This window comes from Felis catus, chromosome D3 (genome assembly GCF_018350175.1).
Source record: "Felis catus isolate Fca126 chromosome D3, F.catus_Fca126_mat1.0, whole genome shotgun sequence".
Taxonomy (NCBI): Eukaryota; Metazoa; Chordata; class Mammalia; order Carnivora; family Felidae; genus Felis; species Felis catus.
The window spans coordinates 19808113-19880201 of NC_058379.1; the positions used below are offsets into that span (position 1 = coordinate 19808113).

Genomic DNA, 72089 nt, shown 5'->3' on the forward strand with positions numbered 1-72089 from the left:
CTTCAGCTCCACCAGTGGTCCAGACAGGAGCCAAAGTCCCACCTGTGGGCAGCCTCGGCTTCAGCTGGTCTGTGAGGTCATTGGCAGTGGACACAGCACCTGTAGGTGGGAACCCCACGTGGGGGTGAGGCTTACATTACATGGCATCTTTGCCAGCAGGGCATACCTTTAAAAGGAGGAGAGAACAAAGCAAATGGAGGTTGGGCATAGGAAGGAAATGGTTACAGTGAAGTAAACACAAGCAAAAATCTCAAATATATCTAGAAATAAAAAGCCAAAATTAAATTTAAAGTGAAAGTCAGTGTTTATGCAGTAGAGCCATTTGGAGAAAATGACTCATTTTGTAAAGGAACAGATGTTCTCATTTGCATAGTCTCTGGAGTCGCAAATGGACTTCACCCTGTCCCCTCAGCGTGCATGCCCTGCAGCTGGTGGCACTTGATTTGTGACACTGAGGGAGTGTTTACATTAGTGTAATCCTTGGTCCCATATCCATGAGTCTCCTGGTAGGAAACACTTTCTCCACTGGATGATGAGGGACTCTGGAAGAGGCTGTGGTTTGCTTGCTCTTCCTAGACACCCCTGGGCCCCAGCTGCCTTAGTAGTAGTAGATGTGCAACAGGACTATGGTCAATAACAAGAGGAACCCACTGGCATTGGTAATTTCTCTCCTGAAGGGGATCTCTGACATGTCACCATACTTTGTCCCTTCCCACATGTCACTGCGGTTTGTCCCTTCTAATATGTCACCACTCTCTGTCCCTGTATGTACATCATGGCACTCTGTCTCTTCCAAAGTGGCACTGTGCTCCGTCCCTTCAGACGTTCCACAGCACTTTGTCCCTTCAGACATGTCATGGCACTTTGTCCCTTCCAATATATGCTCTGTCCCTTCCGATATGGTACCACACTCCATCCTCTCCTTGGCTACTTCTTCTGGGGCCAGTTTGGGGCCAGGCTGTGGCTCCAGTCCACAGAATGCATTCCACGCTTTCCAGAAGCAGCCCTGGGTCTCCTCAAATGCATCTGGAATAGAGGGAACAGGCAAAGGTCAGGATCACAGGCCAGGACACAAGAAGGACTTTCTATGGTGTCATATCTCAGCAGTCCCAGAGAAAGACCAAAAGACTCTCTCCAATATGATCAGTCCTCAGCCCCTGCTATGGAACATCTACCACCATCCTCAGAGACATGGGAGAGTGGGATAAGGGGCTTTGGGAGTTTGGCAGGAGTGGGGTGGGAACTGCCTGGGGCCATGCTTGCCTTCTACTGGCAGAGCCTTCAACAGGGCCCAGATCCTGGAGTGCCTACCCTTCTCTGTCTTAGGCATATGGCCGAACACAGTTCGGTAGGTTTAGGGCACAGGACTGCTCCTCTGAATCTGCCTCCCCAGTCGCTACTCTCTAGAGGATGGAAGAAATCCCCTGATTTCTGGACACTGCTCTCCTTGGCAAGCTCTCAGAGAATGTTTTCCTCAGGCAGGTATCAGTCTCACGGCCTGGCCCAAAATAAGGTACTCTGGGCACTTGAAGGGGAAATCACTGATGCTTTTCAGGAGGCAAAGGAGGGAAGTCTAGGATTTATAGGGAAGTTTCCATTCAAATTAGTGAGAATGCCTTTCTGGGACTTAAAACTGCCCCCTGTCTGTCTGTACAGCTCCTGCTGGCTGCTCCTTTGGCCTGTTCAGGCTCGGGTCAGCACCACGGCTAGCTCCGGCACACCCATGTGGGTCCAGCGGCTGCCTGCAAAGAGTTCCCTCCTTGATTACCAGATGGGCATATCTCAGTTCGAGTGTGCACCCAACAGTGTTCGTTGTGACCTGTTCTCTGTCTCATTCTGTTGGGCAGCATCCATGCCAGCTGTGTCCCGAGGCTGAGGTAGCACCATGGATGACAGAACCCATCAGCCAGGGACAGAGGAGCCTCTGTTACACAGGGAGGGCTGCTGCAGCAGGAGGACCTCAAAGCCAGGGACACAGATCTCTGCTGCCAGTGCTGAGAAGTCCCGAGTGGCACATTCTCAACACCCATGTTATCATATTGTCATGCAGCTGCCAGGCCCAAGAGGCTACTGTATGTAAAAGGCAACTGATCATTTTGATGATGGCCCAAGCTATATGATGGGCAGTGGGATGGCCAGTGGCCGAGAGCACACATTTTAGAGTCAAACTTGCCCATGTTTACATTGGTGCGCTATTTCTGCCTGATTATCTGTGGACCTGGGGCAAGTTACTTAACTGTTCAGTGCCTCAGTTTCCCCATCTCTAAGTGGGGATAATAATTGTACCTATCACACACACCTTTCACACCACCTGGCACATCCCAAGTGAGCAGTAAATATTAGCCACTGTCATTATCATCATCATCATCATCATCATCCACCCATGACTATGGAGAGAGGAAGAAGAGGAACGGGAGGTGCACCAAGAACAAGCACCTGGCACCTAACAAGCCCGTTTCCCCCCACCAAGAGAAGAGACATTCCCAGAGAGTCCTGCATCCTCCAGGTGTGTGGGACAACATTGCTTAGGATAGGCCACTCTTCTGCTCTGCACCTGCCCCCAGGGCCTCCTCTGCAGATGACAAGAGGGAGCCTGGGGCCTCTTTGGGCTCTGAACTTCCCTAGCAGTGGTGGAGGGGGGCCCCAGAAGGCTGCCTCCTCCCCTAAACTCACAGCCTCCCTGGGTACTCTCTGCCTGAGACTCAGGACTAATCTCATTAGGCCTTTATCCCTGTTTGCGTCAGGGCCACAAGAAGCTCAGGTCACCCCCCCCCCCCCCACCCATGGCCCCAACACTTTTTTTCTGACCCCATCTGCCGAAAACCTTCCTCTGGGCCTTCTGGAGTCCCCCCTCTCCCCGGAACATTCTGCTTCTGCTTGCTGGGACTGAAATCTAACTGTCCTCAGACCTCTTTTCCTGGAGCCCTCTCTCCCTCCCCTCCCCCAGGTTTCTCTTGTTAAGGCAGGGCATCATCTCTATGCGGCTAAATCCAATGGCCAGTCCTAAGGCTTCATCTTTCTTCACTCATCAGTGTTTGCCTCTCCTCCAATGGCTTCTCCTGGGATGTCTCTTGCTTCTGCCTGGGCCAGATCCCTTGTCTCCTCCCCCTGCCCTGCCCTTCCAAAGGTGGCTCACTGTGTCTGCTGCCTCTCCCCAGCCCAGAAGCCTCTGCATAGATGTCCAGAGGCATCTCAACCTCAACAGACACCCCAGAGGGGGCCTCTGCCTGGAAAAGCATTTCTGAGAGGAGGGACCATGGGGCAGCACAGGCCACATCCACCCAAAACACTATCAACCAGGACCTCCTGCAGGGTTTGGATCCTTCTCACCTGGGTGTGCTTGGGGTGCTGGTCTCCTCCTTTGTATTTCTGCATCCAGATCTACCCTTTCCTCTTGACTATTTCGTAAACTCCAACAGAGCCGGTGGAGCTGGGGAGAAAGCGGGGGGCATGTCACCATCTAGGGCCCTGTCACACAGACTGTACCCGGTCACAGCCAGAAGCTGGGCACCAGGGTCTCCATGGACTGAGATGAGACCTGGTTGTTCAACTCCAACAAGAGACAGAAGGAACATGGGGTAGGGAAAGCATGGCACTTGGGGACCTTGGATTTCAATTCTGGCTCTGGTACTGTGTGCTTGCATGGCTTTGGCACAGGGGACACAAACTGTCTGGGGCTCAGTGTCCTTCAACTATACAGTAGGGGTAGGAGAAAAAGTGCTCAGAGCTCCTTCCAGTTCTAAGAGTCCAGGAACCTGTGCCCTTCAGGATGAGAGCAGCCACCTGTCACCTTGGTCTGCTTCTTCCGGTGGAGGAGGAGGCCCTCTGACTGGATGAGTGGACAGGGCAGACCCGGGAGCTGCTTTCCTTCAAAGAGCTCCTCCTGCCTGTCAGAGTTGAGCACTAACCCAGCCCAGAAGAGGCTTTACCTGGTTTACCTGGCCCCCCACTGAGCTTAGTTACTCAGACTCAATAAGGCATTTGCAGATGCAGAAGGAAGTGTTCCTTCCCTTCTGCTCTGTGACTTTGCTCTTGTCCTGAAAACATACATGGAAACTTTGGGAAGTAACAAAATCCAGCCAATTGTTGTTGTTGCTGTTTTTAAGGGCCAACTAAATGAGCATTTCCACCAAGCCTATCCTGGAATAGATTTTGATCTATTGTACCAGACTCATTATATTTGAATCCCAGCATCCCCACCCCAACATATGGCAGGGATATGAACAGGCTGGGTTGGCCCCTCTCTGGCCAGCCCACTCCAAGACCTGCCTGAGCCCCACCTCTCAGACTAAAATGTTGGAACTAAAGTTCTGTTGTATTAATAACAGAGACTGGGTTTAGCCTCTAATTGCTTCCTGATGATGCCATATGTGTATATTTGCCTTCCCAACGACACTATCAGCCCCTTTGGAAGAGGTTGCTGGGTGCACTAGAAGAGCCTGGGTTCATGTGCTGTCCCTGTTGTCCCACCTCCTCTGGTAGGCGGTGAGAAGAGGGCCTGGCCCACTGACACTGATCCATAAGTTCCAGCTCTCCTGTTCACTTCTCCCTCCCTTGTTGGCAGCTGCTTTGTGTTCTCCAGAGCACCTGGCACACTGGGAGGCAGGTGGTAAACAATCAACAAATACTTGGATGCTTGAGAAGTGGGCACAACCAAACAGTTGAGAGGAAGAGAACAGCAAAGAACACAATCTAGACAATTAAGACCCTGAGCAACAGGAAATCAAGTTCCCTACCCACCGCCAGATTCTCAAGGCGCTGGGAGCTGGGCAGTCTCCCAGCTGTCACTGATGCAGCGGGTGTGCACATCCCACACCCCTGGTTGTCCTCCCCATATGCTCTAGCCCTCTTCCAACTGGGCTCTGTGCACAAGAGAGGAGTGAATCAATTGGAAACCACCGACCAGGAAGCATAGCCAGAGGGGAAACCCAAGATTGAGGGGGAGACCCTGAGGCAGTCTTCTGAGTTCAAGGCTTTTACCCAGAACCTAGGAAAAGCTGCAAAACAGGCATGTAGATCTCATAGACTCATCTTCCTTCTGATCTCCTCCCTAAACTTCAGACACAGTAGGGCTTTCTGGCTTGGCCAAGTCCCTGTCCTGCGAAGCCTACTGGCCATGCTGATGGAGGTGATGTAGGGGAGCCAGGTTGGGGCCCAACCCTACCACTTACCTATTTGTGGTACCTTGGGCAAGTGACTTAATTTCTCTGGGCCCAGACTTCCTATATTCCAATTGGGGTGACTGATATCTACTTCCTGGGAGATGGGAACAGCAGCTCAGGAGAAGGCTGAGAGGCACCCAGCCCTGAGATGAGCCACCAGAAGCTTCCAGTATTCCAGTCCCCTCCCCCTTCCTGATGGCTTAATTCCCTGAGGATGGGTGGAAGCTGGGACTGCTCTGATTACATTAATTCACACTGAGGTTAGTGAACTTAACACTTCTAAGGAAAATTTGCATCTTAAAAGCCAAACTTCTCATTCTAAGTGAATATCTAATTGGTGAATTGTTGGAAAGTCTTTTGGTTTAGTTTTTATAGCAGGGCCCTTTCTCTGTTTTTGCCTATTACTGACCCATCCCCCAAGCCCAGTCCCTAGCCCTCCCTCTTTTCAAAAAGAATGCAGGAATTCAGTCACTCTCTCCCAAACCAGCAGAGCCTAGTTACTGCTCACGGGGACTCTGGGACTGAGGGTTGATCCCAGAAAACCTCACAATAGCACTTACATGTTTATCGGGAATTGGGTCCGTGAATAAGGAGATCCCCAGGATGGTGAAAAGGCTGACTATGAAGAGGATTACAGCAAAGTAGAGGTAGTGCATGCCACAGATGATCAGGGGGCACTTGCTGTTTGCCCCACAGCTCCAGGGTCCGTAGGCAAACTCAGACAACATTCGAGAGAAGCCAATCAGAAGTCCTCCGGTCAGTCCCCAGAAGGCACCCTGCCAAAGGAGGAGCCCCAAGAGAGTCATCTGGAGGGGATGGGTGGTGAGACAGACCATCAGCCTCACCTCCCCACCAGTTGAGTTCTGAAATTAAAATCATCATCATAACAAAGGCTTTAAATATCTTGTGGAAGGAAGCAGAATGTAAGCACCAGTGAGGAGACCATGCCTTCTTGGGCTGAACCAAGACCTGAGACACCTGCACTTTCTCTTAGGTCAATCAGAGAACCTGAGAAACACTGGAAACGCTTTTAAGTAAGATCATAAAAAGGCATCTCAAACATCATGTGTCCAAAAGGCTGTGGTGACACCTCCATCTCCCTGGTTGCTCAGGTTGAAACCCCAGGAGTCATCCCTGGTCCCCTTATTTCCATCCTGCCCTACCACCAACCTATCAGCAAATGCTGTTGGCTCTGCCTCCAAAGTATATCTGGAATCCCATCACCCTATGGCTACCGCCCTAATCCTGAAACTGCCATCTTCTCTCACATAGGTGGCTTCCCTTCCTGGCCCCTGCCTGCCCACTGTCCTCACAGAAGAGTGAGCTCTTCAAAGCATGCATTAGAGAATGCGTTGTCTCTGCTTAAACTCTCCAGTGGCTTCTCATGGCCTGCCATCAGAATAATTCTCCACCCTACCCATCAGTTGACTTCACCTGGCTCTGCCACTCTCCCCTTGGTCATTCCACTTTAGCCACTGCATGCAAACTTCCTCCTGCATGTTTAACCTGCCTGTTTTGCTCTTGGCTCAGGCCTTTGCACTTGCCCTTCCCTCTGCTTGGGTCTCTCCCTAGATCTTGGTATTTCTGGCTCATCCTTCAAGGTTCAGATTCAAGGTCACTTTCTTAGAAGTCTTCTCCTACTACCTTGGCTAAGGTCCTTGTATCCCCCCTACCTCTAGTGCCTGCCTTGCCACCCTCTACTATCCTTTTTTATCTTTTAAACAATACTGCATCACTATCAGAAATCTTTATCTGCTTATTGGGTATAATCTGTCTCCTCCAGCCAGACTGTCCACACTTTAAGAGTAAGGACTTCATCTTGGCTCTAGAGCTGTATCTGGAGCTTGACTTAGATGGAGATGGATGTCAGAGGAGACAGAAGATATGGTACATGGGCAAACATCTTGGAAAAAGGCCTAAAACCAAAAGCCAGGTGGACGATCCACAGGAACAATTTATTGAAGGAGATGTGCAGAACGGGAAGATCTAGAAACAGATGGGCAGCAGAAGCCAGATGAGCATGCCATCTGAAGCAGAGTGGAGGAGAAGGCCTAGAGAAACTCTCTAGGTCAAAGGGGTACCTGCAATTGCTTGTAACCTTGGACAAGGGGTGTCAGGGGAACCCCTGAGCAGATTCCCAATTTTCTTTGGCAGTAGGCTCCAATACCTCAATGCTGGTGTCATCATTGGGAGGCAGATTCTCCTGACAGCCTGACCCTCTTGCCCATGCCCTTGCCAGCAGAGGGCAGCAGCTCTGGCATCTGCAGTCCAGCCACCCTGCCCCCCCACATTCTTGGTGCTAAGTTGAGTCTTGGTGAGCTGAGCAGAGCAAGGAGCTCTGGCAGGTTGGTCTAGAGGACTGGACACCTGAGATGGGCCTATAGGAAGCACCAGTCATGTGGAAGAGTAAAAAGATATTCCTGGCAAAGCAAACAGTGTATGCAAGTGAAGGGAGAACAGAGAAGGCATAGGACAGTTAGGTAATCAGCACTGCAAATCAATTGGAGTAGCTGGGGCCCAGGGGCTGTGCATGGAGAGGGCAAGGGCCAAGAGGTAGGCAAAAGCCAGATCACATGACACCTTAGACACTGTGCTCAGGAACTTGTGCAAGGCCCAGCTACTCGGTGCTGCTAGGGGAAACAAGTTATGATTCAAATAACAAACAAAATATTCTAGCAAACCATGCTTTCAAAGTCTTATTGATAAAATGATTGAATCATTAGTAGGAATCTTTATTTAGTTTAAAGTGTGAATGGAAGATATGGTCTTCACTATAGGAAGGGTGAAAGGAGCTCATGACTGTACATCCCCCTGTGACCCTGAAATCACTGAGTATGACGCATCCATGTACAGAGGCAACAGAATTATATTTTCCTACAACCAGATATGTGTGAAGAAGGAGCATGCACACTGCATCATCTATGTCATGGTTAAAAGTGGATTACATTGTAAAGGGAAGAAAAACAAATTAGAGCTCACCTTTTCCCTGAATGCATGAGGGGGCTCAGACTAAGTCTACCCAGGAGGAAATAATCTCTTGGAAAGCAATGATGCAATGGTGTGAACTCTTGAAGCACAAGAAACCCTTCTAGGGCAGCTCTTGCAAAGACAACTATGATGTGAAGGCAAGTCCTCACACTCTGTCTTGCGGTGGCCATGCCAACACCTACCTACCTTTTCAGTGACTCTCTTGCAAAATACAGCAAGCAGGAAGATGGCAGCAATGGGCGGGGTCAAGTAGCTCATAACTGCATGTGTGTATTCAAATAGTCGTTCACTGTATTCTGTTTCCATAATAGGGACCCAGAGGATAGTGACAGCAAGTAATATTATAACAAAAAACCTGTAAATTAAACCAATAGTCAATGGCAATTTGATGAGCTTTATTCCCCCCGCCAGTAAAATATCTATAAACCATAAACTATTAGCTCAATTATTCCTTAGATTAAATTCAGAGGCCCATTCATAAATGTGGAACAGAGGAGACAGCTACATACCTAAATACTGATAGAACCATAAAGCTGAAGATAAAAATCATTTAACTTCTGAACAAATAAAACTGTCCATTTGCCTGTTACTAGACCATGGATAGATTTTCACCACATTTGGAGGGTGTGTTTGGTCAGTCATGCTTAACATTATAGTACATGGAAAATATCAAATTCTTGAGGATAGCACGCTATAAGAAATTTCAGACAGATTAGTACAGCACATAATTTTGAAGATTTTGACAGGTTCAGAAACTTATTTAAATTTTGCTAAAAATTTTATGAAACTGAGTGGAGGCTCCAAATATTCATTATTTTTTCTTAAAAATTTTTAAATGTTTGTTTATTTTTGAGAGAGACAGAGAGACAGAGTGTGAGCAGGGGAGGAACAGAGAGAGAGGGAGACATGAATCTGAAGCAGGCTCCAGGCTCTGAGCTGTGAGCACAGAGCCTGACGTGGGGCTGGAACTCATGAACCGCGAGTTCCTGACCTGAGCCAAAGTTGGATGCTTAACTGACTAAGCCACACAGGTACCCCCATTATTTTTTCTAAGTAAAATATTGTAAAATATGTATTGATATATAAAATTACACTAGATTACATGTCATCCCAATGATGAATAAATCTTAGTTCTGTATCAACAAGGGCTTAAAAATTATAATTTAGAGTGAGTGACTATAAGATATGAAGGACTAATTCCTTGATAATCAAAGAAGACACAAGGATGTGAATTCCCACCCAAGTAATGATGTGATAGTTTGCATGAGACTAATCCTCCCACAGTAACAATGATAAGTTGTGGGCCAAATATTAAACTGCAACACTCAGGGAGCCAAAAAGCAGGTAGAAATGGGAAAGGATTTAATCCTTGAAAGAATACAACCATAGTGGATGCTATCTACACTACCCAGCTTTTCTTCTGAAGGCTCTTCCTAGTTTGCATGGTGTGGGTGGCTAGAAATTAGCAGAGAGCCTCACTATTACTAGGTTGGGGTATAAGAAGATAGAGGATGGGGATTCAGAGTGGTTGAAAATGCTATGGGGGAATTTTAGAAAGGAGGGAGCTACTGAACAAGGGGGTCCAATCTGTGCATACACTTCCCTTATATCCTTGGCTGATCCCCAAACTATACATGTGTGGGAGAATCTCCAAATAGTCTATCAACAAGTGGCTGCTGGAAGGTTGAAAGAGTTGAGCAGACTTCAGTGGCTGCCTACACTGGGAGAGACAGAAATTGGGAGTTGGAATCTCATAGAGTTAGAGGGACTGTCTAACCACCTTAGGCTTTTCACTGAAACTCCTGAAGGGCCATGCCTTAGAAGTAGAGACTAACCCAAGACTAAGAATTTGCCATAAGACTGAGTGAAACTGAAACAGACCCACCCTAATAAAGTATAAAAACAGACCTCTGCAAGTTTAAGGTGATCAGCTAGTAATTTACCCACATGCTTGAACCAATACACTTTAGAAGACCATGATCAGAGTCTCTACAATAATGTATTTATTCACAACATTCAGTATACAATAAAATTTACTAGGCATGGGAAGAAATAAGAAAATGTGATCTTTAGTCAAGAAAAAAGGCAACTGATAGAAACAGACCCCAAGATGGCTCAGATATTAAAATCAGCAAAGACTTCAAAGCAGCTATTATAGCTACATTAAAGGACTTAAAAGAATTGATGGTTATGAGAGAATAGATGGGAAGTCATAATAGAAAACTGGAAACTATAAAAAGTTTAAAAAGGAACCAAAATAAAAATTTTAGAACTGAAATTCCAGTTCAATATATGACATGAAAAATTCACTGGTTGGCCTTAACAAATTGTAAATGGTATAAGAAAGGGCCAATAAACCCAGAGGCAGACTGATAGAAATCTAAACTGAAGAACATAGGGAAACTTTTAAAAATTTTAAAATAAACACACCTCAGTAATCTGTGAGACAATATCAAGAGGGCTAATATGTGCGTAAACAAAGTCATAAAGAGGAGAGATGAAACAGAAAAATCGACAAAGAAACAATGATCAAAAATTTCCCCACTTTGGTGAAAACCATTTATGTACATATTCATATGCTCAGCAAAACCAAATCATGATAAATATAAACACATGCACACATACCCTTAAGCATATAACAAAACTGCTCAAAACCAAAAATGAGAAAATCTTGAAAGCCATAGGGGGAATAAAAAACATTACAAATAGAAAGCAGCACTATGAGTTTTGGTGACTTCTTATCAGAAATAAGAGGTCAGAAGAGAATGAAAGAGCATCTTTAAAGTGGTGAGCAAAGTACTGCCAATTCAGAATTATATACCCAGCAAAAATATCTTTCAAAAACAGACGAAACAAAAACATTTTCCAATAACCAAAAGCTGAGAGAATCTGTCACCAACAGACCTGCATTATAAGACGTGCTGAAGAAAATTCTTCAGGATGAAGGGAAATTACAGAGATGGAAACTTAAACCTAAGGTTGTAATGATGAGCACCAAAAAGGTAAAATATATGGGTAAATATAAAATGCTACATATTTATTTTTTCTTATTTTAATTTAGTTTATTTATTTTTTTAATGTTTATTTTTGAGAGAAAGAGACAGAGTGTGAGTGGAAGAGGGGCAGAGAGAGGGAGACACAGAATTCAAAATAGGCTCCAGGCTTCAAGCTGTCAGCACAAAGCCAGACATGGGGCTTGAGCCCACAGATTGTGAGATCATGACCTGAGCTGAAGTGAGCCGTTTAACTAACTGAGCCACCCAGGTGCCCCTATTTTAATTTAGTTCAAAGGCAACTGACTGCTTACAGCAAAAAATTATATTGCTATCACTATACTATATAACAATTATATACACACATATATATGGGGTTTATAATGCACAGAGAGATAAAATATATGACAAGCATAATGTAAAAGATGGAAGGAGAAAATGGCATATACTGTTGTAGGGTACTTACATTTGACATAAAATGATAGAGTATTAACTCTAAGTAGACTAAGATAGATTAATAATGCCTACTGTAATGCCTAGAACAACCAAAAGAAATTAAAAACTATTTCTAATCATATTAATGATGATGTTAAATGCAGATGGACTTAACTCTCAAATTAAAAGGCAGAGACTGTGGGTACCTGGGTGGCTCAGTTGATTGAGCGTCTGACTTTGGCTCAGGTCATGATCGTGCAGTTCGTGAGTTCAAGTCCCGCACTGGGCTCTGGTGCTGACAGCTCAGAGCCTGGAGCTTGCTTTGGATTCTGTGTCTCCCTCTCTCTCCGCCCCACCCCTGCTTGTGCTCTGTCTCTCTCTGTCTTTCAAAAGTGAATAAACATAAAAAAAATTTTTTTTAAGGCAGAGATTGTCAGATTAGATAAAAAAAAATCAAGATTCAACTATATCTGCTTTACAAGGCACTCACTTTAAATATATTTAAAGGTTAAAAGTAAAATAGATTACAAACACTAAGCATAAGAAAGCCAGTGTGGGCTATATTAATAACAAAGTAAGCCTCAAGACAAGGAGTATTATTAGAGACAAAAAGCTACATTTCATAATGGTGAAAGCATTAATTCCTCAGGAAACCATTACAAACATAAATATGTAAGCACCTAATACTAATACTTCAATATGTATAAAGCAAAAATACTCAGAGAATTGCAGTGAGGGAGAAATGACAACTACACAATCACAACTGAAGATTTTAATACGCTTCTCTCATTATAGAATATACTGAATGTATATACGTATAGGTATAACATACACACATCATATACATAAAACTATATATACAATATATAACAGAACTAGACAAAAATTAAGAATACAGAAATATCAACACATTTCAAAAGATTAAAATGTCATATAGAGTACATTCTTGGATCACAGCAGAATAACTTAGATATCAGTAACAATAAAATAGGAAAGTGCCCACTACTTGGACATCCAACAGCACACTTCTAAATAACCCATGAACAGAGGAAAAAATCACAAGGAAATTAGAAAATATTTTGGACTGAATGAAAATGAAAACACAACCTATCAAAACTTGTGGGATGCAGCTAAGGCAGGCCTTAGAGGGAAATTTATAGCTTTAAATGGTAATCATAAAAAATAAGAAAGGTTTTAAGGCAATGATCTGAATTTCTACTTTAAGAAGCTATAAAAAAGGAGAGCAGTGTAAATTCAGAGTAAATTAAAAAAAAAAGAAAGAAAAGAAAAACAGAAATTGATGGGGGAAAAAACCCACAAAAACCAAAAGAATCAACAATTCCAAAAGTTGGTTCTTTGGAAAGATTATTAAAATTGAAAATCCCTTAGGCAAATTTTATCAAAAGAAAGATAACCCCCCACCACAAATTACCAATATCAAGAATGAGAGTTGGATTATTGCTAAAGATCCTACAGATTTTAAATGGATAATGAAATTATGGGAGGTGCTCAGAGCCATCCCAGTGAAGATGCTTCTGAACATCCTGCTTACCAGTATATCAGGGAATGCAAAAACCATGCTAGGCAAATAACCTGCACCAAGATCAGGACTGAAATACACTACTTGGGTGATTTAGCTTGAGAAGACTGATTACCAGATGTAATGAATGCAGTCTGGCAAGATGGCTTCTCCTAAAAGCATGTCAAAAAATGCATAGATGATGGCACAAATCCTTAAAGGTATGGAGATTACAGAATATGAGTTAAAAGTTATAAATCAGATGTTGGGAGTTTGCATTCTTTTTTGTTTCAATGTTTTATTTAATTTTGAGAGAGAGAGAGAGAGAGAGAGAGAGCAGAGCAGGGGCAGAGAGAGAGAGGGAGATGTAGAATCCAAAGCAGGCTTCAGGCTCCAAGCTGAGCTGTCAGCACAGAGCCTGACATGGGGCTCAAACTCACAAACTGTAAGACAATGACCTGAGCCAAAGTCAGACACTTAACTGACTGAGCCACCCAGCACCCCTGGAGTTTGCATTCTGAGATGTGACCACAATTCTAGATGATGCAAATATTTGTTTAAGCTATGTTAATAAAGGTACAGTTGATGCAAATGTGTGTGAGTAGCAATCGAGTGTCATGCTGACCATTTTTTTTTTCTTATAAGCATTATTTTTTTTTACCGTTCATAGTCAGATATACATCTGAAATAGATTTTGTGTATGGTGTGAAGTAAGAGTCAGCATTCTTTTTTTCCATGAATAGCCAAATCACCCAGGACCATTTATTCAAAATCCTTCTCCCCATCAATTTCTCTACTGCATTATACTGGAATCTTTGCCATAAATCCGGTGACTGTATATCTGTGGGCCTTCTTCTGTATTCTGTCTGTACTATATTCCATTGATTTAGACAAATCAAATTTGGTACAAATATTTGTACCCAAATCACATTGTCTAATCAGTATCACTTCATAATAGATACTGGTATCTGTTAACTTAAATCCTCCAGCTTTGTTCATTTTCAGGAATTGCTTTGGCCTTTCTTTTCTTCTTCTTCTCCTTTTTTTTTTTTTTTTTTTTGTTTTGGCTCTCTTTGCTCTTTGCATGTCTGTCTTAATTTTAGAACTGGTTTGTCAATTTTTACACGCACAAATAAATCTACTGCAATTTTGACAAGGATTACTTTGAATATGTAGAATAATATGAAAGGAATATAGTGTCAATATTGAATCGTCTAATTCCTGGATATGGTATATTCCTTTATATACTTCGGTCTCATTAATTTCTCTCAACAATGCTTTGTAATTTTCAGCAATTTTCCCACTTTTGTGAGATTTATTCCTAAGTGTTTGATATGGTTTAATGACACTACAAATGATAATGTGTAAAATATGATTAATTCTTATATTTTGATCTTGTACCAGTCTTGTTAAACTCACTTTTAAATTTTAGCAGTTTGTCTATAAAGTCTTTTATGATAATTTTATTTCTATCCCCATGCCATTTATTTCCTTTTCTTACCTTTTTGTGCAGGATAGTACAACTCCAGCAAAACTTTGAATAAAAGTGGTTGTGGTGGACATTTGTGTCTAGTTCCCAATCACAGGGGAAAATATTTTCAGATGTAAACATTAAGTATGATACATACTATAGGTTTTTTAAATATATATGTATATTAAAACATACATATATATTTATTTTTTTATTTTTTATTATTTTTTTTTAATATATGAAATTTATTGTCAAATTGGTTTCCATACAACACCCAGTGCTCATCCCAAAAGGTGCCCTCCTCAATACCCATCACCCACCCTCCCCTCCCTCCCACCCCCCATCAACCCTCAGTTTGTTCTCAGTTTTTAACAGTCTCTTATGCTTTGGCTCTCTCCCACTACATATATATTTAAAAGCCAGAGTAAAGAAGTGCCTTTAAATTCCTAATTTTCTAAGATGAAACAATAAATAAATAGGCATTAAACATTCTAAATTATTTTCATCTGTTGTGATGATTGTATTATTTTCTCCTGTTTTCAGTTAATGTGTTCAAGTACATTGACTGATTTTTGAATTAAAAAAAACTATTCTTGCATTCCTGGAATAAACCCCAGATGGTCATGGTCTATTTTTCTTTTTCTATGTTACTGGACATGCAAATATTCTGCTTAAAATTTCTGCATCTATGTTCATATTGGCATGGTATGTATTTTACCATGTTTTCTTTAAGCTTGCCTCAATCATATTTTAAAGATATCTCTTTTCAATGAGTTCTCAGGATACAAAATGAACATACAGTAGTGTACAAAATCAGTAATGTTTCTATACACTAACAATGGGTTACCTGAAAAAGAAATAAAGAAGACAATCCCATTTACAATAGCATCAAAAACAATAAAATACTTAGGAATAAATTTAAACAAGGAGGTGAAAGATTTCTACACTGAAAACTCTAAGATGTTGATAAAAGAAATTGAAGAAGACATAAATAAACAGAAAGATATCTTGTGTTCATGGACTAGACGAATTAATATTGTTAAAATGTCCATATTACTTAAAGCCATCTGTGGATTCAGTGCACTCCTTATCAAGATTCTAACAGCATTTTTTTTTTTTTTACAGAACTAGAAAAAGTAATCCTAAAATTTGTTTGGAATGACAAAAGACCCTGAATAGCCAAAGCAATCCTGAGAAAGAAGAACAAAGCTAGAGGAATCACACTTCTTGATTTCAAACTATATTACAAAGCTATAGTAATCCAAATAGTATGGTACTGGAATACAAAGAGATGCATAAACCAATAGAGCAGAATTGAGAGTCCAGAAATAAACCCATACATATACAGCCAACTAATATTGGACAAGGGAGCCAAGAACACTCAATGAAGGTGGTCTCTTCAATAAATTGTCCTGGGAAAATAGGATATTCACATGCAAAAAAATAAAACTAGATCCCTATCTTATACCACTCACAAAAATTAACTCAAAATGGATTAAAAATGGGGCACCTGGGTGGCTCAGTCAGTTAAGCATCTGACTTCGCCTCAGGTCATGATCTCACCATTTGTGAGTTTGAGTCCCGTGTCAGGCTCTGTACTGACAGCTCAGAGGCTGGAGCCTGCTTCAGATTCTGTGTCTCCCTCTCTCCCTGCCCTTGCCCCACTCGTACTCTCTCTCTCTCTCAAAAATAAACAAACATTAAAAAATTCAAAATGGATTAAAGACTTAAATATGAGACCTGAAACTATAACTCTCAGGAGAAAAGATAGGAAATAAGCTCCTTGACATGGGTTTTAGCAATGGTTTTTTGGATATGACTCCAAAATCTCAAGGAACAAAAGCAAAAATAAATAGAACTAGGTCACGCTAAAAAGCTTCTGCATAACTAAAGAAACAACAAAAAGAAAAGGCAACCACAGAATGGGATAAAATATTTGCAAACAACACATCTGATAAGGGGTTAATATCCAAAATATATAAGGAACTTATACAACTCAATAGCAAAACAAAATATAACATATTCCAAGTAATCCAATTAAAAACTGAGCAGGGGCGCCTAGGTGGCTCAGTTGGTTGAGTGTCCAGCTCGATTGTGGCTCAGATCATGATCCTAGGGTCATGGGATTGAGCCCTGTGTCAGGCTCCATATTGAGTGTGGAGCCTGCTGAAGATTTTCTCTCTCCCTCTCTCTCCCTCTCTCTCTCCCCCTCTGCCCCTCTCCCCTGCTTGCACTCTCTCTCTCTCAAATAAAAAAAAAAAAAAACCTGGGCAAAAGACCTGAATAGACATTTTTTCCAAAGAAGGTATTCAAATGGCCCATAGGTACATGAAAATGTGCTCAACATCACTAATCGTCAGGGACATGCATATCAAAACCACAGTGAACTATCATCTCATACCTGCTGGATAGCTATTCTCAAAAATGCAAAAGATAACAAATACTAAGTATTGATGAGGATGCAGAGGAACAGGATCCCTTGTATACTGTATGCTGGAATGCAAACTGATTAAGCCACTATGCAAAACAACATGAAGGTTCCTCAAAAATTAAAAATTGAATTACCATATAATATAGCAATACTACTTGTGGGTATATATTTGAAGGAAACAAAATCACTGTTATGAAAAGATATCTGTACCCTCATGTTCATTGCAGCTTTATTTACAGTAGCTAAGCCATGGAAACAATCTAAAGGTCCACTGACAGATGTTTGGATAAAGAAAATATATGGATACACAATGGAATATTATTCAGTCAAAAAAAGGAAAGAAATCCTGCCATTTGTGATAACATGGATGGACCTTAAGGGCATCATGCTAGGTGAAATAAATCAGACAGAGGAAGACAAATACCATATGATCTCACTTACAGGTGGAATCTAAAAACACCAAACTCCTAGAAACAGACAGCAGATTGGAGGCTGCCAGAGGTGAAGAGGGTATGGAAGAAATGGATAAAGGAGGTTAAAAGGCACAAGCTTCCAGTTATAAGAAAAATAACTTCTGGGATGCAATGTCCAGCATGGGGATTATAGCTAACAACACTGTATTGTATATTCAAAAGTTGCTGGGATGGTAGATTTTTAAAATTCTCATCACAAAAAAATATGTACCTATGCGTGATGATGGATATTAACTAAATTAATTGTGGAACTTCTTGAACCTCTGGGTAATGATCCACCAGTTTTGGAAAATCTTGGCCATTATCTTTTCAAAATTGCTTCTACCCAAACTATTCCTCTCTTTCTGTGATTCCAAGTGACATATATATTATTCTTATGATTGCATTCCATGTATATCTTCATTTTGTGCGTGTGTTTCGTTTTTGATATTGTCAATTGATCCATTGCAAATCCATTAACTATCTGCTATATCCAATCGTTAACCCATCCAAGTTCTTAATTTCAGATATTTATTTTTCTTTTTTTAAGTTTATTTATTTATTTTGAGTGAGAGAGAGGGAGAGAAAGAGCGAAAACATGAGTTGAGGCACAGAGAGAGACAGAGAGAATCCCTATGGAGTAAAGACAGCAACTATGTTTTACACATATACAGCCCCCACCCCATGCCTAGCATGGTGCTGTATGGCATCGTGGTTAACAGCATGGTCCTGAGATGGACATGTTCTACTTACTGCGTGATGTCAGGTAGACCAATTTCCTTCTCTGAGCCACTCTCCCCCCATTGATTGGTAAGATGAGAATAAGAACAGTAAAACTTACCTTTAAAGGTTGTCATGAGGACTAAATGAGACAATGAGGTAATTCTGTAAATTTCCTCACAAGGACTCTTTGGGGGGGGGTACATTAAACTATGCTAGCATTTTTTAATCATCGCGATTATTATTTTTTCCCAAATGGAAACAAGTTTCTTTGTGATTTTAAAAACAATACATCATCATTGCAAAACTGCAGCAAAAAAGTACAACCATACTGTATTTAAACAAAATAATTCTATATACAGTATGATAGCCTAATTTTTCACATAATCACTTCTGGTGGGCATTGTTTTCATTCACAGCAGAAACTAGCATGGTTAGAGGAGTCCTTCACCTTCCTGTTACCATGAGCTCCTTTTCAGTGGCCATAGGCCGAATCTGGGTATAGATGTCCATTGTGAACAGGGTGCTGGCACAGTTGAAAATAGAAGTCAGGGAGGACATGAGAGAGGCCCATAGTGCAGACAGCATCAAACCTCGTATGCCTAGAAGAGAAGGGACATTTCCTGGGCCTCCAGCTCTCTGGCCATGCCAGGAGATGCCTTAGGCCTCCTAAGGCACTTTTCTATATACTACATTTTCTCCTACAAAAAACATTCAAATTTTATTTGGAGTGGCATTCCATCTAAAATAGATTAAAGCATTACGTTTGTCCTTGCTTTGTGATGAAACTTACTAGTTTCCTGCACTGTCTTTATATAATAATGAGAGTTAATATCTCTTGGGTGGTTATTTTGTGCCCGAATATTTCCTTGGGCATTAGCCCATACCATCTTCCCTACAGCCCTGTGAGATGGACTCCACTGCTGCCTCACTTTTACAGATGAGAAGCCAGTGGCTCAGAGAAAGTTCAGACTGGAGGCAAGGGATGTGACTCCTTGTGCCCCAGTGTCCTCATCTCTAAAGTGGGCATAAAAGTACCTATCACACAGGGCTGTTGTTAAGATTAAGTTAAGCAGATGGGTTAACAGAGAGCAAGCACTCATAAAATGTGGGCTATTAACATAACAATCTAATATTTTCACCTGAAAGGCTATCCTACTGCAGGGACTTGACTCTTCAGAATGATTTCTACCTGTTGATGGGAGAGCCTGAGGCTTAACTGGAGCCTGAGCTGGAGGCCCACTGCAGCAAGGTTCCCAGTGTATTCTGTAGGCTACTGGGCCAGGCAAAGACTGGTGTCCTTGCATCTACCTCCCTTCAACTGCCCTGCAGTTGACCCTCACTTGAAGCCCTGGGTGCTTTAGGATGGGCTCAGCTGCATAACCTGGACAACTTCCTTCCTGAACTGTGCGATGGTCAGTATTTCACTCAGATTCCATCTCTATTGGATTTTATGGAAATAGCTCAACTTTGATCTCTAGACCTCTTACTGATCTTTAGAGCTAATATGGGATTTAAAAAATGTTTTCATCTCCACGGGATTTGAGGAAGTAGTTGAGATGAACACACAGACTCACTGTTAATTTGCAGTGAAAGCCATCTCACTGTTGGTGAACTGTCCATCTCCCTGACCACCCAGTGGACATAAGCTCTTTGAGATCAGGGCTAGGTATTGCTCATCTCTGCCTTCTCATTGCTTAGGACGATGCCTGGCACAGAGTGGAGCCCTCCAGCGGAATGAGTGAGTAAAAGCTTGAGTTAAGCAGGGAAAGTGAACAATGCAAATCGTGGGCATGAGCTAGCTGTGCCTCTGAGAGCATATACCCTGTGTGAGTGTGTGAGAGATGATGGAGAAGGAAGCCCGGCTCCTTCCCTCAGGGCAAGCAAAGCTCCATCTACATCACTAATGTCCCCCCTACTTCACAGCCAACATTTCCACCCAGAAAGATGGGCTGCCTGGTAGATAAACCACCCCCAGCTTTCACACTGCTAACTATCCACTTAAAGCCTGAGGGCACAGGTTCCAATGGGGACACAGATGATGTGGTTTCCATGGCAGGGCCCATCTCTTACCTTCGGGAAGCAGCTCTACCACCAGCACCGGGTAGGCAATGGAGCTGCAACCAGTTCTGGTGCCACAGAACCTCTCACATACTGAAGGTACAACACATGCCACTTTATCTGCAAGGGGAGGTAACAGTCACGTCACACCAACATGTTGGCCTTAGAGCTCTAGAATCTGAGTTGAAGGAAAGGGAAGCAAATTAGGAATCCTATGTGGATGTCAGATTGGTCTACTGGTGACAGCTCCAATTCATGATCCTTCTCAGGTAGAGGCAAGGGCTAGGAATTAGGCACCTAGGAGCCAGATGAATCAGGGCTTCTAACAATTCACTGCTTGACCCCACGCATGTCATATGGCCTCAACATGCCTTTCAGTGACCACTGCTAGGTGACAGATTATTCATCCACATACTAATGCGTGAACAACTCATAACCTTATTTGCTTAGCCCTCACAGGAGTGTTATTTCAGAGTATTTGGGAAGGAATTTTGGACAAAGGGAAGGAAAGGGAGTGAATGTGATATGTTTTTTAAGAGCTTAAATTAGGAATATAAAGTTATAATCTGATATAAAGTTACCCAAAACAACAAATCAACTTTTATGACAAAGAAGCAGAATATTGCCCCAGTTTATGGGGCAAGCTATTTACTGGGGACACCTATCAAGCCTAAGCACTGGTTACCAAACACCTTGAGGAAGACTAATACTAAAGCTTGATTAGAAACTCAAGGGGGCAGCTGCATCCATTTACATCTTCCCACTCTCCCTGCCTCCTGCTTCGGGTAACAGAACCTCTGTGACACTTGGGGTGGGATAGGAAGGGCCCAGGAGCCAGGCCTGGCCATTCTGGAAGTTCCTTCCCCTTGGCTACAAGACTGGTCCCTATCACTAAGTGAGTTCACTAAGACTCCTCTAGGATTTTTGCTGGAACTACAGGGAAAAGAAACACTTGGTGGGTATTGTTGAGCTGGTGGGATAGAGGTCTGCTGCAGCTGGTGACCACTTTGCCAACAGAAGGCCTGAGGATGACACTAGCTCTGAAGAAAGAGGAGCTAAAAAGGTGCATGTCATGTTCAACCAAGGGCCCCAAGTAATACAGTGTCCTAAACAGAAAAACAGATTTCAAGAACCACACCTTGGCAGTTGGCAGTGTCTGGCCCCCAGCTCTGGCCAGGGGAGAGACCCAGAATCTAGGGCCAAGAGCACTTGGGTTATTGGAAAAGCATATTCTTCCAGGAACATGGACAGGTGCCAAGCTTCCATGATAAGTGGCTTTCTGGCTTTGTACACCTGGCATGTGCAAATGGATATGTGAATCTGGCCATTTCTGAGGACTAGGGACAGGTGGTTCCTGGCTCTTCTCACCCCAAGGGCTCTCCACCAGTGCATTCCATCAACTCTGTTCACCCCTTGGTCAGAAGGCTGGAGAGAGTTGGGGTTCTCGAAACCCACTCCAGCTAGAGGGAGAGGCCATTCCCCGCTCTTTTTCCCTCTCCCTAAGTAGTTTCCTCTCTAGAGTCCAAGATATATGTGACTCTTCCCAGTCTTCTTCTTTAGTGAGCAGGGTGGTCTCTGCTGTGGAGTGGGGTAGGGAGGCAGGTCCACAAAGCCCAGGGGCATTCTGGAGTCCTAGAGAGCACAGCAGCATATTTCTTAACCAATGAGGAGGCATGAGACCCCCAAATGCCACCTGACAGTCAAAGACCAAATCTGGGAATGCTGAAACAAGGCCTTTCTCTCTGTTAAAACTGGAAGGGAATTAGGATTAAAAAGAGGCATGCCTCGGGGCAGAATGAAGGATGAATTAGGCTTAGAGATGTCTCCTGCACCTGTTACTTAGCAATAAAAAGTGTTTTACATTCTGTTTGGCCTTGTCAAAGCTCAGCAGCAGAAGACTCCCGTGGAAGCCACCTGCTTTGCGATAGTGGCTGCACCTATCAGAGAAAAGTGCTCCATGAAGGTTTAATGAATAAACAAACCTGGTACCTTGAGAGACAGTATGGCTAGTAAGACAAGGTTGAAATGGGAATAAGACATCCACAGAATTATGATAGCTCATTAAGGGAAACAGAGATGCTTTAATAGCATTTAGTAGAAAGAACGTGGGCCTGAGTCAGACCCACTTTGGGGGTTTACATCAAGCTCCCCCTCTGACAAGCCCTCCTCAAGGTCTAAGTGAGCAGTGATAGCATCTTTCAGATCCCCAGCACAGCACCTGGCACAAAGGCGTGCATGCCATGATGATGCATCAGTGCAAGGGGAGTAAGTAAGCCTTCCTGCAGATTGTGCCTCCAAGCCCTGGCAGAGACTGGGCTCTGGCTGCATGGAGCATCGGTCAGCTCTTCCCTGCCTGAACTCTTCGCACAGAATTTCTCTCTTGCCACCTACATCCATGGTCTCTGCCAGACTTCTGTTCGGCAGCATCCCTAATCCGAACCCCTTAGCTCCCTAGAAAGGAATCTGGGGCATCTCAACATCTCCCAATACTGTGGGAGGCCTGATGACCCTAAACGTCCTCTAGATCTCTAAGAAAACAGAAGATCAGTGTGAACACATCAGAATTAAGAATTTACCCGGGAACAAGATGCGGCTGATCATTCCCGGCATCACAATGCTAAACATGGGCAGCAGCTTCAGGTACCCACAAAGGACGCAGCCGCCTCTCACATGAGACATGTTCTTCCCTGCCAGGCATCGCTGGACAAAAATCTGCCAAGGAAACACAGATGGGTGAGGTGGGGGGTGGAGCTATCAGTGAATCAAGTGTGGGCTACCACGGCACAGACAGGATAACTGTGACCTGCTGCAGCAGCAGGATGTGCCCTCTGGTGGGTTCTTGCTAAGCTGCTCACCCCAATCGTCCAGGCATCTTCAGGGCAGGCAGGGCCAGAGGAGATGCACGTGACCAATAGCATGTTTTGCTCAGTGCACAGTTGCCTGAAGGGACAGGAATGGTGTGCGTGACCTTGGCCTCATTGTTAGCACTGCAAACCAATTACAGAGGCACAGTGCTTATGAACTGTCCCCTGGCAAGGACGAGACTCCCTCCTAGAGGGCACAGACTGTCCCTGCGGGGCAGAAGGAAGAGGGCCCTTGTGACATCAATCAAAGCAAAGGGTCCCCAGCACCAAATGAATTTTCAGAACTGGGACCAACTTTGTTCATCTAAATTGAAATGAACCAGTATAGATCTTTAAAACGCAAAATCTCCTAGGAGATGTCTCACGACCCATTTCATAGTGCTCCTGCCATAAGAAGTGGTGTGCACTCAGGCCAAACAGAATGCTACAGCTGGCAGGTGGAGAAGCACTTAAGAAAGCACATAAAGACACGGTCCGGTGCATCACAACAATGCAGTATTATGTATGTACTCAAAGTTCGTTTCTGAAAAACATTTAGATAATGTGAAAAATGCTCACAGTGTGATGGTAACTAAAAGGCATACAGGATCCAACAGCAGGCTGTACACCGTGGCTCTGTACCGAGAAAAAAAGTGCACAGGAATAAAGTGACATGGTTACAGTGGTTAATCCTGGCATGGTAAAATGAGCAGGCAGGATGGTCATCTTCTTTTTATGTTTTGTTTATTGTCCAAATGCATGATTTTAATAATAGGAGGAAGAGCCCCAAAGTGGTCCTCCTCATGCAACAGGTACTGTTTCTCAGGAGGTCCACTGGTATCCTGTTGCTGGCCTCTCAGTGAACGCAGGCTTCCACTTGAGCGGGTGTGGGTGGGCAGCCAGGCTGCATTTCCTGGTCTTTACTTAGCCCAGTGCACAGAAGAGCCAGTCTCTCAAGAGAGGGGATGAAGGAGGAGGGCAAGGACAGAAAGTTGGCTCTCATTCTGAGGCAAGGGTGATCAGAAAGGCAGTGCATCATCCATGTAGGAAGTCCTAAGCACTTTTGTACATTATCATATATTACAAAGTGGGGCAAGGAGAGGACTATTGTTTAAAAATGGTGGTGGCCCAAAGTTAACAATTTTCCTTCCCTCAGATTGTTTGCTTCTCTTTTAATCAAACATTTTTCTTAAGTCACTTTCTTTACTAGTTAGAAGTTATGTATTCTACTTCTGTGTATTTAATAATGACCCGTAAAATTTTCACATAGATACAACTTCAAGTCTACAAATACAAGTCTTCAAATCAACATCCCACCCTTCTGAACAATTTAGAGTCCACAGACAGATTTAACTTCAAACTGTGGTCCAATATTTTAGTTTTGTTCCATTTTTCACTTCCTGTACTTGTAATTATTATTTTTCAGCCCATTTGCTCAGGACCTGTCACTATCTTTGCTATTTTTCTTGCTTATGAGTATTTCTTTTCTTTTTTTTTTTTTTAACGTACATCCTTCAGTCCTTCTTTAGGGAAGGTTATGTCTTAATTTTGCCCTTGGTCATGAATAATACCTTAGCTGGGCATGTACTTTAGAGGTGACAGTTTCCTCAATGCCTTTGAAAATTTTACTCCTCTGCCATGGGTTATATGGTTGCAGCTGAGAAGCCTGTTGTTGGTATAACTGTCTTCTTTCATCAGTAATCTTTCCTCTTAGGTACCTTTCAAAATCTCCTTGTCTTCGATGTTCTGAACTTTCATTACAGTTTCATTCCATTTCTTTGTGTGGATTTGTAAATTATTTCTGCTTGAGATTCACTGTGATTCTGGAATCCAATGCTTCCTGGTCTTTTAGCAATGGCAAAACTTCTCAGCCACTTTCTCTTAAAATATTGCTTCTCTCTCCTTTTCTTCTGGAGCTCCAATGAGATATATTTTAATCCTGATTCTCTCTTCCATGTCACTTTGTTTCCCTTTCATACTTTCCAGCTTTGTGCTTTCAATTTCTTCAATTATCTCTTTCAGATGACTATTTTGTCCCCTTCAGCTATGCTTAATCTGCTAGTTTTTTAATGTTTATTTATTTAAGTAACCTCTACACCTAATGTGATCTACAACTCTGAGATCAAGAGTTGCATGCTCCTCCTACTGAGCCAGCCAGGTGCTCCTTTAATCTGCTATTTTAACAGCTACTGAGTTTCACATTTCAGTAAGCCTATTTTTCATATCTAGAAGTTTGATTATTCAAATCTGACTGATCATTTTGGTAGAATGGTGTTAATGTTTTTAGTTCCATTTTTATTTCTTTAAACTTTTTTTTTTGTATTTGGTATCGTATACCTCAATGTTCTGAAGTTTGGGGGTCCTAATTCTGCTGTTTCTGGCTCAAGGTGGTTTGATTCTTCCGTGTCTTCTAATTTCAGCTTAGGGGTTCATGTTGGGCAGGCATTCATTTGTGGGAATCCTGCAAGACCTCGGTTGAGGGTGCATCTCTCCAGGGAAAATCTGCCATTACTCCTGCCGGGTCAATGTGTAACAAATTTTGGATGAGTTTATGTTCATTTCTTCCCATGGGGTTTCCCTGAAAATTCAGGGAATTAAATTAAATTAAAAATTTAAATTAAACACCTAAATGTATAGGAAGGCTAGTCTTCCCTTGTGAGTTCTCAGGGAGAATTTTTCTTCCTCCTGGGGCCCATGTTGATTTTGTTTGTTTGTTTGTTTGTTTTCAGCTATTTCTCCTTGCTGGTGGGCAGATATTTTCCCAGTTCACCTTTTCACTGAGGTAACAGCCTTCACTCTTCACCACTCATGAACTCAAGGCCTTTCTCCTGTTCTCACCTGGCCAGTTAAACCTAAGCCTCGGAAATCCTGGCTTGGCAAATGCTCTCAGGGCACCATAGGTGTTAGTGTCAGCTTAACTCTCTCTCTCTTTTAAATGTTTATTTAATTATTTTTGAGAGATAGAAAGAGATAGAGAATATGAGCAAGGGAGGGTTAGAGAGGAGAGAGAGAATTCCAAGCAGGATCCACCCTGTCAGTGCAGAGCCCAACGTGGGGCTCAAACTCACCAACCGTGAGATCATGACCTGAGGTGAAACCAAGAGTCAGATGCTTAACCAGCTGAGCCACCCAGGTGCCCCTCAGCGTAACTCTCTTGAGTTCACTACTCTCTTTGGTTTTTTGGCCTCTGGAGATTTTCTTCCTTTCTTATGAGCTTTGCTATGACTACAAAAAGATGCTTGTTACATTTTACCCAGTAGAACTAGAAAATTTTGTTATGGGAGGTAGTTCAGGAAATCTAGTTTACCCATTGTCAGAAGTGAAAGGCCAGGGGCAACTTTTAAATTTGCAGAAGAAACTGAAAAGAAAAATACAGAAAGATCAATAAACATGTGATAAATAGATCGGCAAAAATACAAATAAAAAAAAATCCTCAGAGCTATATTAGAGAGAATACCCATGTATTGTGCTCTGGATCTCATTTCTTGTCTTTCCACTCACTACATTTTAAAGACCCTTTAGTGTTGCTACATGTCATCTAGTCCATTGCTCTCATGACTGTATGGTATTCCACAGTCTTACTGCCCCCCTGCCATTTTATCTACCCACTTAGGAGTAACCAGCACAATCAACACTGTGATCAACATTGCATATTATAGTCCCTCATGAACTTGCATGAGGACTTTTTAGGTAGCTTCTGAGGAACACCACTGCTAGCTCAGAGTACGATATACTTACTTTTATAAAATACTGCTGGATTACCCTCCAGAACAGATCACACCAGTCTATACTTCCACCAGAAGTGCACGAGTTTTTTTTTGTTTTTGTTTTTGTTTTTTTTTTTTTGAGAGAGACAGAGATAGTTTAAGTGGGGGAAGGGCAGAGAGAGAGGGAGACAGAGGATCCCAAGCAGGCTCCACACAGTCAACACAGAGCCCAACTTGGGGCCTGAATTCATGAAACCACGAGATTATGACCTGAGCTGAAACCAAGAGCTGGGTGCTTAACTGGCTGAGCCACCCAGGAGCCCTTGTGTGAGGGCTGACCTGGGCATTATCAATCTTTCTAATTTTGCCAGTTTCCTTGTGGTTTTAAGCTGTACTTATGTGATAACTCTGGGTTATATGCTTGTTAGCATTAATGCTTGTTTGAATTTCCTTTTTTATAAATGGCCTGTCATTATCTTTTGCCCACATTTCTATTGGAGCTCCTTTTTCTTATGGATTTGCTATTGTTTTTTAATCATGATAAATCCAATAATCTTCTCTAATCTGTCATCTGTTGACTTTACCTATGATACTCTTTGTTAAAAAGTACTTATTATGTATGAGCCCCTGGGTGGCTCAGTCGGTTAAGTATCTACCTCTTGGTTTTGGCCCAGGTCATGATCTCAAAGTTCGTGGGCTTGAGGCCTGTGTTGGGCTCTATGCTGACCAGATTCTCTCTTTCTCCTTTGGGATTCTCCCTCCCTCCCTCTCTCTCTGCCCCTCCCCTGCTCATATGCTCACCAATACTCTTTCTCTCTTTCACAAATAAACTTAAAGAAGTAAAAAATAAAAAGTACTTATATGTAATGTAATCAAACCAGTATGATTTGTACTCCCTGATATGTCTTAAAAATATTCTGTTACCCTTCCTTAGATGCATAGTTTCACTTCCCACATTTAAGTCTTTAACCCACCTGAAGTCTACCTTTGTACTAAGTGCTGGCTGGGGGTGAAGTTTTGTTACTCCAGATAGTCCATTGGTTTTCTAACAAAGAGTATGTATCTCCCTCATTTCTTTTTCTTTCTTTCTTTCTTTCTTTCTTTCTTTCTTTCTTTCTTTCTTTCCATTCATTCAGTCAGTTAGTTAGTTAGTTAGTTAGTTTTATTTTAAGTTAGGCTCCAAGCCCAACCTGGGGCTTGAATTCATGACCCTGAGATCAAGAGTCTGTATGCTCTACTGACTGAGCCAGCCAGGTGACCCACACCCCTGTTGATTTCTGAAGCCTCCTTAGATACATATTAAATTCCTATAAGTACATAAATCTGCCTGACCTCTTTGTTCTGTTTCATTAGTCTGTGTGTCTATTCTTGGATATTTCAAACTATTTTTATTATTGCTACCTTGTAGATGTTTAAATATCTGGTTTGGCAAGTTCTCTCCCTTTGTTGTTCAGTTTCAAACTTGGGTTAGGGATTTATAGCATTTTCTTCTTCCACAAAATGTTTAAACCTTTTTTTTATTGTGATATAAATATGAAAGTATTTTTTTTATTGTGATATAAATATGAAAGTACACAGTAGCACATTAACAGCATACAGTCTAACACCCATCCAAATCGAGATGGAACATTGCAGGTACCCCAGAAGCCTCCCTGTGGCTCTTTTTTTGTTTTTTGTTTTGTTTTGTTTTTTTGCAAAAATTAAGGTGAAATTCACATAATATATAGTTAACCATTTTAAAGCGAACAATTCAGTAGCATTTAGTGCATTCCCAATCTTATGCAATTACCACCTCTCTCTACTTTCAAAACTTTTTCATCACCCCAGAAGAACAAACACATCCATTAAACTGTCCCCCTCCATTCCTTCTCTCCCAGCCCCTGGCAAGCACTAATTGGATTTCCATCTCTATGGATTTGCCTACTCTCGACATTTCATATAAAAGGAATCATACATTAGGTGATCTTTGTGTCTGGCTTCTTCCACTTAGTATAATGTTTCCGAGATCCATCTAGGTTGTAGTATGTGTTCCTACTTCATTCCTTTATATGGCTGAATAATATTCCAATGAATGGATACACATTCTGTTTTATTAATTCATTGGTGGGTGAATATTTAGATTGTTTCCACCTTGTGGTAATTGTGAATAATGCTGCTACATGGGACTTTTTTTCATCTCAACCCCTTCCCTTGCTCCAGATATGCCTGCTTTCATGACTACTTTATTTCTTCCTTGCTTTTCTTTATATATATGCCAATTACTATGTATTCCTAAATGACACAAGTTAGCACTGCCTGTGTTAAACTTTATAAAAATGTAATCATGCAGTGCCTAGCCTTCTGTGTCTAAAATCAAGCTGTGAAGATTCATCCATGTTATTGTGTATAGCTGTACTTTCTTTTCATTTCTCTATTGCCTTTGCACCATGTGAATATTTCACAGCTTATTTAATGAGCTACCATTGATAGTGAGCCATATAATTTTCAGAATAAATTTGAGTCCTTAAATCCAACTGAAATAGTGATTGGTTACATTTAATTTACAGACTCAGTTGGGGAAAACTGACATGTTTTTCATGTGATAATGATGGGAAGAAGGAAACAATGAAAATAGATGATAGGTTATAATGGGACTGTGAGTGAAATTCCTTTTAAACAGAATTTCTTATGAAGTTCTTTAGGCAATAAGTAAAGACTGGAAGGGAAAGCTGATCACTGAGTGCAGTCAGGCCCGCTGTTGCCTATAGAGACTGGTAAAGCCTAGAATGCACTGAGACCGACCAGCCTCCAATGTAGTCACTTCACCTGCACCACGTCTAATTACCTGATCAGCGCACCAGTAGTATAAGGAGAGGGTGGAGACGCCAAAGACAATTCCAGGCCATGGGAAGTCTCCAGTGACGGGATCTCGGAAGATACGGAAAAAATCCAGGCGAGGAATAAAACACTCTGGCTTGGCAGTCCAATTTCCTTCATGGATTGGGTCTGGCTTACTATGTGGGTATTTATTCAGTAGCTCCTGGTATCCTCCCACTTCCTGAAAGGCTTAAAACACGATAAAATTTATCAGTATCTTACACCACACAATAACATATGTTTGAAGACCCAAGATTACAAAGTGAGACCCAGTTTCATTGACTGTACCTAGTATAAAAAGCACAATGGACTGAAAAATAGTTAAAACTGTATGTATGTGCCTAAAAAAAGACATCATCTCTTCCAAAGAGAAATGGGAGTACAGTGGACATTGGTGGTTGTGTGCGCCCCCCCCCCCACTCCAGCTTCTGGTAGCAGAACCCCTCTTTCCAGTTGCATTCCATCCTGTGTCGCTTAGGTGGGCCTCATCAAACTGTCCACCATTCCAATATGGCATGTGCCCCAGGCCTGGCCAATGCTCTGTCCCATGGGCAACAGCTGATGTGCCAGGAATAGATATGAGACCCAAACTGGGCTAATCAGAATCTGTCCCAGAAGACTTCTGCTTAAGGAACCAAAAAAGCCTGCTTCCTTTCTTTGGGGTTCTGAGCTAGTCTGGCAGTTTGAAGCTCTCTTGTTTACCTGGTTCATTCAGAAACCTGGATCTAGGCATCACTGAAGGTACTGTGCCCCTGGAATTTTTACTTACGTGAGCCAAGAAGGTATTTACTTGCTTATGCTAGTTTTGAACTAAAGTTCTATCACAAGCTTTCTAAAGAATCTTGGCTAGAATAGAAATTAATATTCACTTTCCTGCAATGCCAACAAAATGTTTATAAAATGTCATATTTGAAATTTTCCTCAGTCATAGCATTCATCTGTCAATATCCTAAGTGGTATACAATCTTAACATTAAAAAAAATGTTTTTAAAAGGCACAAAACACCCATAGTTCCACTTAACTAAAAAAACCCTTTATTTTGGCATATTAAAACATGTTCCTTTGATACAGATTTGATTATTGAAATGTGTTCAGAATCATTTAGAGTTGAAAGTAGTCAATAAAAGAATACTGAGTGACTATAAAATGAATAAGACACCTCCTGGCACTTCTATAAATTAATTCCATATGGATTAAAAGAAAGCAAAATACTAAACTACAAAGTTATTAGAAAAAAACAGAATATCTTCATGAACTACAGAACTAGAGAGTTGAGTTAGTCTACCTTCTTAGACAAGTCATAAAAAGGAAGAGGAAAGTTGGTAAATTTGACCTCAAAATTTAAAATTTATATGACTGAAATCAAGTTAAAAAGCTGTCAGGCCAAAAGAAGAAATTTGTGTCATGTATAAAGAACTCTTATACAACAATAGCCAAGCGAAACTACTCAGAAGAAATATAGTAGAGAATATGAGTGGGTAATTTACAAAAGAGGAACTCCAAATGGCCACTAAGTATATAAAATGATGCTTAACTTCACCAGTCTCTAGAAACTTCCAGTTAAAACAAGAATGAGATACTTTTTTTTCCCTTCCCCTATTTGGCAAATTTTTAAAAAGGCTTAAAACATCAATTATTGGCTGTAAGGGTAGGGAACACATATTCTGACATATATTGCTGAGAATATAAGTTAATACAGCCACTTTGGAGGATAATTTAGGGTATGTCTCAACAAAGCTGGGTTTATTCCAGGAATTCAAGATTGAGTTAACACTGAAAAATAATTCAATATAATTCACCATGTTAACAGAATAAGGGAGAAAAATAATATAATCATCTCAGTAAATGTGGAAGAAACACTTGCTACAATTCAAAACCTGTTCATGATAGGGGTACCTGGGTGGCTCAGTCGGTTAGGCATCCAACTCTTGATTTCAACTCAGGTCATGGTCTCACAGTTCATGAGTATGAGCCTCATGTCGGGCTCTGTGCCGACAGCACAGAGCCTGCTTGCAATTCTCTCTCTCTCCCTCTCCCTCTGCCCTTCCCCCACTGGTGTGCTCTTGCTCTTGCTCTCCCTCCCTCTCTCTCAAAATAAATAACTTTAAAAAAAACACGTTCATGATAATTCTAGCCAACTAGGACTAGAAGGGAACTTGTTAGCCTGGCAAAGAGTATTTACCAAAAATTGACAGCAAATGATTTATTTAATGGTGAAATATCCAAAGATTTCTCTCTAAATTGGCAAAGAGACAAGGATGTCTGTTGTCTCTACTTCTATTCAACACTGTACTAATGACCCTGGCCAGTACAATAGGCAAGAAAAGGAAACAAAAGGTATAAAGTTTGGAAAGCAAGGGAAACAAAGATAGCTTCTTGACCTGGGTACTTGTTACCAGGCTGTGTTCACTTTGTGATATCTCATCTAGCTACATACTTTGACTTGTGCACTTTTCAATAAAGTTTACTACAAATACAAAAACAAAAAGATTTAATAGTTCTCCATTCACGGACATAGAAGTTTGCCCAAGATATAGAACCAGTGGTGGAATAACAGACTGCAAAATTTTGTTTTGATTCTGTTAAAATATGTCTCTCATAGATTAAAAAAAGATTGTATACATGAAGAATATATCTGGAAGGATATATACAAAACTAATAATGCTAGTTGTCTCTGGAGAGTTGAATTGAGAAACTGGGAGCAATGAATATTTCACTGTGTACCTTTTTGTTTTGTTTACCTTGTGTGTGTACTACCTAAAAATTAAAAACAAAAAATTGCAACTGGATGTGTATGGGGTCTCATGGCGACTAGTTTGGACAATACTCATTTGGATGTATAAGATCTTGTATATTTTTAAAAGAAAACAATTATCCCATTAGTTTAAAATAGTTTACCTACCAACATGAATGCCCTAATTATAAAAAAATCCCATTACATTTCTCAGAAAAAGTCTTAGTCTGTTTGGGCAGTTATAAGAAAATACCATAGGTTGGGTGACTTACAAACTGCAAATATTTACTTCCCATGGCTCTGGAGGCTAGGAAGTCTGAGGTCAAGTGCTGGATGATTGGGTGTCTAGTGAGGATCCCCTTCCTGGCTCATACATGGCTATCTTCTCAATGTGTCCTCAAATGGTGGAAAAAGTGAGGGGGCTCTCTGGGGTCTCTTTTATAAGGATACTAATGCCATTCATGAGTGCTCTGCTCTTATTTTTTTTTTAATTTTTTTTTTTTAACGTTTATTTATTTTTGAGACAGAGAGAGACAGAGCATGAACGGGGGAGGGGCAGAGAGAGAGGGAGACACAGAACTGGAAGCAGACTCCAGGCTCTGAGCCATCAGCCCAGAGCCCGATGCGGGGCTTGAACTCACGGACTGTGAGATCGTGACCTGAGCTGAAGTCGGACGCTTAACCGACTGAGCCACCCAGGTGCCCCATCTGCTCTTATGACCTAATCAGTTCCCAATGGCTTTGCCTTGGGGGTTAGGATTTCAACATATGAATTTTGGGAGGGAGATGAATATTCAGTCTATAAGAGTAAAGAATATATAATTACTTAGAGATATAATTGCTAACATTAAATGGAATATTCCACCTGCTCCTAAAGTTTAGTCAGATGTCATTTTCAACTATTGGGGTGAGGGTGGCAGATTTAAAAACTGTTGATGTTTAACACTAGTACACAATTAAAAACAATGGTTTAGTGTGTTCTATAGTTTAGGGTTTTGTCATTCAAATTAGTCAGTGCTTCCCAATTCATTAAAAAAATTCCTTATATTATGCCTGATGTGTATTTTGTGTTCCAGCAATATAGCTCTGAGTACACCTCATGGCACACTAATGCTTACTGAATGTTAAGAGTGAGGACTATGTGACTCTGTTTGATTCTATCATTTCTCATTCAATGGGGCTCAACAACATGCTTTACGGAACCACAGTCCTTCAACTGTATTCACGTACCATTTCAATAATTTTTCAATACCTGAGACAAGAGTTTTTCCTTCTAGATTTATGTAAGACCAATCTAGATTTATGTAAGACCCATGGAGCAGTGGGTAACACCAACCTCACTGAGGTCATTATCTTAGCTAGTGGGAGAAAACTATCATTTTAAGGTTAAATGTACTTGCCATTACAGGTATTATAATATGTCAGTTTACATAGTGGAATTTGGTGTTTAGAGACTCAGCTATGAGTTCTGCTCTTAGTGTGTCTCATGAGCAAGTTACTTGACTGAATAACTCAGTTTCCTCATCTGTAAAATGGGGATAACAACAGTAGTTATGCATCACAGTGATGTGAAGATTAATATGGATAAATGCTTACGTGGTACCTGATACTCGATTTCTGTTAGCTATTATTTTCATTCTTACCACTTAATAAGCACCTACCATGTGCCTCAGACTTCACACTGTGTGCAGGATACAATGGTTTTGGTTCTTAAGAAGTTCTGGAGCTGAGGGGTATGATTTATTGATTGTGTAATCAATGAACAATCAAGGTATGTATCACAAAAATATCAAGGTGTGTGTAGTAGTGATTTGAGTCCACAGAAGAAAAGACATGTAGATGGAATAATAACAGAATCACATTTTTGGAGGTGGGTCTTCTGTTGACCTTGATGGGTAGATTTAACTGCGTGGATAAAAAGGAGAGGGGCTTATAACTGCAGAGGAAGAGCATGGGCTGAGGCACAGAGGTGGGGATGAGTGTGGTGGGCCAGTCGATCACTGTCCCAAAGCACTACAGTTTGTCATTACCACTTCTATGTCTTCTGAAGTGAGCAAAGGTTTACTTCTCAACTTTTTGTGTGACCTGAGATAATGCTCTAAGGGATCTGAGGGCCTCAGTCTCCTCATCTGCAAAAGATGAAAGTGCTGAAATGGCCCCAGACAGCAATCAGACTGGAAGATTCCAGCCATGGTGCCCAGTCTTCCAAGATTGACTTACCAAAGACCATTAACAAGATTGATCCCAGAACCATAACAGCAGCATGTAAGGTATCGGTATAAACTACAGCTGCAAAACCACCTGAATAGGTAGGAGAAAGAGAAACAAAAGCAACATTTGAGACTCTCTGCTGAAAGTCACTTCTGTATCCCTATTCTACATGCTTGTCTCCTTCCAGATCTCTCCATTCACACCTTTGTACCTTTAAGTCAGTAGGTCTTACAATAACATGCTTAGTCTTGGTACATCCTGTGTTCTCTCTTTAACATCCCTCATGATCTTTTGTTGGATTCTTATCTTGCCCTTCTATGTCCCAATTTCCCTTTACTTCCCATTTTTTGGATGAATGAAAAGCTGGTAGTTTTCCTAAGCAAAAAAGTACATCTTTAATCACAAAATCTTGGTCTGGAAGCAACAGTTAGCAGCATCTCTGGTCTCAACATGCTAGATGCCAGCAGCACCACCCCCCCTCCCTGGTTGGGACAACCCAAAATGTATCCAGACATTACCAAATGTCACCTAGGAAGAAACCCCCAACTCCCACTCCCTTGTGCATTGAGAGCCATTAATTGAGTGCATTCCATTCCCTACCCTGATCCTCCTCACTCAGACAGTGGTAAACTGCCAGGGACACTCACCAGCATCCAAGATTTGCACTGTGGCTGGAAAAAACAAGTGATGAGGGCCCCTGCTCTCAAAACTTAGGCAGAGACTCTGGGACAGAATTGCCTACATAAAAGATGCTATCTGATGGCCTGACCAGGTTACCAGGTGACCAGGATGACTGAAGCTGCTGCCTCCCCCTAATTCCTTTTCTGTTTCTACTCTTTTACTTAGCAGCCTGCAGTGTCACATGATGGCCCGCTCCAAACATGATCACTGCCATCCTTGCCAATGCCCTTAGAAAGCCCCCACTGGCCTGATCTGATTTCTAGAGGTAGTATGTCACTTAGGCACCCTGCCTCCATTATTTTCACTGTTCCACCCCCTCAGGCCTAGCAGTATGATCTACAGACTTAGGGAAAATGCAAAAGCTGAGACCCTCTGCCTCCTTGTCTACTAGCTCTCCACTATAAGTAGTAGAGCTTTGGGGCGCCCGGGGTGGCTCAGTCGGTTAAGCGTCTGACTTTGGGTCAGGTCATGATCTCATAGCTCGTGGGTTCAAGCCCCGCGTCAGGCTCTGGGCTGACCACTCAGAGCCTGGAGTCTGCTTCGAATTCTGTGTCTCCCTCTGTCTCTGCAATTCCCCACTCACACTCTCTCTCTCTCAAAAATAAACATTAAAAAAAAAGTAGAGCTTTTGTGTCAGTATAAATACCTGTGTGGTTACAGTAACCTCACCTGTGATGGTATAAATGCCCATAATTGTCAGCAAGATTATGGTGGCCAGGTAGACGTCTAACCCCAAAACCAGTCTCATGAACATGGCACCAGTACAGATCTCCACCTGAAATGAGTACAAGTACAATGCAGCCTGTACTGCATTTTCATTTCCAGCTCAATCAAAAGCAGTATCATAAAGACCCTAGAAGCCATCTGCAGGAAGTGGTCTATGGTTAGCACATTCACTCCGTCACTAATGGACATGGGGTGAGGGCTACCCAAGTTCTGTTGGGAAAAAAGGCTTATGCCCCATGAGTTCAACCAAGGTCAGCACTTTTAGGGCTTGGGTCAATCCAATGAATTCAGTTCATACAAAACTTAGCCTATTCCTCTCTAGACCCTTAGAACAGGGAACATGCTCAGAGAGTGAGCTGTTCTTATAGTTCTGCCATTGGAAGAGGCAAAGGGGACAGCTCAACAGGGGCTGGTAAGTTTTTTCTCTAAAAGACCAGATAATAAATACTGTAGGCTTTGCAGGCCACATACTGCCACTGCTTTCCACAACCATTTAAAACTATAAAAAGCCATTCTCAGCTCAAGGACTGTACAAAGCAGAACATTAGGTTGATTGGCCTGCAGGCTGGATTTGTTGATCCCTGGTTTGGCTGGCACTGATTTTAAAGCATATGCATATCATTTAACTGGCTAATCTCTTGCCTAGTTATTCTGGTCTCCAAAGTAGGGATGCAATGGGCAGAGATCCTCCCATTATTCATCTATCCATTTATTCACCAAATGTTTACTGTGCACCAGCATAGCAGATACTCGACAGGGTTCAGAAGACACAGGGCTACTAAAACTCAGTTGCTGCCCCCAAGAAGCTTATATTTAGTGACAGAAACTAAATAGGCAATTTCTATGTAGTGTGATAAGTGATACATTGTATGTCTGTATGCATGCGTGCATGTATTTATTTATTTATAGTTTTTATTATAGAGACAGTATGAGTGGGGGAATGGGGCAGAGGAAGAGAGAGAAAGGATCTTAAGCAGGCTCCACCCTCAGTATACAGCTCGATCACATGACCCTGGGATCATGACCTGAGCCAAAATTAAGAGTTGGACACTCAACCAACTGAGCCACCCAGACGCCCCTCATTCAGTCAGTTAAACACACACACACACACACACACACACACACACACACACACACACACACATTTATCAAGTGCCTTAGGTGCCAATAATTTTCTCAGCACAGTGGGTAATGCAGTGAACAAGCCAGGCAAGGCTCTCGGCCTCAACAAGCTTACACTGAAGTGGAGAAGGCAGATAATCAGAAAGGAAACAGATAAATTATTCTCACATGGTAACAAGTATTACAAAAAAACCCACCAAAACATAACAATGAAATAGAGATTGACTGGGTACACCCATGGAAGGCCTCTTCAAGGAGGTGATATTTGAAAATTTTTTGGGGGGGAGGGTACATTCTAGACACAGTGTGAAACAAATGTCAGGGGCTTTCAGTGGGAATAAGATTGGCAGGTTTGAGAAACATAAGGCAGGCAGTGGGGCCAGAGCCTGGTGAGAACAGGGGAGGAGATCAGGAGACAAGGCTGGAGAGGCAGGGACTAGAACAGAACATCCTCACAGATCATAACAAGGGGCTTAGGTTTTCTTGAAAGGGTGGTGGAAATTCCTGGATTGTTTTAAGCAGAGGAGTGACATCACTTGATGACATGACCTAGATTAAGGCCAAGGTTCTCTAGAAACGCAGAGGGACCTGTAACTGAGGCTTGGGAGACAAATAAGATGCCCCTGCCTTTATTTTTTGCAAAGTATTATTAAGCTATTTTTTTTTCTCTGCTCTAGCTTAGACAGAAGAAAACGTAAGTAACTTATGGGGCCACAGAGTGAACTGCTGACACCAATCTAGCACCATCCTACCTACTGAATTTTTGTTGTTTTGTTTTGTTTCTTGGGCTGGCTTTTATACAACTCACCGAGATCTTATTGAAGATATAGAGGAATAAGTACAGAATAGCAAGGAGGAACTGGATCCGGAAGCCACCAAACCTCTTCCTCAAATATTCTGGCATTGTCATCACCTGTACAAGCAATAAGAGAAGTCACCACCAGACAGAGTACCAGAAGAGGCAGACCCACAGGGATGCACCTTGATCACAATGTGCTGGTCATCATAGAGACACAGCTGATGGTGAGGGGGGGGGGGCCCAGGGATAGAAGTTGCAGCAGGGTCACCGACTCTGGCTTTGGATTCCATGCCACCTGTTAAGATGGGGGAAATAAGAAAGGAGAAGCAATAGTATTGTCTTCAAGAAGCAATCTCCTGAAAGTAGAAGGAAATCTAGCCATTTGAAGATGTCTCATGATGACAAATCACTTTCACGAAATAATCCTAGAGCAAATTCAAATACCTTATCACACACTACAAATATAACAAGTACTCAGGAGAGACAGAATTTGGGGCGCCTGGGTGCTCAGTCGGTTAAGCAACCAACTTCGGCTCATGTCATGATCTCACGGTTTGTGAGTTCGAGCCCCGCGTCGGCTCTGTGCTGACAGCTCAGAGCCTAGAGCCTGCTTCGGATTCTGTGTCTCCTTCTCTCTCTGCTCTTTCCCCGCTCATGCTCTGTCTCTCCCTCTCTCCTTCAAAAAGAAATAAAAACATTTAAAAAAATTTTAAGGAGAGACAGAATTTGACTCAACAGCTCTCCAATCTGGTCATCTGTGCCCATGCTCTCATGTGTGTGCTGTTTGCCCCAAACAATCCTGTTCATTTTGATTTCCATGGTCTCAGGCTGCGTGCACCCCACGACAGGGATGCACCCATGCACAAGATGTCTCTTTGTTCATTAGATGCTTGGACCCAAGTGCAGTGCCAGGCTCACAGTAGGTGAAGAAATGTTTGTTAAATGTATACTGTCCCACTTCTATCCCAAGTATCCTCATATGGGCTGCTGTCACAGAGTGTAACAGAATGGCTTAAGCAACAGAAATATTATTATCTCTCAGTTCTGAAGGCTAGAAGTTCAAGGTGTCAGCAGGCTTGGTTCCTTCTAGGGGCCGTGAGGGAAGGATTTGTCGAGGCCTCTCTCCTTGGCTTGTTGATGGCTGTCATCTCCCTGTGTCTTCCTATTCTCTTTCCTTTGTACATGTCTGTGTCCAAATTTCCCCTTCTTATAAAGTCATACTGGATTAGGGCCCACCCTAATCATTTCATTTTAATTACTTTGAAGATCTTATCCCAAAATGCAGTCATAATCTGAGGTAATTTCCTTGGGATTATGGCTTTACCATTGCAGATGCTAGACAACATGGCAAATAAGCCTTTCACATTTTTAATGCCGCTCTACAAATATTTACAAATTTTAACAGTTTTATAAGGCATAATTTATGCACATAAAACTCTCCCATTTTAAGTGTAAAGTTTGATGAGTTTGGGAAAATGTACACAATTATACAATCACTACCATATTAAAAATATTAATCATTCTCTTCTTAAGATGGATTTTATTTATCTATTTATTTATTATGGGGAGGGGAGGGGCAGAGAGACAGAATCCCAAGCAGGTTCCATGCTCAGTGTGGAGCCTGACACGACGATCGATCCCACCACCGGAAGATCACGACCTGAGCTGAAATCAAGAGTTGGATGATTAACCGACTGCTCCACCCAGGTGCCTCACAAAATATTAATCATTCATAATGCCCTCCATAAACCCCCTAGGGTTTGCATTTAAGGCCTTCAACCCACCCTTGGTCCTAGCTGTCCCCACGGATTTGGTTTTCTAGAATTTTAAATAAATAGAATCATATACTATGTACTTTTTAATGTCCTGCTTCTTTCACTGGCCTGATGTTCTTGGTTGAGATTCAACCACATTGTTGCATGATCCCTCTTTCATGCTGAGTAGTATACCACATCACATGTTGTTTTTCTACTCTCTTACTGTAATTTAGATTATTTCTAGACTTGGCTATTAGGAACACAATTGCTATGAAGCTTCATGTACAAATTTGTGTGTATACACATGTTTTCATCTCTCTGGGGTTGGCAAAGATCTATGTCCGGGGAAATACTACTGACTGGGTGGTCAGGTTTAATTTGTGAACAAACTGCCAAAGTGTCATGGCCATGTGATTCTGTATTCCCTCAAGAAATGTATGAATCCCATTTGCCCCACACCCTCTCCAGCTCTTCTCCTCTTAGTCATTCTGGAACAGTGGTATCTTAAGTAGCATTTTCCTACTATAAAAAAAATATATCTTTCCTTCCTATAAAAAAATATATATCTTTCAAAGAGTTAAAGGTTATGGGGCACCTGGGTGGCTCAGTTAGTTAAGCATCCAACTCTTTTTTTTTTTTTTTTAATGTTTATTTCTGAGACAGAGCATGAGTGGGGGAGGGGCTGAGAGAGAGGCAGACACAGAATCCGAAGCAGGCTCCAGGCTCCGAGCTGTCAGCACAGAGCCTGACGTTGGGCTCGAACCCACAAACCGTGAGATCATGACCTGAGCCGAAGTCGGTCGCTCAACCGACTGAGCCACCCAGGCGCCCCAACATCCAACTCCTGATCTCAGCTCAGGTCATGATCTGGCAGTTTGTGAGACTGAGCCCCATGTTGGGCTGCAAGTTGACAGCGCATAAACTGCTTGGGACTCTCTCTCTCCCTCTGCCTCTTCCCTGCTCAGGTGCACTCTCTCCCTCTCTCAAAATAAATAAATAAACTTAAAAAAAATAAAATTTTAGGGGTGCCTGGGTGGCTCAGTTGGTTAAGTGTCCAGCTCTTGACTTTGGCTCATGTCACAATCTCATGGTTTGTGAGTTTGAGTCCCACATCGGGCTCTGTTCTGGAAACAGAGCCTGCTTGGGATTCTCTCTTCCCCTCCCCCCCAACTTGTGCTCTGTTTCTCTCTCTCTCAAAATAAAAAATTTTTAAATGTTTATTTATTTTGAGACAGAGAGAGAGAGAGAGAGTGAGAGACTGACTGAGTGCGAGTGGGGGAGGGGCAGAGAGAGGGAGACACAGAATCTGAACCAGGCTCCAGGCTCTGATCTGTCAGCATAAACAGAGCCCGACGTGGGGCTCGAACTCATGAACTGCAAGATCATGACCTGAGTTGAAGTATGACACTTAACCAACTGAGCCACCCAGGTGCCCCTAAAAATAAATAAATAAACTTAAAAACAAAAATTTTATTTTGAAGTCCCATATATCAATTTCCTCCTTTATGGTTTTAGGTTTTTTGTGTTCTGGTTGAGAAATCTCTTAATCACTTTATTCTTCTTTATTTTGTTTTGCAATAAGGTTTTTTTAAATTAGCTTTAGGTGTACAAATAATTATTTGATATTTGTATATATTTCATCTACATTTTTGAAGAGTACTTTTGCTGGATATGGAATTCATGGTTGACATATTTTTATTCCTTTCAGTATTTACATATGTCATCCTAATGTTTTCTGGCTTCCATTGTATCTGATCAGAAGTCATCCATTACCTGTATCATTTCCTCCCTGCATATAATGTATTTTTTTTTAGTTCTCTCAAAATGTCCTCTTTATCTTTACTTTTAGCAGTTTGACTATGATGTTAACCTAGGTGTAGCTTTGTGTTCATTGGTGTTTGTTAAGCTTTTTGCATGGAACATTAACATTTTTCACCACACTTGGGATACTTTCTTACTATTTCTTCAAAAAAATTTTTTCTGCCTCTTTCTTGCTCTCCTTTCTGGGATACCAATTACATGTACGTTGGACTACTTGATATTGTATCACAGGTCTCTGAGGCTTTGCTCCTTTTTCTTCAAAATTTTTTCCCTTCTGTTCTTTCTCTTGGGTAATTCTTATTGAATTCACTGATTCTCTCTTTTGTCATTTTGTTTGTGCTGTTGAGTTCCTCCTATGTATTTTTCATTTCAGCTAGTATGCTTTTTAACTTTAGAATTTCCATTTGGTTCTCTTCTATAGTTTCAGTTTCTCTGTTGAGAGGCTCTATTTGTTCATTCATTAGTATCACATTTTCCTTTATTTCTTTGAACATATTTATAATAGTAGGTTCAAAGCTTTTTTTTGTTAAATCAACATCCGGGCCTGCTCATTTATTTACTGCTTTTTCTTCTGGAGTGTGGGTCACATTTATATTGCCATTTCTTTGTGTGTCTAATAATTCCTGGTTGCAGACTGGCCATCATAGATCATATGATGTAGCATTCCACAATCTGCTTTGTTCTTCTGAAGATTGCTGTTTCTTGTTGTTGTTGTTGTTGTTTTGTAGGCAATTAACTTACCTGGACTCAAACTGCAACATCTTTCATGTCATCCCACCTCCCACTCCTACACTGAAGTTTATAGCTGCTGATGTCTATGATTGTTTTTTTCAGCTTCTAGCTGCTGCTAATTTGGCCTAGTCCTATAGAGGTTTTCTTTGCACTTGAGTAGTCTCACAGTCAGTCAAGATTTCATGCAGAATTTATGCCAAGTTTATAAACTTTGATTTATACTCAAAGTTAAATCCCTCTTTGTCTCCCTTGTTTTTGGTGCTCCCACAAAAGTTTCCTGTTGCTTTGTTAGCCCCCTGTTCTCTCCTCTGTTATGGGTAAGACTTGTTCTCCACTGCCTACATTGTGTGGGTTGGGGAATGTACTCAGTCCTAGGCACTGTAAAGTCACAGATCTCACACGTATAGCTCTGTCTCTGTAAGATAGAGCTCCCTTTGGTTTCTGTCTTTTTTTTTTTTTTTTTTTTTGGCTCCCTGGGTTCTCATGCATGCATCTGTACTTTGGTGGTCAGCCAGGTATCTGAGCTTTTTCTATCTTACTTTAAAATCCCCCTCTACCTCAAGGACATAAAGATATTCTATACTTCCTTATAAAAATTCAAAATCTTTTGCCTTTCCTATTTAAGTCTTTAATCAATCTAAAATTATTTTTGTGTATAATAGATTTCCAATTTAATTTTTTTCATATGATAAACAATTGACCCTCCTTTACTCAGTGATCTGCAGTGCCATTGATGTCATAAACCAAGTCCATGTATATGAGTGTTCCTTAGTTATTTCTCTTTTCCACTTGTCAGTGTTTTAACTCTTGTGTCAATACCATACTGTCTTAATTACTATAGCTTTATAGTAAGTCTTGATATTTGAGGGCAAATCTTTATTATTTTTCGTTGATAGGAGTATCTTTGCTACTTTTATGCTTTTTTACATACATTTTCTTTTTTCCAGCTTTATGGATATATAATAACATACAACATTGTGTAAGTTTAAGGTGTACAACACAATTTGATATACATATACTTGCAAAATGATTATCACAGTAAGTGATATCTGTATACTATACTTGCAAAGTGATTATCACAGTAAATATCTCCATCACCTCATATAATTACCTTTTTTTTTTAATGGTGAGAACTTTTAAGATTTACTCTCTTACAACTTCTAAGTATATAACACAGTATTGTTAATGATAGCTACCATACTACTTAAAAAAAAATCCTTGTAGCCATTCTGTGCCTTTTGATTGGAGAATTTAATTCCTTTATATTTAAAGTAATTATTGAAAGATAAGGACTTAAATTCTATCTTACTCATTGTTTTCTGGCAGTTTTGTAGTTCCCTTGTTATTTTCTTCCTCATGCTGTCTTCCTTTGCAAATTGATGATTTTCCATGGAAGTATGCTTTCATTTCCTCCTAATTATCTTTTGTGTATCTACTGTAACTTTTTGCTTTTTTGTTACCATGGGGTTTACATAAAATGTCTCATAGATGTAATAGTCTATTTCAAGGTGATAAATTTGATCACATACAAAAACTGTACCTTTTACTCCCCATCTCAACATTTTATGTTTTGATGTTATAATTTCTTTTTATATTATGTATCCATTAACAAATAATTATAGCTATATTTTAATATTTTTATTTTTTATTATTTTTAAATGTTTATTTATTTTGAGAGAGATACAGAGAGCGTGAGCAGAGGAGGGACAGAGAGAGAGACACAGAATCCGAAGCACGTTCCAGGCTCTGAGCTGTCAGCACAGAGCCTGACATGGGGCTCCAACCCACAAACTGCAAGGTCATGCCCTGAGCCAAAGTTGGACACTTAATGTTCTGAGCCACCCAGGCACACCTAGTTATTTTTATTTTTTAATATTTATTTAGTTGAGAGAGAGAGCAAGCAAGTGGGGGAAAGGCAGAGGGAGAGGCAATCTTAAACAGGCTCTATGCCCAGCAAAGAGCCTGATGTGGGTCTCAGTCTCACGACTGTGAGATCATGACCTGAGCCAAAATCAAGAGTCAGATGCTTAACCAACTGAGCTATCCAGGTGCCCCTCTCCTTCATTTCTAAAGGATAACTTTACCAGGTAAAGTATACTTGGTTGGCAGGGTTTTTTTTCCATCACTTTAAATATATCATCCCACTCTTTCTTGGCCTGCAAGGCTTCTGCTAAGAAATCTGCAGATATCATTATGGAGGTTCCCATGTATGTGAAGACTTTTCGCTTGTTTAAAAAATTTTCCCTTTGATTTTAGACACTTTCATTATAAGAAAAAGAATATAGTTTTAGGTTGAAATTTGGTGGGGGGACCCATAGGCTTTATGATCTTGGATATCCAAATCTCTTCCCAGATTTGGGAAGTTCTCAGCCATTATTTCTTAAAATAAGCTTTCTGTCCCTTTCTCCCTCTCTTGTCCCTCTGGGAGCCCCTGATGTGTATATTGTTTTTCTTAATGGTATCCCATAGTCTCATAGACTTTCTTAACTTTTTCATTGTTCCCCTTGAGTGAATTATTTCAAATGACCCGTCCTCTACTTCACAGATTCTTCTGCTGGATCCAGCCTGCTATTTATGTGATCTATTGCACTTTTCATTTCATTCATTGTATTCTCCAGCCCCAGAATTTGTTTGATTATTTTCGTGATCTCTCTCTGCTAAACTTCTCATTTCCTCCATGTATTGTTTTCCTTATTTTATTGAATTGTCTTTCTGTATTTTCTTGTACCTCACCAAGCTTCTTTCAAACAACTATTTTGCATTCTTTATCAAACAAATCTCAGATCTCCATTTCTTTGGCATTGGCTACTAGAAAACTGTACTCCTCTGGTGGTGCCATGTTTCATTGATTTTTCATGTTCCTCAAAAAAAATTTTTTTTTAGGTAGGTTCCATGCCCAGTGTGGAGCCCAATGTGGGGTTTGAACTCATGGCCCTGAGATCAAGACCTGAGCTGAGATCAAGACTTGTACATTTAACTGACTAAACCACCCAGATGGCCCCATGTTTCTCAAATTTTGTATTACTGTCTTTGAGGAAGCAGTCACCCCCACATCTTTACTGACTGGCTTTAGGAGAGAAATACCTTCTCTAAGCTCTGCTAGAAATTCCAAGGCTTTCTCAGACTTTTTCTATGGATATACCTGCTCCACATTTCTTGTTCCTTTTTGGGGGGAATCCTTTTTAAGATTATATGTCTTCTCTTGATCCTGCAAAGCCAGGCCAAGTTCTGACAGCCTCCCTTTGCTTGCTTTCCCTAGGGCAATGCTGAAGTTAGTGTGCTTTCCTCAATCCCACAGAGTCAGTATGGCTTTCTGTGAATGCTCACTAACCTTATACAAAAAACACTTGCTCTTGCCACCATCAGGGATGCAGAAAGAGAGCTGGCCAGAGGGTGGAGGTGCATGTGGGTGAGGTGTGTGGCATGCTGGGGTGCCCTTGGGCCAATTGAGGGGATCTATAGGTGAGGAGACCCCAGCGGCTCACTGGCAGGCTTCCTGATAAGTCTGCAAAGTAATTAGTAGGATTCATGTTCCTCTGATCATGGCTGAGAGCCATGGCTGGTGTTCTCTCAGCCACTCCTCAGCCTCCTAGATGTGCGGCACACCTCCATATTCTGGATGGGATGAGAAACAAGTGGGTCCTCTTGGCAGACTTCTGCACAACTGGATTGCTGAGCACTTACTCCCATACTCTCAATTTCCCCTGTGGGAGAAATTTCAGGCTGAGAAGGTCTCTCTTGGCACTTAGCTGTGCCACCTTGGGGAAGGGGTGGGACACAGGTACACTGAAACTCTTCCTCTCACTCTCTTCATTACATCCAGTCTTCGATTTTCTTTTTTCCAACAGTGTGCTAGAACTTCTCTAGTGGAATTCTGGTCTTCCACAAAGGCCCTCTTATCTGTGGGTGATTACAAAATTGGTGTTCTTTGAGGGAAGATGGCAGAAAGCGCTTATTCCACCATGTTGATGATGTTATTCCACATATCTTCACAGACGTGTAGGCCAGATGGTCTCTATTCTCTCTCAGCTGGTCACTGACATGTATTTATCCCCTTATCTCCTACATACATTTTATTATAAATTTTTTTAAGTTTATTTATTTATTTTTGAGAGAGAGAGAGAGAGAGAGAAAGCATGAGCATGAAGAGAGGAGAGGCAGAGAGAGAAGGAGAGAGGAAGAGAGAGGGAATTCCAAACAAGCTCTGCAATATCAGCATGGAGTCCGACATGGGGCTCAAATTCATGAACCATGAGATCATGACCTGAGCTGAAATCAAGAATTGGACACTTAACCGACTAAACCACCCAGCTGTCCCCTACATACATTTTAGAATCAGCATGTCAAGTTTCTAAAAAAATTCTGTTTGGAATCTCATTCCCAGCACAGACTAATTTGGAGAGAACTAACATTTTTAGGATATTGTCTTCTAGTAATTAACATAGTTGTTCGTTTCATTTATTTAGGTCTTATTTTTAGATAAAGTTTTCAAACGTTTTCTGTAAAAGCCCTAAAAAGTGAACCCTTGAATAAGGTCCAGAGGGAAACAGCAGGCAATTACCAGCATCTGTGTACCCAAGGCCGAGTGATGTTATTTCAGGCATTTCTCAGGGTTTAGGGAAGTCAGTAAAACGATCAAAAGACTGAGAAGTTTAACTTGCCTCCAGGATATGTTTATGTACACATGAAATATTTGTAAGAAAAAATACTATAGAGAACAGAGTAACTGATAATGGCTACTCACCCCAGCCTTAATGTAAATAGGAGAAAATATCCAACCAAGAACACACAGCAGAAACGGAGCCTGAAACCAAGAAAGAGAGTTACATTAGGGTTCCATCTAGGGCAAGCTCTTAAATGAGATGCAAGCTTAGTGACTTCTGTTTTTTTTTTTTTTTTTTTTTTTTCAACGTTTATTTATTTTTGGGACAGAGAGAGACAGAGCATGAACGGGGGAGGGGCAGAGAGAGAGGGAGACACAGAATCAGAAACAGGCTCCAGGCTCTGAGCCATCAGCCCAGAGCCCGACGCGGGGCTCGAACTCACGGACCGCGAGATCGTGACCTGGCTGAAGTCGGACGCTCAACCGACTGCGCCACCCAGGCGCCCCTTAGTGGCTTCTGTTTTGAGTCTAACAAATGTATCAGTACTGGGGAACCTTATAAACAACAGCCCAAGCGCGCACCTTCTAGTACAATAAACTACTTACAGGCACTTGATCTTTGCCTATGAAAGAGTGCCTTCTTAATTTGGGGGGCGGGGGGGGAGGGGGAGGGGGAGGTTTAACTGAGCCAGTTCTCAAGGTATTTATTTTTAATATTGTTTGTCTACTTCCAGAGAGGAACAAAGGTGGCTTATATAGAGAAGATAGTTAAAAAAAAAAAAAAAAAAAAAGAAGTACCAGAAACCATTCAGAGAAATGAGGGAGAAACTCTACCAAAATTTCATACAAGTTATTGAAAATAAGTAATAAATTTGGCTCTGGCTTTCTTACAAAGAAGGGGTAAGGTAAGTTGAATTTATAAAGGAGATGCTAGTAAATTCTGAGAAGTAAATGGTGGTAAAGGCCAAGGCTTTTTGCTAGGTTTGAAATTGAATCTGCTAGAAGTGTCCTTTATTTTTGTTGTCTATAAGGAGAAAGATGAGATTCAGAAAGTAGGGAGCTTTCTGATTTACCCAGAAAAGTCAGATGGCTTATACAGAAATAAGTTAATAAGCACAAGACTTATAAATTCACTTATATTTAGGCGAACAAATTCTATGTTCTACAACAAATATATCCCACAGATTAAATAAATAATCCATTTAATAGGTTTTATGGTTCAAACCTGGTATTCTTAGGAGGTCGTTTAGGAGTTTTGTAGTAATTAGTTGAATATCCTGAAGAGCACAGTTGAGCCCATTCTGAATACATACTTCAAATATACACATGCATATACATACACACATACATGCACATATAGACACATATATCTGTGTGTTTACACATATACACATATATATCTGTATGTATATCTACACATAAATATGTATGTACACATATATTTAAATGTTAATATGGTCTTTTCTCTTTTTCCTCCCGGGATGGTCTCCTAAAAGTTCTTTGTTCATTGTATACCTACGGCCCTTGGGATGTAAACATTCTCTGTCTCTTCATTAACTTCATTAACTAAGAAGAATGAAAACTAGCACAATCATTTTGAAAATCAAAGACTTGGTTCTTTTCTTCTGTGACTTCTAAGAGGTCTTCAATATTTACCAGAGGTAGAAAGCAAGTTTTTATATTTAGGAGTTTTATTTGGACAATGATAAAGAGGGAGGTTAGTTGCTGCACAAGGTATTACTTACATTCCATTCAAAGGCCCCAATAGCAATCCCTGAAGTCGCTCCTATTCCAGCCAGGCCCATGAAGTGGCCACTGCCAATACTGGAGGCAAAAAGAGAAGCGCCTATCTGAAAATCAAAAGGTGATTACCTAGCAGAACTATCAGTCCAACTCCAAGAATTCATTTTCACAAATGTAAACCGCATTTTCCATTTTCTCAAAAGGGATTATTCCCTGGGCAGAATTCCCATTTATGTTTCTTCTACACAAACACCCTACCTACAAATTAGAAGCCAAGTGAGAAGAGAGAACATGAAAAAAGAATGGCCATTCTTACATTGCCACATTTCACATGCTCCACCCACTTACTTGCAATCCCTAATGCAGAAATATTAGCAGAGTGCAATTTCATCATTGTCTAAATAATTTAAAAATATCAATAATCTAACTGGTTGTAAGTGATTGGTTAAAATACTAAGGTGCATGAATACGATGAAATACAATGTAGCATACAGAAAGAATAAAGGAGCTTTTCATTAAACAATAAGGTAAGCAGTATGTATGATATAATCTCATTAAAATTTTATGTGTGCATCTTACACTTGCACAGATATATGCTTATATATGCATGGGAACGGTTCTGGTTATATATATATATATATATATATATATATATATATATATAACAAAATATTTCTGGAGTTATGGTTATAGAGATGGAATGAGGAGAAAATTTCAAGTTCTATACTTAGACTATAACTTTTGGGCTTTTTACAATCAACATCTGTTACTTTCAAAAGAAAAAATTCCTAGAGGTATTTAAATGAGCAAAATCCCTCCTAAACCAATAACAGCTTTTTAATTGAGTAGAGATAGCCACTCCATTCAAAACAAAAATCCAATTATGATGCCTTTGACATGAGATAGATTTTAAACTAAATAATCAAGAGAGGTTGAAAATAATGAAGCCTTTTAGGTAAAAACAAACATCTCATCACTGACAATATTGACATAAGATAAAGTAGTATTCAAGATCAAAAGCATTAGGGGCCCCTGGGGGCTCAGTCAGTTAGGCATCCACTCTTGATTTTGGCTCAGATTCATGGGTTCAAGCCCCACGTCGGGCTCTGTGCTGGCGGTGCAGTCTGCTTGGGATTCTCTCTCTCTCTCTCTCTCTCTCTCTCTCTCTCCCCCTCCCTCTCTTTCTACCCCTCCTCATAAATAAACATAATAATAAAAAATTTTTTTTAAAGTAACTTTATAGTTACCTTATAGAACTACCTTTTACAAGGTAAAATGCACTAATAAGCCATCGTTGAGAACATACAGATATCAAATACCTTAACAGGGACAATTGTAAGGCAAAAAAGTCTTAGAAGTGGCACATAATAAATACTCAAATAATAGTAGTTATTTTTATTATTAAGAATGTTCACTACATTTACCATAATAGTTAAAAACTATATACAGTCTAATTTGCCCAATAATATGGTATTTAAATGGTGGAATGTCCATATGATATAACACTATGCAACTGTATATAAATATAAAATAAATCTACCTATCTATGTTTATACAGATGTTGGAAGTTGCTAGCATGTTATTAAATTAAAAGATAGCTTTAAAAGGCACCATTTGTTAATTTAATAACTACTAATAAATGTCCATTGCCAACTATGCCCAGGCACTGTTCTAGGTATTAGGGATACATTAGTGAGTAAACTAGACAAAAATCCCTACTCTCATGAAGCCAACATTCTTTTGGGAAAAGAGAATAAACAAAATAAATTAGAAGATTATTTTATAGCATGATAGTAATAAATACTATAGAGGAAAAAAAAACTGGAGAGGTGGATAGGAAGTACTGGGAAATTGGGTGGTCAGGGTAGACTGTCTGAGAGAAGAATTGAAGAAGAGGTGGGGGCATAAGCCATGGGGATTCTGGGGAGAGTGCTCCAGCCAGAGAAAGCATCAGGGGCAAAGGTCCTGAGGCAGAAACACAGCTGGGGTGTTCAAGGACACTGGCTAGAGATGGGGAACAGGCGTCCTGGGAGGCAAGGTCAGAGAGGTAACGAGGTACAGGACATCTGTGCCCTTCTACAGCCACTGTAAGGGGCTGGACTTTCATTTTCGGTGACATAGGCACCCCAACAGGGTTTTAAGCAGAAAAGTGACATGGTCTGACTTGAGTTTTAATAGGCTCTCTTTAGCTGCTCTGTTGAGATTGCATATAGAAGAGCCAAGGTAGAAGGAGGGAGCTCAACAAGCTGTTATACTTAATCCAGGTGAGAGACAATAGCAGCATGGACCTGGAGGCAGAGTTGATGGGAAGTGGTCAGATTTGAAAGATATTTTTTAGATCGAGTCACAGGATTTCCTAATAGTTGGGACGTTGGGTACAAGAGAAACTAAAGCATCTAACGAGACTCCATGTTTGTTAACCAGAGCAACCAGAAGATGGAGTTGCTATTCAGGAGAAAAGAAAGGTGGTGAGAGAAGCAGATTTGCTGAGGGAAGTCCAGGGCTCCCTTTGGGGCTTGTTCAGTTTGAGGTACCCGATAGGCCTCTCAAGTGCAGTGTCAAACAGTACAGGTGTCATGTGTGAGTCTGGAGTTCACATGAGAGACCCGTGATTTGTTAGCATGTAACTGGTATTCAATGCCATGAGCTAGACGAGTTGCCAAGTATTTGAGTGTGATTGGAGAGAAGCAGTCAGGTGTGGGCCCTGGGGACTTCCAGTGCTAAGAAGCGAGGGAGATGGGGGAAAACCAGCTGGGGAGACTGACCATGAGCAGCTGGGGAGGCAGCTGGAAAGGAGGAGAGCAAGACGACAAAACAGGGAGGGAGGACTAAGAGCCTCAGAGTTTCACCACTGCCAAGCCAGCTTAGATGAGCACTGAGAACTGGGCACAAGAATAAGCCATGTACAATTAAAAAAAAAAAAAAAGGAGAGAAAGAAAAGTCAGTCACATGGAGGGCCTCAACACGAGCAGCTGATACCCATCAGGCATCTGCTAATAAGAATATAAAACAAAAAAGATAGCCAGAGTGGCAAAAATCATTCTTTTAGTTTCCTTTACTAACACCATAAAATATTTTGTTCATGAAGCAATAACCCTAACAATGAAAAGAGAAGCCACAGCAAAGAAATTAATAAATCATAACATACATAAACATTGGGAGGGCAAAGCATGTTACTGTCTCTTGGAAACCGTTAGAAGTGTCAGTTTTATGAGGCAATATGGGAAGAAGATCGTCATTTCTCTAGGTACAGAAAACATGACTACAGGTCTAAGTGGCTCAGGCAAAAGACTGGGGGCCTCACAGCCCAGGAAGAGGCTGTGTTGCTGGAATCCTCTGCAGAAAAATAAACTAAGGTAGGAGGCCCACTGCAAACATTTTTTTGCTGCATTCAATCTCTTTCTAAAGCAGGTTTACAAAAAAAAAGAAGATTCAAGTATAATTCAGAGAGTTAAATGCCAGGAAAATGCTTTTCCCCAAATCTCCCAGCTAAGAGGCAAAGCCATTTCTGCTAGGTTGTTGGACCATCAGAGTAAGTGTACTTTCCTTTTCCCTTTGAATAAAGGAAATTTCTCCTTCTGAGACAAGATTTCTCTCTTTGAAGTGCTACCCCAGTGTGAAAAAAAAATCTTTGCCATAAGACTGGTTAACATTTGAGGGCAAAGAATATTAATGAGTAAGGGCCTGCTTCTTATATAATTCTCTAAATGTACCTTACATTCCTGTGCTGGAAATGCATGTACATTTTTACATGTACATTTTACAGTTAATTTTTTTTAATGTTTGTTTATTTTTGAGAAAGAGAGTGTGAGGTGGGAAAGGGCAGACAGACAGGGAGACACAGAATCCAAAGCAGGCTTTAGGCTCCGAGCTGTCAGCACAGAGCCCCACGCAGGGCTTGAATTCATGAGCTATGAGATCACAACCTGAGCTGAAGTTGGACACTTAACTGACTGAGCCACCCAGGCACCCCTATTTTTACATAATAAGTTATAAAGCAGCACTGGCTCAGGCTTGCCTTGGGTCCTAGGAGGTTGGGCCCTTCTGGTGACCCACATCTTCCTCCTCCCTGGGGCACTCCTACCCACTCTATCCTGGGTACAGGGTCATGGACAGGCAGCTGCCTCTTCTGCTGTGGGGGTTTTGAGGCACTCCTCTTGGATGGAATCACTTTGAATAACAAATAATACATAAAAGACAAGAAATGGTTTCTACCCTGCCTCCCTCCATCTAGCATCATGCTGTTCCATACCCAAGCTTTGGTATATGCTGTTCCTTCTGCCTGGGATGCCCTCACACTCTACCTGTAAACACCTACTCCACCTCCAAATCCTGCTCAGATAACCCTACCTCTAGAAGACCTTTCCCGTCTTGTACCCCCTCCACCCAGCAAGCCTGAGTTTACCTTTCATCAGTATCTGGCCTGTGCACCTCCCACCAGACTCACTGCTGTCCTGCACTGTAACGGGATGCAATTTGCTGGATACACATATAACTCCCTTTCTAGATTGTGGGCTTCCAGCAGGCAAGACTGTCTATTCCCCACCTGTGTCCTGGAACCTAGAACAATGCTTTGTACATACCAGGCACCTAATAAATGGTTAGTGAATTAAACTGAGTTGAATGAAAACATTTTGGTAAGAAACTACTTATGAGTTAAGCAAACTCTAATGAAATGACTTTCCCAATTTAGCAACTTCAAATTATTTTGGGTATAAGATATCTACATTAAAGTAACAGACAAGTTAACATGTGGCCGCCTAAGCGGATTGCCACATGCAAACCTTACTCACCGGCCACCATGCTAGATTGCGGCCAGCCAGGAAGAAGTCGTCTACTGTCCCACGACTGCTTGACAGGATAGCCTTAAAAACAAATGAACAATAGGAATACAAGAAACAAACTGCTCCAAAGACACAGATCTCTCAAACGATCACCTTCACTTATGCATAAATCTCTTTAGCAGAGACCCCCCCAAATCCATTTTCCCTTTCTTTCTTTTTAGGAATAGAAGCCCCTACTCACTGGGTTACTCTGGCCACCCAGCAGGAGACTACAGTCTCTTCTAGCTCTGGTTGTGTGGACATCTCCATTTCTCTACACTTCTGAGAAATTAATATTGCTTTATTTTTTTCCCCAACTAGTTAACCAGTGTCATAGCTTCTAGCAGAGTCTGGGAGATGAGTGGTTAGTGAATGTATGGATCAGTGAGGAATGGCAAACCTGAACATGTGCCCAGCTTCTTCCAGAACAGCTGTCACTTTGCCATTATTACGGTGTCCTTCCAACACATCCAAGTCCTCTCTACTCAGGCTCCCCAGCTCTGATTCCCAGACTCTGATGTGGCCAAAAGACAATCCTGGGGATTTCCTGGAATGCCTAGGACTGGCATGACCTAAGGATGACAGCTGATTGACAGAAATATGTTTCTGTGGGAAGAGTGAACTTAAAAACTGCCGTCTGAGGGGTGCCTGAGTGGCTCAGTTGGTCAAGCATCTTGACTCTTGATTTCAGCTCAGGCCATGATCTCACAGTTCCTAGGATCGAGTCCTGCTGGGCATGGAGCCTGCTTGGAATTCTCTCTCTCTCCCTCTCTCTCTGTCCCTCCCCTGCTTTCTCTCTCTCTCAAAATAAATAAATAAATAAACATTTAAAAAAATCCTGCCATCTGAGGTATCTATATTATAATGCAATTTCCTCACATCATAAAGCCTCAAACCAAAGAAACAACTCTCCAAATCAGACAAATTAGGTTAGTCTCACCTCATCTAGTCACTAAATATTTACCAAGGGCCTACTACGTGCAGAGCTGAACTTTTTTCAATGTTTATTTATTTTTGAGACAGAGAGAGACAGAGCTTGAAGGGGGGAGGGGCAGAGAGAGAGGGAGACACAGAATCAGAAGCAGGCTCCAGGCTCCGAGCCATCAGCCCAGAGCCTGAGCGGGGCTCGAACTCCCCGACCGCGAGATCGTGACCTGGCTGACCTCGGACGCTTAACCGACTGCGCCACCCAGGCGCCCCAGAGCTGAACTTTTTAAGGAAAGCATCAGCTGGGAAACTTTTAAAAGGACTTAAAAAAAATTCATCTGTTCTCAGAATAAAAGCATCCTCGCTTTCCACAAAGAGAGGACCAGACAGTAAGAAAAGCAGATCCTGGGGAGAAGGTGGCTTAAGTGCCTGTCCCTGCCTCTTCCTTCCTCCCTGCTCTCTTCTTGGAATAATAACACCACCACAGCAGCCGGGCTGGTGGGGGAAGAAGATACAACCAACTCTTTCTCAAAGATCTCTGGGCTGAGACTGATAAAAAGAGAAAAACAAAAACAAAAAAAAAAGTGTAAGTTTTTTCCCTTTACCATCCTGTAAGAGCCAAGACACTAGCAGCAAAGACTGATTTCTCAGTTCCCTGGGGGACTCAGCAGACAGGAGTTGATGAATGCTTTCAGAAAGAAGTCCCATCTGTGTGAATGTGGGCAATTTGGTTCAGCAAGAAAAGGGTGGTTTAATAACTGGAAGAAAATAAAGCTAGATTCATCCATTGAATCATACATAAAAATAATTTTCAGATGTTCTAGAGATTTAAATATGAAAAAACTATAAACTATTAGAAGAAAATTTGGGATAATATTTGTACAAATTTGGAATGGGAGAAAACTTTCCTAAGAAAAGCAGGAAATCTAGAAGATGCAAAGGAAAAGAGAGATAGTTGACTTCTTCAAGGTGAACAAAAACTCAAATGACAGAAAGATACCATTAATAGTTTAGACCAGTGGCTCTCAACCAGAGATGATTTTTTTCCCCAACCTCTCAGGGGATATTTGTCAGTGTCTGGTTACATTTTTGGTTATGAATGGGCAGGCGTCAAGGATACTTCTAAGCATCCTATTATGCACAGGACAGATACCCACAATGAATTATCTGGTCCCAAATATCAGTAGTAAACACTGGTTTGGACAAATGACAGCTTGGGGAAAACAGATGAGCAAGTCAAATGACAAAGAAGTTGATAAAAGCAAACAACACAGATAAAAAATGGCAAATAAAAAGATGCTCAACCTCACTAGGAGTCTAGGAAGTACAAATTAAAGCTACAAAGACATACCACTGTCCACCCATCAGGCTGGCAAAACACACACACACACACACACACACACACACACACACACACAGAGTAATGAGCAAGTCTTGGGGGAAAGAGCATGATCATATCCTGCTTGTGAAAAATGTAAATCTCAACAAGCTCTGGAGATTAGCATTTAGTAATATCTACTAAAATTTCAAATAAATGTATACTTCTGACCCAGCACTTCCAATTTTGGGAATCCATGCTACACAGATGAAAAGTACCAACACAACAATATCTGGCATCAAAACCAATACCTGGCAACAATCTAAGTGTAGATTAGTAGGGAAGAGCTGGATAGTATCTATTTGTGGGACTACTAGGCAGTTAATAACAACATAAGCTGTATCTCTATCCATTGACCTAAAGGATTCTCTCCATACATAGTAAGTGGGGGAAAAGGCAGGCTGCAGAGTAATGTGTATGATATGATCACATCTTCTATAAAGACAAAACACAAAATTCTACGTGTGTCTGCATGTTTGGATAAGCACTGAGAAAGGGGAGGGATACATGACCCATGGTTATCTCAGAGGGATGGGAATGGATGGGGGGAGAATAGTAACTTATTCTTTATTTATGCATCTTTTCGCTCTTACAATGAGCATGTTAATATTTTCCTAATTAAAAACAATATAAGATTATCCAAAAGAACAAATGGAAAGATAATACAAAGAAGGGAAAAGATCAGAGCATTCTGGATAACTATGTATGTTTTATGGCTCCCAGAACAGAAGGAACAGCAGGTTTCTTTAGGAAATGACCAGATGGCTTACCAGTCCTCTGACCTTGGCCAGACTTAGGCCCCAACTGAGTCTGGGACAAAACTGGGTGGGGGCTTCCCAATTCAATGAGAGCACTAGAAGAAGGATCCAAAAATAAGTACTCATTACTCAGAGACCCTGTGTCTTTGGGTACTTAGAAGGATGTTTCTCATAACTGAGGCCAGTTAAAAAAAAATCTTCAGTTTGAATGATCTGGATAAACACCCCAGATTTCTCCTTTATGTTTGGAATAAAGGGCCTATATTTTCTCTTCTGGTACAAAATTCTCTTAATAGGATGGAGACCATGTCTCCATTACTCTATCTGCTTACTAGCAGCATAGTGACTTAGTGTAAGCCCTCAAAAAGAGTGTCCAGTGATCATATTTTGAAAGGCACAGTAAGATTCTGCACAGTAAGATCCTGCTCATAACCTGGTGAAGTGTCCCAAAGTAAAGGTCACATGGGCATGAAAGCTTCAGCTGGGTGGGGGCCACCCAGAATGAAAACTCTCCCATTGGTTTAGTGAATGGTGGCAGTCACCAGATACTCCTGCTTGGTGAAGCAGGCCAGGCAGAGGCTTCTGATGGTTAACAACTTATCGGAGGGGTGACACCATAACACCAACCAAAGCTGTCATACCCATCTGATCTTTCGCTGGAATGCAGGCCTGTCCCAGGGTAGCATGGTTATAAGACACCTTTTTGAGTGCTTACGTACTAAGCTCTAGTGGGCAGATGGCAATAAAGGAGACGTGGTCTCCACCCTCTTAAAAGAAGCTTGTACAAAGAAATAAGCTTTTTATTCAGATTTAAAGAGAACACTTAGAGCCCTAAATTACTAGTGACCTTTGAGATTTTGCTAGCAAGGCAAAGGGATTAAGATCATGAGTCAGATCAGACAGCTCTAGGTTCAAATCTGGACCCAATCGTTCCCTGGTTACTTAAATTCTTTGAGCCTCGGTTTCCTCAACTGGGGAATTAGTGGGAATGACAGTATGTTATTCACAGCAGGGTTGTGAAGACATGAACTTGAAGCACTCACAGCAGACCTGTCACTTAAAGGCCTAATCAGAGATAGCTGTCATTATTATCAGCATCATCATCATGATCTTAACAGCGCCTGCTTATCAAACACCTCTCAGGTTCCAGGCAGCGAGCACGGGGGAGGGATTTTAGCCTGCTCATTTATTTGGGGGGGGGGGGGACACGTGCGATTAATCAATATGGCTCCATTACTGAGGATTTGCATTTATTTACCTTTGGCTGGAGGGTAGGAAGTGGGTAGAAACAGGGAGAGTGGAGAGATCTCCACCGGCCAACAAGGGCTGTGCATAGGCTGGGGCAGGATACTGGGGCAGGATGCAAGGTCGGGGACCAGGTGACTGGCAGGGAGTGGGTCAAACCCAGCCTGGGGTCCAGGGCCCCGCCTTCCCCTCCGGGCCCCGACGTACCCACAGCCCGATGCCCAGGACCAACAGGAAGTACAAAACCATCACCAGGATGTCTAGGGTGCTAGTGACGCCGAAGCCCAAAGCATTCCAGCTAGAGATGTCGCCATACCACGAAAAGCTCATGGTGGCGCTTCTGGGCCAGGTGAGTAGTGCGGGCTATCAGAGGAGGCGGCAACGGCTCTCACTTTGGCTTCGGTTTTGGCTTTGGCTGTGGCTCCGCCACCGTAGTGCCTCACGGGAAGGGCCGCGGGGCAGCCTGGGAGTTACCTGCAGGCCTCGAGGCCCAGCGGGGCCAAGTCCCCTCCTCCCCCCTCCCCCCACCCTCCCAGGTTGGGGATTCCGCCTTCCTTAGGGGTTGGTCTATTTAGTGAGAAAACGAAAAGCCTTTCCTCACTGCTGTACCAGGTCCAACACCCCCACCCCCCACCCCCCCCCCCCATTCCCCTGGGTGCGCTGCACTTCTGGAACTTAGACTTCGAGTTGGGCTGGACTGGGCCAAGCGTGAGTTAACAGGGGCAGGATCAGTCGCTGTGCATCTTTCTGAGCCATCCTTGGGGCCTGCAGCAAAGTGAGAAGCCCGTGATACTGCCATTGTCTTTATTTTTGCGTTAATTTGGATTTAGTAAAACAATTACATTAGGATATTATTTCTCGAGTCCTGACTTTTTCGATGCTCCCTTAAATTTTGCACCAAGGAAAATGCCTCACTCACCTCACCCTAGTCAGGGTCCTACTTGGGCCAACTGATTTCAGAGGGGCCCCAGGTTTTTGCAATTTGATCTTTCGCTGGTGATGTGAGCATTTTTAGTCTGGGCCAAGCGTTACTCTCCTTGATGTTTCTGCCAAAGATGTTTTTCTGCTAAATTGTACTTTTTGAAATTTTGGTTAATAATACTAACAACAAAAAATACTAGTAACAATAATAATAGCTAACATAATAGTTCTTGCTAGATTTCCTTCTTTGCACTTTGCACATGTTAACTCATTTGATTCTCACAATAAGCAAGTTGAATTTATGACCACAAGGATGGGGGGCTGCCGGGGAGGGGGGTTGCTTATACTGGCTGGTAGCCATTTAGAGGTCTATGATCACGGCCTCCTGAGCAGAATTCTGTAATCCTAGTTCAGTGCTGTTCAAAAGAAATATACTATGAATCACAGATGTTATTTAATTTTTTTCCAGCTTTATTAAGGTATGATTGACAAATAAAAATTGTGTGTATTTAAGATGTAGGTGATGTTTTGACAAATTACCATAATCTAACATATCAATCACTTCCCATCATTACCATTTCGTGTGTGTGTGTGTGTGTGTGTGTGTGTGTGTGTGGTAAGAACACTTGAGATCTACTCTGTTAGCAAATTTCAAGTATGCAGTACATTATAATTGACTGTAGTCACCATGTCATATACTAGGTCTCTTGAATTTATTCATTTTATAACTGCAAATTTGTACCCTTTGATTAATATCTCCCCTTTCCCCCCAGGCCCACCCTCGCTTCTGGTAACCACCATTCTGTCTCTGTGAGTTTGACTTTTATTATTGTTATTTTTTTAGATTTCACATATAGGTGAGATCATATAATGTCTTTCTGTGCCTAGTTTATTTCTCAGCATAATGTCTTCCAGGTTTATCCATGCTATTGCAAATGGCAAGATTTTCTTCTTTTGTGAGGCTGAATAATATTCCATTATGTCCATATATATCACATTTTCTTTACTCGTTCATCTGCCCCTGGATGCTTAGGTTACTTCCATATCTTGGCTACTGTATAACGCTGCAGTGAACATGGGGGTGCAGGTATCTCTTTGAGATAGTGACTTTATTTCCTTTGGATACATACCTAGAAGTGGGATTGCTGAATCATGTAATAGTCTTTTTTAATGTTGTGAGGAAACCCTATGCTCTTTTCCATAGAGGCTGTGCCAATTTACATTCTCACTAATATTTTTTCCCTTTTCTCTACATCTTTGCCAGTATTTGTTATCTCTTGTCTTTTTGATAATAGCCATCCTACCAAGTGTGAGGTGATATCTCATTGTGGTTTTGATTTATATTTACTTGATGATGAATGATGTTGAGTATCTTTTCATATGCCTGTTGGTCATTTGTATGTCTTCTTTGGAAAAGTCTCTATTCAGGGTCTTTGCCCACCATTTAACTGGTTGTTTTTGTGATATTGAGTTGTATGGGTTCCTTATGTATTTTGGATATTAATCCGTTATCAGATATAGGTATACCTTTGGAGATCTTGAGGTTCAGTTCCAGACAACTGCAATAAAGTGAAAATTGCAATAAAGTGAGTCAAATGAATGGTTTGGTTTCCCAGTGCATATAAAAGTTATGTTTACAGCATATTGTAGTCTATTAAGTATGCAATAGCATTATATCTAAAAAAATGCACATAACTTAATAAAAAATACTTCTGGCTAAATAATGCTAACCATCATCTGAGCTTTCAGCAAGTCATAATCATAATCACACATCACCATAACAAATATAATAATAATGAGAAAGTTTGAAATATTGTGAGAATTACCAAAATGTGGCACAGAGACATGAAGTGCACAAATACTGTTGGAAAAATGGTGTTAATGGACTTGTTCAACTCAGAGTTTCCACAACCTTCACCTTGTAAAAAAAGTGTGCAAGAAAGTGGAGTGCAATAAAATGAGGTCTGCCTGTATAGAGTTTGCAAATATTTTCTGCCATTCTGTAGGCTGCTTTTTCATACTGTTGATTGTTTCCTTGGCTGTGTCCCAGATATAATTTTAAATTTTCTAGTAGCCACATTAAAAAAAAGTAACAGAAACAGGTGAAATTAGTTTAAATAATATATTTTGTTTAACCCATTATATTCAAAATATTACCATTTCAATGTAATTAATGTCAACACGGTTGAGATATTTTATATTCTTTTTTCCACATTAAGTCTTCAAAATCTGGTATATATTTTACACTTACAGCACATCTCAGTTCACATGCTAACTTTTCACCAGAAGTACTTGATCTATATTTAGATTTAATAAAAATTTTAAACTGTTTATTTATTTATTTCTGAGAGCGGGGAGGTGCAGAGAGGGAGACAGAGAATCCCAAGCAGGTTCCATGCTGTCAGTGCAGAGCCCATCTTGGGGCTTGATCTAATGAACTGTGAGATCATGACCTGAGCCGAAATCAAGAGTTGGATGCTTAACTGACTGAGTCACCCAGGTGTCCCTGGGTTTAAGAAAATTTACCTTTGAAAAAGTAAATTCACATACCAAGTTGTTCTACATATACTTAAAAGTTTCCAGTAACTGAACTAAGTACCCAAATTTCAAACAGTTTGTCATTAACTTACAAACTGTTTCATCTTTTTGTGAGAATTTATTTGACTTGGAAGCAAAAGCATATCCTTTTCAAAACTACAACTGTCCAAATTAATTCACTAGCTCTGTTGTCAACGCAATGTTATTAACAATGAATTCAAAGAGGCATTACATAGTTTGAAAAACATTTCTAAACTGATCAGTAACACAAAGCATTCTTCAAATTTTTCTTGTAGTTTTTGCTGCCAATTACAGAACAGCCAGTTGACAATTAAAATCTTTGACATATTGAGTCATGTTAGGAGAATGCATAAGATCATTATTACTGATCTGCGTCGTCAAGTTCCAATTTCAACATAAATTTTTATACTTGGCTAGCTATATTCCAAATAAGTTTTTCCCTTCTTTGACTATTCAAATTTGGCCAGTTCATACATAGTACACATTAGTGAAAGGATGAGTACAGACTGCCGGTTTTTGTCTTTGATTATTGGATATTTAACAAGCATTCCTTTTATTTCAAGGAAATCTTGAATTGCAGTTGACATTACAGTAATTGTGAAGTTTTCAAGACTTACCCAATGAGCATTGGCAAAAGCACAACTTCATTAAATTCATTGCCTTCTATTTCTTTGAACAGTTCTATAAAATGATTATTCATATTATTCGCACATATATATTAAAAGATCTTCAGAACTGTATCCATCCATGACACTTTCCTTAGAGTCTGCTATAAAAACTAAGCGCAAGTTTTTTTTTTAAGTATTTATTTATTTTTGGGGGGAGAGCACAGGCAGAGGAGGGGCAGAGAGAAGAGGACAGAGGATCCAAAGCCTGTGCTGACAGGCTGACAGCAGTGAGCCCGATGTGGGGCTTGAACTCATGAACCACGAGATCATGACCTGAGCCAAAATTGGATGCTCAACCAACTGAACCACCCAGGTGCTCTAGTTATGTTATTTCAGTGGTTGTTTTAGAGCTTATAATATATATCTTTAACTTAACCCAAGTGATATTATTTCACCTCATATATAAGAACTTTACAGTTGTATGCTTCCATTTCTCCTCTCCAGTCTTTGTGATATTGTCATACATTGTACTTTCTATTTGTTATAAATTTTAAATTATACATCTTATTTCTTTTTAAAATGGTTTGTTATCCTTAAAAGAGATTTAAATAATAATTTAAAAATCTTTATATTTACTCACACCATTACCATTTCTGGCACTCTTCATTCCTTTGTGTAGATCCAGACTTCCAGCTTGTGTCCTTTTTCTTTTGCTCGAGTGATTTCCTGTAACATCTCTTGTGTGCAAGTCTACTGGTGATACATTCTTTCAGCTTTTATATGTCTGAAAAATCTTTACTTAGCCATCTTTTTGAAAGATATTTTTACTAAGTGAATTCCAGGAGGATACTTTTTTCTTTCAGTGCTTTTAAGATCTTGCTCTACCATCTTCTAGATTCATTAATTTTGATGAGAAATTTGCTGTCATCTTTGTTTCTCTGTACATAATGTGTATTTTTTCCTCTGGCCACTTTTAAGATTTTCTCTTAAAGGAGGTGGTTTAAGAAATGTGATGATTAAGATGTGCCTTGTTAGGGTTTTCTTTATGTTTTTGTGATTATGTTTGTTGAATTTCTTACATGTGTTGGCATATAGTTTTCATCAAATTAAGAAAACTTTCTGCCATTTTTTTCAAATGCCTCCCTTCTCTTTCAGAGGCTTCAAGGACATGCATATTACATCACTTGAAGTTGTCCCCCATGTTTCTGAGGTTCTGTTTATTTTTCAATCCAAATTCAATTCCAAATTTCAATTCTTTTCTTCTGTAATTTCTAATCTATCATTGATCTCATTTTCATCACAGATGTAGTTCTTGAACTTTAGTTATAAAAAAACTTTTCCATATATTTACCTAACATATTTGATCTTTCCTGAAGCTTCTTGCATGTGTAAAATGGCATTATAACAGCTGCTGTGGGGACACCTGGATGGCTCAGTTGGTTAAGGGTCCGACTTCGGCTCAGGTCATGATCTCAGTTTGTGGGTTCAAGCTCTGAGTTGGGCTCTGTGGTGTGTGGAGCCTGCTTGGGATTCTCTCTCCCTCTTTCTCTGCCCCTCCCCTGCTCATGCTCTTTCTTTCTCTCAAAATAAATAAATAAACTTAAAAAAAATTGCTGTAATGTCCTTGTCTATTCATTTATTATCTGTGTCAATTCTGGGTCAGTTTTGATTAGTTGATTTTCCCCTGATTATGGATCATGTTTTCCCTCTTCTTTGCATGTCCGGTCATTTGTGGTTGAATGCCAGACATTGTGAATTGTATTTTGTTGGGTGCTAGATATTTTTGTACTCCTACAAACATGATTGAGTTTTGTTCTGGTATGTGGTTAAATTACTTGGAAACAGCTTAATCAATTCCAGACTTGCTCTTGAGTTTTTTTTTTTTTTCCAGGTGAGATCACAGGAGTGTTAAGGCTAATTCCCTGCTACTCAGGCAAACTCTTCTGAGTACTCCACCCAAGCTTTATAATTCTGAGGTTTTTCATGCTCACTGGTGAGAACAGGCATTATTTTCAGCCCTGAATTTTCTCTGGGTATTGGTCTCTCTAATTGTTTTTGGTAGGTTTTCCTTGGCCTCAGGTAGTTTTCTCAAAGGCTTACACTGATCACCACTTAGTTGAATACTTGAGGGTGACCCTCTGAAGATTTGCCAAATTTTCTTCTGTTCAGGACTCTCTTTTCTGACACTCTGCCCTATGAACTCCAGCTGCTTTGGATCCTGGAGCATCTTTCTATCTCTTTAACTCAGGAGGACCACTGGGGTCTGCCTGTATTCTCCCCACTCAGCCTGGAAACTCTCTCCAGAGAGTAATCTGGGGGCAATTGCAGGGCTCACCTTGTTTGTTTCTCATTCCTTCTTTCATTGCCTGATGTCCAGTGATTCAACAACCATTTTTTCATGTATTTTGCTTCATTTTTCCCCCATTGTTTCATGCAGGGGAGTAAATCTGGTTCCTACTACTATATATTGGCCAGAATATCCTTTCCTTAAAAAAAGTACCCAGATTTATTGAGATACAATTCACATATCATACATTCCAAATATTTAAAGTGTTCAATTTGGTGGTTTTTTGTATACTCACAACTCACAGAGTTGTGCAAATATAACTACAATCAATTTTAGAACATTTTAATCATCCCAGAAAGAAACCCCATACACTTTAGCTGTTACCCCATCTTCACTAATTCACCCATTCCATCCCAAACCTAGATTTGCACATTCTAGACATTTCATGTAAATAGAACCATACAATATGTAGCCTTTGGTGTCTGGCTTTTTTATACTTAGTAGAATGTTTTCAAGTTTGTGAAAATGTTCTAAAATTGATAAAATATTCTAAAATTCATAACTTTGGGCTATTATAACTAATACTGTTTTGAACATACATGTATATGTTTCTGTGTAGACAAATGGTTTCCTTTCTCTTTAGTATACGCCTAGGAGTGGAATTGCTGGGTCATATCATAACTCTGTGTTTTGCTTTCTGAGGGAATGCCAGACTGTTTTCCTGTGTTGCTGCATCAGGGTTGTTCCCACCAGTGACATATGAGGGTTCTGATTACTCCGCATCCTCACCAGCACTTTTATTATTTACCTTTTTGATTATAGCCATCCAAATATGTTTGAAGTAGTATCTCATTGCAGTTTTAATCTAATATAAATTAAATGACTAATCATGTTGAACACATTTTCATTTGGTTATTGGCTATTTGTATATCTTTCATGGAGAAATGTCTATTTGGGTCTTTTGTACATGTTTTTTAGTTGGGATGTCTTTTTATTGTTGAGTTGTAAGAGTTCTCTATGTATTCTGGACACAAGTCCCTTGTAAAATATATGATTTGTGAATATTTTTCCCATTCTGTGACTTGTCTTTTCATTTTCTTGATGGTATCTCTGAAGCACAGAAGTTTTTAATTTTGATGAATTCCAGTTTATGTATTGTTTTCATTTGTTGTTCATGCTTTTGGTGTTATATCTGAGAGATCATTTGCCTAATCCAAAGTCATAAAGATTTACCCATATGTTTTCTTTTAAGAGTGTTATAGTTTTAGCTCTTACATCTAGACTTTTGATCTATTTTGAATTAATTTTTCTAAATGGGGTGAGGTAGGGGTCCAATGTAATTCTCTTACATGTGGATATAGTTTTCCCATCACCATTTGTTGAGAAGATTATTCTTTCCCCGTTGAATGGTCTTGGTACCCTTATCAAAAATCAACTGACCATTGAAATATGGTTTTATTTCTAGACTCTTAATTATGTTCCACTGATCTATATATGTATCTCTCTGTTACCACCACATTGTCTTGATTATTATTGATGAGGGATTGTAAGGCAATCTGTCACCCTGCAAACAAACCTGCTCCCCCACCCCAGGTGGGATATGTGTGATATTCCTCAGGCACTTCTGGCTGCCCAAGACAAAGGAAAGGACAGAAAACAAATGGTTAAACTGATAGAGTCTCTCAGTTTGCAAATATCTTACTAAAATTATAAGAAAAGGGAAGTCTTATCAATAGCCTAATCTCCAGGAACTCCTTACACTCTTGATAATGTTTTGCTAGAAGGAAAAACAACCTTAGCTTGACAACAGCTAGGTCCTGTAACCTGTAAGTCATTTTTAGCATACGGAAATCCCTTTAAAAAATTTCCTCTTGACTTATATCCCGCAACTCCATAGTATATACCCCTCTTCACAACCCCAGTGCAGCTCTTTCTGCCTACGTGTCCTGTCCCTGTGCTTTAATAAAATCACCTTTTTGCACCAAAGATGTATTTCAGAATTCTTTCTTGACCATTGGCTCTGAAACCTTCACCCCCTCCCCCTCCCAACACCCTATCATTATTGCTTTGTAAATAGGTTTTAAAATAGGGAATTGTGAGTCTTTCAACCTTGGTTTCTTTTAAGATTGTTTGACTATTTTGGGTCATTTGAGTTTTCATATTATTTTTAGGATCAGCTTTCTAATTTCTACAAAGAAGCCAGATGGGGTTCTTAAAAGGATTGAGTTGAATCTGTAGATTTTGGAGAGCATTGTCATGTTATCAATAGCATCTCATCCATGCACATAGGATATAGCTCTATTTATTTAGGTCTTCTTTAATTTCTTTCCACACTGTATAGTGGTTTTCAGAGTGTAAAATTTTCCACTACATTTGTTAAATATATTCCTAAGTATGTATTCATTTTGATCTTATTGTAGATGGAATTATTTTTTTACTTTTGCTTTTGGATTGTTCATTGCTAGTGTGTAGAAATACAATTGAGTTTTTCCAGCCTTATTGCAGTATAATTGACAAATAAAAGTTGCATATATTTATGGCATACAATATGATGTTTTGATATATGTATACATTGTGAAATGATAACTACAATCAAGCTAATTAGCATATCCATCACCTCACATAGTTGTAATTTTGTGTGTGTGTGTGTGTGGTGAGAACATTTGTTTTCTTAGCAAATTTTAAGTATACAATATAGTATACTATAGCTATCATGCTATACATTAGATCTCCAGAATTTATTCATCCTGAATAATTGAAACTTTGTACCTAACATCTCATAACTGATTTTTGTATATTGATCTTATATACTGTAATTTTGCTGAACTTGTAAATTAGCTCTAGTAGTGTTTTTGTGGATTTCTTAGGATTTACTGTATATGAGGTCACATCATCTGTGAATAGAGATAGTTTTTACTTCTTTGCTTTCAATCTGGATGCCTTTTTTTTTTTTTTTTTCCTTGTCTAATTGCCCAGGCTAGAACCTCTTTCCCCAACCAGGCCCATCTGATAAGCTTCACTCATCACAGCTGATTGCTTTGTCATTTTCAACAATGCCGTGGGGGCATACATTGCTTCACAGACTGATCCAATTAAATTTAGGTTCATTTGCCAGGATAGTTTTTGAGGTCAGTGTTTGAGATTTGTTCTGACCCCAGGAGGGCTCTTCTTAGTTGTCTCTTTTTCCTGATTTTCCCTGGTAAATTAGCTGGCTTATGGTCTAGTTTATCTCTCTAGTGAAGTTAACAGTCTTCTCTTAATTGCATTTTACCACAGGTCTGTTGTTTTGAGAGTGCCTTTAGGTTTGAGCTTCCTCCTACTCTGTTGCAAATAAAGCCAGTTCAGAGATCTTTGTTTTGTCCTGCCTTTCCCCTTGAGCAAAATCTCAGTCTTAGCTCTGAGCCTGGGGCAGGGTCTGTGGTGGCTTCTCTCTGAGTGACAACTCTGCTTTAGGAACTGGGCACTCATCCAGGGGCCTTTGATCTTCTTGGCTTGCTGCAATGTCCACTTTATGAGTAAGCTTCAGCAAGGGTGATGTGTATCCCAGTATTTCAATGTGTCTTCTCCAAGGTGGAGCGTCTGTCACAGTGAATGCTGAGCGGGGCAGAGCCCCCAACCTCTCCCTGGAATTTAGTATCTGCAGTAGGTAGCTGGGGCTGGGGGGTGAAAAATGCTGATGGACTGCCCTTCTCTGGAAGATACTATAACTGTTAAGTTGGAGCTGGTTGAGGAGAGTGCCCTGTGTTTCTTGGCTGCACTCGCCAGGAATGGTGTTTCTAATCACATTGGGCTGGGAGCCGGTGGGGTGGGGGTGGGGGGGGGAAGGGAACAGGTTATGATCGAAATGCTACAGACTCTCACTTCTTTTGCCAGGTTTTAGTAGATGTTCTTGAATAAATATTTCTCTCTCTTTTTTTTTATTTCCAAAGATATTTTATTTATTAAAAAAAATTTTTTTTAATATGAAATATATTGTCAAATTGGTTTCCATACAACACCCAGTGCTCATCCCAACAGGTGCCCTCCTCAATGCCCATCATCCACTCTCCCCCTCCCTCCCACCCCCCATCAACCCTTAGTTTTTGAATAAATATTTCATTAGCTGTATGCCCTCAGGTCTGTTTCCAGAGACTATAAATATAAATATGTAAACATATATATAAAGACGTATATATACACATATATGTATATATAGACTTTAAATGTTTATGTATAAAAATATATATTATTTTTAAAAATTTATGTATATTTTAAGAATATGTATAATAAGTATAAATAAAAAATTATATATATATATATATATATATAAATTTAAAAATTTACCAGTTTTCCTGCAGAGTGGATCTGTGCAGCTCTTCGTGTTGCCATTTCAAAAGTTAAACTCTTAAATAAAATAAATAAACAAAAAACTCAACAAAACAAAACAAAAGTGGAACTCTCCCTCTCCCCAGATGGTTTTTGAAACTCTGGAAATAAACGCCCAGCTGAATGCTTACACAACTTCTACTGCAGAAAAGACTTGAGGATCGATGCCCCAGTGAGTCAAACCTCTTACCTCCTTTCTTAATTAAAAAAAAAAAGGATGTTTTTTTTTGCTGGCCACACATTAATTTGTAGAGTAAAAACTCTTGTTACCTTGAATTTTAATTTTCCTAGCTCTTTTGTCATAAAAGGGTACTCATAATCTAGGTAGATCCTAAGGATTCTCTTAGGATTGGATTCATTCTTTCCACCCTGTTGGGGGACAGGGGCACATGGGAAACAACCTTGTTTGAGGTGCCCATGTTCTTCCAGCATTCACCCCACCTACTGGGCAAATTTTATATAGACAACTTTGAGTCTAGATTAGATTTAGTAGTCTCTGGCACCCTCCAGTGATAAATCACAATAGCACAGTGATTTCTGGTAATTAGATTATATTCGTGAAGTGAATTGATTTTTTTTTTAAGTTTATTTATTTATTTAGAGAGAGAGAGTGGGGAAGGGCAGAGAGAGGGGGAAGGGAGAGAGAATCCCAAGCAGGCTTCATGCTCCCAGTACAGAGCCCAACATGGGACTTGAAATCACCAACCTGAGTGGAAACCAGGAGTCATATGCCTAACTGAGCCACCCAGGCGTCCCTGGTGAAGTGGATGTAGTACGTCAAAGGATGTAGCACATCCATATGCCTCCTCTGTTGGGGTTCCTATGATTCCAGATCCTTTTGTTCCCCATTCCACAGAGCAGTAGGGGATCATCTTAATGGTCGAGAACCAATTATTCCCACCCATTTTATTCTAGCAGAGAAGGCATCCACTGGGATTGACCTAATTGCAGGTGTCCTACCACCCCAGCCCTCTCTCTATTGTTTGTCAGACCAAACTACCTGAATTTGTGACCCAAAGGTTGAGAAGCCTATTGTCTTTGTGGTCAGTCCAAAGCTATGATCTTGTACTCCTGAGCTGCATCCTATGCTGTGTTTAGTTTAATTGGACATCCAGTCCACGGACTCTAGTTATTATTTTATTCATGAAGGATCATTTAGAAAAAAAAAAGATCCAACCTCCTTGGTGGTAGTTTGTCCTAGAATGTTGGTTTTAATTATTGCAGGCCAAACCTCTTCTGCCTTCTCACCTTACTTGAGATTTCCCATATGAAAAGCCCTAAAACTGATCTAGGGATAATCATTTTTGAAAAACATGACACTCCCTGAAGTCAGAAGTTCTACATTCAGAGACATCATTAGGGGTGTGAAGAGATGACAGAATGATTTCCTCCATCCACGCAACCTGGAGACAGGGAAATATTTAAAGAGAGAAAGGTGAACATCTGGCCTTGGCCTCATCATATGAAGCCTCTGGCAGGGGCAAGGGTAGAGGAAAATTGATGCCCTCTTTTTTCACATGCAATACAGCCTGTGTGGGCTCTTGCACACATACCTACCTCATCGTCCTTAACTAGAGCTATAGGCCTGAGGCATTTGCAAGAGTGTTTATATATGGTCCCAAGTTGTCACAGCTACTGGGTGCATCAGAAATTTCTTTTTAACAAATTTTTAAATTTCTCTAAAAAAAATTTACATCCAAGTTACTTGGCATATAGTGCAACAATGATTTCAGGAGTAGATTCCTTAGTGCCCCTTATCCATTTAGCCCACCCCCCTCTCACAGCCCTCCAGTAACCCTCTGTTTGTTCTTCATATTTAAGAGTCTCTTCTGTTTTGTCCCCCTCCCTGTTTTTATATTATTTTTTCTTCCCTTCCCTTATGTTCATCTGTTCTGTATGCTAAAGTCCTCATATGAGTAAAGTCATATGATATTTGTCTTTCTCTGACTAATTTCGCTTAGCATAATAGCCTCCAGTTCCATCCACGTAGTTGCAAATGGCAAGATTTCATTCTTTTTGATTGCCAAGTAATACTCCATTGTATATATATACCACATCTTCTTTATCCATTCATCCATTGATGGACATTTGGGCTCTTTCCATACTTCGGCTATTGTTGATAATGTTGCCATAAACATTGGGGTGCATGTGCCCCTTTGAAAGCATACCTGTATCCCTTGGATAAATACCTTGTAGTGCAATTGCTGGGTCATAGGGTAGTTCTATTTTTACTTTTTTGAGCAACCTCCATACTATTTTCCAGAGTGGCTGCACGAGTTTGCATTCCCACCAACAATGCAAAAGAGATCCTCTTTCTCCACATCCTCACCAACATCTGTTGTTGCCTGAGTTGTTAATGTTAGCCATTCTGACGGGTGTGAGGTGGTATCGCATTGTGGTTTTGGTTTGTATTTCCCTGATGATGAGTGATGTTGAACATTTTTTCATGTGTCGTTTGGCCATCTGGATGTCTTCTTTGGAGAAGTGTCTATTCATGTATTTTTCCCATTTCTTCACTGGATTATTTGTTTTTTCTGTTGAGTTTGATAAATTCTCTATAGATTTTGGATACTAACCCTTTATCTGATATGTCATTTGCAAACATCTTCTCCCATTCTGTTGGTTGCCTTTTAGTTCTGATTATTGTTTCCTTCACTATGCAGAAGCTTTTAATTTTGATGAGGTTCCAATAGTTCATTTTTGCTTTGCTTCCCTTGCCTCTGGAGACGTGTTGAGTAAGTAGTCACTGCGGCCAAAGTCAAAGAGGTTTTTGCCTGCTTTCTCCTCAAGGATTTTGATGGGTTCCTGTCTTACATTGAGGTCTTTCATCCATTTTGAGTTTATTTTTGTGTATGCTGTAAGAAAGGTCCAGGTTCATTTTTCTGCGCGTCTCTATCCAGTTTTCCCAGCACCACTTGCTGAAGAGACTGCCTTTATTCCCTTGGATATTCTTTCCTGCTTTGTCAAAGACTAGTTGGCCATACATTTGTGGGTCCATTTCTGGGTTCTCTATTCTGTTCCATTGATTTGAGTGTCTGTTTTTGTGCCAGTACCATACTGTCTTGATGATTATGGTTTGTAATACAGCTTAAAATCTGGGATTGTGATGCCTCCTGCTTTGGTTTTCTTTTTCAAGATTGCTTTGGCTATTTGGGGTCTTTTCTGGTTCCAAACAAATTTTAGGATTGTTTGTTCTAGCTCTGTGAAGAATGCTTGTGTTATTTTGATAGATATTGCATTGAATATGAAGACTGCTTTGGGTAGTATTGACATTTTAATAATATTTGTTCTTCCTATCCAGGAGCATGGAATCTTTTTCCATTTTTTTGTGTCTTCTTCAATATTTTCATAAGCTTTCTATAGTTTTCAGTGTATAGATTTTTCACCTCTTTGGTTAGATTTATTCCTAGGTATGTTATGGTTTTTGGTGCAATTGTAAATGGGATCGATTCCTTGATTTCTCTTTCTGTTGCTTCATTGTTGATGTTTAGGAATGCAACCGATTTCTGTGCATTGATTTTATATCCTGCCACTTTGCTGAATTCACGGATCAGTTCTAGCAGTTTTTTGGTGTAATCTTTTGGGTTTTCCATATAGAGCATCATGTCATCTGCAAGGAGTGAAAGTTTGACTTCCTCCTTGCTGATTTGG

The 72089-nt window shown here is 40.7% G+C and overlaps 1 protein-coding gene across 4 annotated transcripts; it reads right to left on the bottom strand.

Annotated features, from left to right (window-relative positions):
• Positions 1-236: 236 nt before the first annotated feature.
• On the bottom strand, positions 237-58158 carry LOC101091563 (sodium/glucose cotransporter 1-like). 4 transcript variants are annotated; one of them, XM_045042328.1, is made up of 15 exons: positions 57906-58157; positions 53361-53432; positions 48570-48674; positions 46966-47025; positions 37921-38025; positions 35934-36039; positions 34593-34673; positions 29607-29827; positions 22809-22944; positions 20245-20352; positions 18623-18773; positions 8337-8505; positions 5723-5938; positions 3331-3430; positions 237-1026 (listed from the first exon to the last, which is right to left on the bottom strand). In XM_045042328.1, exons 1-15 carry the CDS (start codon positions 58026-58028, stop codon positions 599-601), a joined length of 2181 nt encoding a protein of 726 aa, XP_044898263.1. In that variant the 5' UTR covers positions 58029-58157; the 3' UTR covers positions 237-598. The 4 variants fall into 4 exon arrangements, with proteins under 4 accessions (XP_044898263.1, XP_044898266.1, XP_044898264.1 ...); XM_045042331.1 differs by lacking the exon at positions 57906-58157 and adding an exon at positions 56466-56541; XM_045042329.1 differs by lacking the exon at positions 53361-53432 and having other exon boundaries at positions 57906-58158.
• Between the last annotated feature and the right edge of the window lie 13931 nt (positions 58159-72089).

Bases quoted from the DNA above. Each gene is read 5' to 3' on its own strand.
- LOC101091563 (XM_045042328.1), bottom strand. From the start codon at position 58,028: ATGAGCTTTTCGTGGTATGGCGACATCTCTAGCTGGAATGCTTTGGGC. The intron at 47,026-48,569 runs GTAAGTAATACC...TCTTGGTTTCAG, and splicing joins TTGGGGCCTTTGAATGGAAT to GCTCCGTTTCTGCTGTGTGT. The intron at 20,353-22,808 runs GTAAATTCTTAA...CTCCCCTTGCAG, and splicing joins CAGCCGCATCTTGTTCCCGG to ATAAAGTGGCATGTGTTGTA.